This window comes from Cottoperca gobio, chromosome 16 (assembly GCF_900634415.1).
Source record: "Cottoperca gobio chromosome 16, fCotGob3.1, whole genome shotgun sequence".
In the NCBI taxonomy this organism is placed as follows: domain Eukaryota; kingdom Metazoa; phylum Chordata; class Actinopteri; order Perciformes; family Bovichtidae; genus Cottoperca; species Cottoperca gobio.
Window position 1 is genome coordinate 14,177,023 of NC_041370.1, and position 58,882 is coordinate 14,235,904.

The 58,882-nt window shown below is 40.1% G+C and overlaps 3 protein-coding genes across 7 annotated transcripts; all 3 read right to left on the minus strand.

Moving 5' to 3' along the window:
• Positions 1-5,611: 5,611 nt before the first annotated feature.
• Positions 5,612-11,959, minus strand: oprd1b (opioid receptor, delta 1b). Its single transcript, XM_029452328.1, is given in 4 exon segments — positions 5,612-9,446; positions 9,448-9,656; positions 9,875-10,230; positions 11,654-11,959. Coding segments are annotated over 4 exon segments (1,068 nt in total). The 5' UTR covers positions 11,887-11,959; the 3' UTR covers positions 5,612-9,176.
• Positions 11,960-27,587: 15,628 nt separating this feature from the next.
• tcea3 (transcription elongation factor A (SII), 3) lies at positions 27,588-36,026 on the minus strand. 5 transcript variants are annotated; one of them, XM_029451521.1, is made up of 21 exons: positions 35,511-36,026; positions 34,696-34,758; positions 34,430-34,535; positions 34,215-34,305; positions 32,621-33,118; positions 32,429-32,539; positions 32,062-32,163; positions 31,905-31,973; positions 31,689-31,793; positions 31,476-31,544; positions 30,879-30,938; positions 30,687-30,758; positions 30,511-30,579; positions 30,343-30,405; positions 30,187-30,261; positions 29,437-29,597; positions 29,191-29,247; positions 28,906-29,060; positions 28,635-28,781; positions 27,763-27,834; positions 27,588-27,668 (listed from the first exon to the last, which is right to left on the minus strand). In XM_029451521.1, the coding sequence occupies exons 1-21, from the start codon at positions 35,577-35,579 to the stop codon at positions 27,660-27,662; spliced, it is 2,223 nt and encodes a 740-aa protein (XP_029307381.1). In that variant the 5' UTR covers positions 35,580-36,026; the 3' UTR covers positions 27,588-27,659. The 5 variants fall into 5 exon arrangements, 4 of the variants coding, with proteins under 4 accessions (XP_029307381.1, XP_029307380.1, XP_029307382.1 ...); XM_029451520.1 differs by having other exon boundaries at positions 29,437-29,600; XM_029451522.1 differs by lacking the exons at positions 32,429-32,539; positions 32,621-33,118 and having other exon boundaries at positions 29,437-29,600.
• Positions 36,027-52,143: 16,117 nt separating this feature from the next.
• Positions 52,144-56,978, minus strand: tent5ba (terminal nucleotidyltransferase 5ba). The gene is made up of 2 exons (XM_029452314.1): positions 56,603-56,978; positions 52,144-53,311 (listed from the first exon to the last, which is right to left on the minus strand). The coding sequence occupies exons 1-2, from the start codon at positions 56,756-56,758 to the stop codon at positions 52,283-52,285; spliced, it is 1,185 nt and encodes a 394-aa protein (XP_029308174.1). The 5' UTR covers positions 56,759-56,978; the 3' UTR covers positions 52,144-52,282.
• Between the last annotated feature and the right edge of the window lie 1,904 nt (positions 56,979-58,882).

Genomic DNA, 58,882 nt, shown 5'->3' on the forward strand with positions numbered 1-58,882 from the left:
TTTGATGCAGTAACCACAAAATTAACAATATTCCAATAAGGTTTGGCATTTCAGTCAATATGGAAAACCTTTTAATAAATAACATGAACACAGATTTGTTGATTTTCATTTCAGGGACTATAAGGAAACATTCTGACTTTTTAATCTCATTGTTGAGGAAAAAGCCACATTTTGTTGTTTGGCTTTTCCAACATAAAGAAATAACTTGTGAAAATGTAAAAGTCAAGTCTGTTCTTGATTTGGGAAGTAAACATTAGATTTAGTCTCCTGCTTATCTCACATAAGTTTGGTAGTTGGTCAAATCGAACTTTAATATATCATCATATAGTATAAATAAGATGGGAATGTATTTTCTCTATGAAGTCAATTAAATTGACAAATCAAATTGATGCAAAAATCCCATATTGCCATAAAGCAGTAGATCTAGTTATCGCCCACCCTTAATAGTCTGGCTCATAGTTTAAACTATCACTGCATGGAAGGAAGAAATGATGTTGTAATGTCTTGGAAATGCATTTAATATAGTTACATTAGTCGTGGGCATTACCATTACTTCTGCAGACACCCGACCCATATTGCCAAATCTGCCCAGAGTTGCTTTCTGCCTATTATGTATTCAAACGACGCATTCCACACACACACACGGACACGTGACTGTAAATCCGAAACACTTAAGGATGCAAATGATGTCACAAGTGCATACATCAAAGCTACACGCTTTTGTGTTGTATCTGGGGTGAAACGATCTTTGTTCGTCTCATCTTGCTTTCATCTGGCCAAAAGGACGCATGATGAAATATAAGGACTGAAAAGCCCTCGCGGCAAAAAGCTTTGAAACTCTGAAGCATCTTTTTACAAGCAGTTAATTGATCAGAGGGAACCTCTTCGCTCTTTTGATTAGCATCGTTGTTCGTCAGGAATACATTTCAAGGTTCACTGCGCGTCAGTAATGGTTGTACAGTGGCTGTACGAGTCTTTCAAAAGCAAGAGTGATGATTGTTTTTAACCGTTTCAGAAGTGGTTCTGGGTATAAAAGTGGGAAGTTATTGTCCTCACTCAGACCTAAAAAAAAATACTATTTTGTAACTTGTTTTGGCAACGACTCAACCACAAAGATAATTATTGCCTTCGTTCAGTAACTAGCAAAGAATGTTTGACACGATATTAATTATTATGCACACTTTTTCTGGAGAATGATGACACTGATTAAGTGCCCCCGTTCTTTGTGTCGCCTACTGTGCCTGAAATCTAAGCAAATGAACATTTGTTTTGAACCTGTTCAGGAAACCTCCAGATAACATTACATCTCTGTCCTTTGGTTCTACACCTTCAGGAGCAGTGAAGTGCAGACGTATGTAAATGAAACTGATTTAAGCTGTGATGTTAAGACAGGCTGTTAACAGCTTTCCACACGCTGGAGCATTGAAAGTCTGATAATGCCCTAAAAAGCCCAGACACCTTCTCGTACGTCTCCAGCACAAAGAGGAAACAGTCATCCAATGACATCCTGTGATTAATTCCCCTCGTTCATAGAAAGTATAACAGGATTTTTCATAATAAATGTGGGCTCTAATCTTCCTCTCGTTAAACTAATCACAGAGGACACCGATGAGACTCAGGCACCTGCGTCGCCGCACATTCAGCCTTATAATAAGGCGAGCAACATTAATGGGAGCAATCGGCTGCTCCCCTCAGAGCTGTACGTGAGGCTTTCATTAGCTTTTCATCTGGTAACACTGTCTTTACACTGCACATCTGTAACAGGCTTGTGACAGGCTGCATCATGCATTCATAAACATCACCATCGTGTTATTAATATTGCAATTTAGAACACGTGTATCACTTCGCCTTGATTGGGATGTGGCAGTCATTGAGCCGCCCTGCTGCTTTTCTTAATTAACTTATCACTTCAAGTTGTATCGAGTGCAGTTTCTCAAGTACGTCTTAATCAAGAAATCCAAAGTTTTGTGATTATGTTAATGCTTTGAAGAGGCTCCACTGAGGGTTGTATTAATCAAGTGGTCCACCATAGTGGGGAACGTGTTGAATATGGCGCAGCAGGAACCTGTTGTCCAAAGGACTGCATTAATATTTCAGTCTCAGTATCTCACACACAAGTACACCTGGGAAGTTAAGATGTAGGAAAGAAAGATGTATTGATAGAAAGCATGAAACACAAAACACTTTACATCCCATGAAAAATGTGATCTTGATCTAGAACTATGAAGAAGGCAGATTACGAGCCATTGGTTAGTATTGTATGAATGGAACAATAACATTAAAGTGGCTTAAAATCACCAGATAGTTTATGGCACATTTTCCTGGATCATTTAATTAATACTATTGGAGGCTTAAGTTCCTTTATGAAATGTGATGATAAGATCAAGAAGCTACCTATAAAGTGCTTTTATATTGACGAATGTGGAACAACCGACACATAAACTATAAAGGATTGGCCAGTTTGGGATCTGTTAGATTTAAAATGAAAGAAAAACTACATTATTTATTTGTATTATTTACAATATGTTTCTTATTTGTTATTGTTTTATTTTATATATTTAATGTTTTACTATTCAGACACATTATGCTGTGTTTGTAAATTAGTAGTTCAATAATTCAAAACAAAACAAAAAGAAAAACATATTTTTTTAACGCCGCCCTCAAATGACAGATTGTTTGTGTGAGAAAGTATTCAACTTGTTTTCCACCATATGGATTATAAATCACTTCGAAGACGTCGCCCGTTGTTTAATAGCTTGCATTTTTCAGTTGGAAATGATCTATACGGAGGCTCATCTGTTACATCTCGTAAACGCTGCTCTGTCCAGAGAATATTAGAAACATTTGTAAAACATTATCTTCAATACGGTCCCCCTTCCTGTGTCTGAGTCGGGATACATTTGATATAAAAAATAAGAAAACACTGCACCAGAATAAAAACAACAAATTCCCCTGGCTGTTACTGAAGCATTAAGGGATGTATGAAATACTCAACTGTTGCCATGGCAGAGGAGTTGTTGTTTTGAAGTCTTATAGGAGAATTGTTTACACTTTGAAAACATGTGAGTGCGTGCGCAGGAAACAGAGTATTATTAGTAAACGAGTCCCTCTCTTGCTGCTGAGCTGCTGGTACTCCATCAGCCTACGGCCCACATTTCAATTCACTGTAGATTGCTTTGATACATTGAATTCCTCATCCAGTGGGCTGAGGGCTGCTGTGCAGGGGATTGTAAAACGGGCCGATCTCTTGATTTGATGCATGGTTACATTTCAGTCAAGTGGACCAGGTGATAGCAGGAATCAAACCCCATTCATTATCACCACGGTGCGTGACTAATTCTTTCAATGGACTTATTTTGTAATTGACATCTTCTCCGTGTCACATTGATTTTTGCTAATTACTGACAGATGTCAACATGACGTATGATCATATATATCACCTTTATGGTCGACGGCTGAGCTAAAAACTGAATAGTGTTTTTGCTGAGGGAAGCAGCTCATACAAAGGCCCAGACTCTAAGGGAGTGTACGGAAATTATTAGTGGAGGAAAGGCGGTCAAAAAAGAGGGACGGTATTGTAATTTATAAAAAAGACAGCAGAGGAGGGCCTGTTATTGTTTTACTCAGCCAAAAGACAATCGAAAAGACCGTTTTCAGCAGTGTCATGGTTCATAAAGGTGCGTCAGACCTTAAACCCTTGTGGCGGACAAGGAAAATTGTATTGTAAGTATAATAAGTATTGTAAAATGTATGATTTACAGATTAAACCTGATGCACTAATTGACCTGTTTGGTTGTTTGAGAAACTGCACACACTGCCACACACTGTGTGACAGCAAAGAGGATCATTCTCGTGGATTGGAAGGCGAGTCAGTGCTCGTTTCTCCAGATGGTTTAGGGAACTAGTCTCAGGGATACTTTCTGAGAGGCTTGAAGCAGCACATATGGTTTTCATGAAAGACTACCTGGGGCCCAATTATAACACTTTTGCTGAAATCCGTACTGCCTGATTCTTTTAAGTTTTGCTAATTCTTAGCCATGTGATCTTCTCTAACGATATAGGCTGGAACATTGTTCTATTTATTTGGGTCTAGTCTGGCTTTTTGTGGTAGAGGCTCTTTTTTTATTTATGTTCTGTTTTTGAATATTGGTTGTGTATGTTTAGTTTTCTATGGTACATTGGTGGTGCACATTAGAAATCAATTAATATAAATATTAAGATTTAAACTGGGCAACAATAATTAAGCTATTTGAACCAATTTAAGTGTAAGTCAAAAGGAGGGTTTAAAGAAAAGTATAACCCTGGGGAGGGGCTCACTTCTTGATACATTTAAATATATAGGCCCCCTATCATTTTCATACGGTCCCTATGACTCTCAGATGGCAGATGGCACCCAGTTTGAATCCCAGTCTCTGCTCCTCAGCGGGGAATACCAGAGTAGTGGCCGCCTTGTGAAACATCCAGTAAAACTGCTTCAGAGCTTTTTGCACTTCGCAAACACCTCGGGCAACCAGGAAGTCTGATTATCAGTGTTACAGCAAGCGTCTGCCACACAAAGCAGCAGAGCCTAATTGCCAAAACCATTTCCATAATCTCTGCATAATCATCATCTCAATAGCTAATTCCTTTCGGGTGCATTTTAGTTTTGGATTATATGGTTTTGACTCAGCACTGACAGGTTGTGCACTGTTAGCCAATATGCTGTGTTGTGTGAAAAGCCTCACTTATAATGTGTAGGTGTCTGCGGTTGACACTTAAACGTCTGTTATGTCAAAAGGTTTTCATGGTGTAATGGAGCTCAAGTCTTTTATCCAAGCTGCTAAACAAGATAAATGTGTTCCATCAGGGCAAGCAACAAATCAGATCTCCCTCTCTCGTTTACAGTAGATCTCTCACAAAGTCTCCCGCACAAACAAATAACCATCCAGATGAAACAGAAAATGTTTGATGCTCTGAGCTCTTGACGCGGCATCGCAACACTGAGAGCTATTACGAAAGCTTCAGCGAGATTCCCTCTTTGTTCTCGTTTGCATCCGTACATTAGTCTGAGTGCAACAACTAGCAAGGTCGGTAGATGAGAGCAACAAATGATCTGCGAGTCGCTCTGAGTGTAACTGTACACGTTTGATTGCATCATGTGCATTCAAGCTCTCAGAGAAAAGAACGGCAGGTTTTTTAAAATCCAGAACAAAACGGTTTCTGTCGGGGGCAAAGATCACAGTCACACTGCAGAAGTGCTGTAGATCTGACTGCTGTGCTAAAATGAAGCAATTCTCATTCTCAGTCAGAAGCCAGCTCATGGTGTTTGACTAAAATGATTCATTTTGTTGCTATTTCATTTATCTTTTACACAGTGAACATATAATCAGAGCCATGTATATTTCACAGGGAACATACTGAATGCTTTGCAGCACAGAGGAACTCTTCAATGCCACCGTCTGTTCGGGGTCCTGGTGGGAGCTCTGTGATGTCTCGTATAGAACGTCTCTCTCTTTCCAATCATTTGAGTGATGTCTTTCAACATCCACAGGAGAAATGAGCGTGACGGACGCCTTCTAATCAAGCTTTCTGTTCTCTGACACACCATCAGTCTTTCAGCAGAGAATGATTTCAGCCCTTTAATGTGTATACGAAATTAAATGAAAGACCAGTTGAACATGGAGCATAATGCAAAAACAGCACAAGAATTGATCATTTTCAAAACATCCTCTGTGGGCCTCACTGGCATGTGTCTAAGTGTTAACCGCCTCAGTAATAATGTTTCAGTAGGTATCGCTCAATCATGACTTTCACTGCAGTCGAGAGCAGATTATTCACAATGAGAATCTGAATTATATATATATAAAAAAATAAATAATACAGTGGTGTTTTTTATTCCTTTTTTCTCCAAGATGATTATACAAAAACGGTGATGAAAGTGGTGGTGTGAACGTGTGGCAATCAGGGCTTTGGGCCTGCGTCACTTTAGCAACAGTTAAAAGGATACAGCTGGTGATATTCTTTGTATTTGTCTTATTGTCAACAGATCATGTGAAAAGACAAAGAAAAACGATTATTAATACTATTAATTGATCTTGGTAAAGCCTGATATATGTTATTCCTCTGTGCCATAGAGCTCCATTTCTGTCCAAAAACATTTAAAGCACGTGAATGAGCCACACTCATTGCTGGCAGGTTTCTTCATTATTTTGACATACGCTGTCCTGCTGCTGTAGATACTCACCAGAGCGCCAAATCTGAAGATATTCCCCATTAAATGCTCTTCTTACTCCTGTTGGAGTCTCCTCAAAAACTACAGTGCCCAGAAAATATCAAGCTTAAAAACAAGTATGGAAGTCAGAAAGCATTGAGAGACGTAATGCATTGTTCTTTTGTCATTTCAAAGGACGTGTTGACAATAACAAATATATAATAAAACTGGCCATATTGTTTAATTGGTAGATAAATAAAATGTGCTAACTCTCCAAGGTGACTAGAAACCCCAATATCATCCCTGACTTTCTTTCTTATTGTGCTTTCATTATTAACACACACAATTAAAATGTGAGTTATTTGTCCCCGTGCCCCGTCAACATCGCCCCGATCTGTAATGCGTTCCTGATTGTACCAACAGATCACATGTCTAACTCTGCCTCTGCCTCACTGGCAGTTACAAAGAATATACATGTTAACAACATCTGTAATAACAACCACAGATAACAAAATATCATAATATAACATAATATAAAACCCAAAGCTTTTTACAACAGTAGTTACAAGATACAACTTGTGCTATTCCATATAACAGTTGTATAAACGTTTTCAAAAGGTTATTACACCTATACAATAAAGTACTTTATATACTGTATCTGCTTCAACACAAAATGTCAAAACATTTAAAGATCAAACACTTTTCCCAACAAAACAATTAACTTTTCACAGAAGAACGTAATGCTGAATAAGGCATTACGGTACATATTCATCAGCTGACACAAACATATTGTCGACCACGCTGCAGAAAACATTTACAATGCTCTTCCTACAGTCGTGGCGATAGGCGACAGCGACAATAATATTTTGTAGATTTCGAATGCTTCACCTAACATTTATAGCACTTAGTGTAAATACATTTACGTTTGATTTTACTAATTGGTTACAAGTGAAGCTTAATGGTACAACAGCTTCACAGCACATTGAATCAAAAATAAATCACGTTATCACTAATATGCTGTTACAGAACAATATTATTTTCCCACTTGATATATAGATGATAGAAACAAAGCTGCATTGCTGCAGTGGCAAGATGAGAGACATCTTGACTGGTCTCTCAAAATGTGCAAAAGAAAAGTCTTCTAATATCCTCCTGCGAGTGTCCAACGATCAGTGGAAACTTGTCCATTAGCTGTAATATGTGTAGGAAGCGTCTCTTTCCTTGCTAATGCGTTTGATCCGTTTCAGACTTGCCTCCGTGGAGGATATTCAGTCTCAACTATGAGTTGAAACAGCAGTGCCACGTTCCCCTTGAGCTCTTCAGTTTACCAGAGCAGCCAGAGGAGTGGAAACAATGAGTCAGCTCAACAGTGAATATACTCTGGAAGCATCAGTCACCTCTGCTTAATCATTAAGGCTTTCATATTATAAATAAAAGCATCTAAAAGGTTAGGATGGTTAAAAGCGGAAGAAAGACACTGAAACATGGTACTGTAGTCACACACAATTTCACCTCCTTTAAAATGATACTTGATTATACGCGTGGCCTTCGTCTGTAATTATTTCTCCTCTTACATCACAAGAAGGAGCATGAAATTGGATGCATCCTTTAATTTAAATATTAGAAAGACAAATAAAATATAGTCTCAGCTAAACATTCACATTATTGAATTCAGATTACCTCCACTATGAGGTTGAGTTACAATACAATTAGCAGTCTAGATATACAGTATAGTGATTGGCTCTGTACTCCTTTGAGCGTGAAATTAAACATAGGATGAAATGACTATGTGTCACGTAAAAGGAGTGACTCATGGTGAGAATTATTACTCCATCTCTGCTGTTCCCTTCACGTTACGGAGCGTTATAGAGTCTTTCAGCTTCTCCTTTTGGTTTTCAGTCCCGAAACTTTAGGATTTTGGTTTACTCTCAATGCTCTACTAGTGTCTATTTCAGCAACAAACAAAAACTGACTGATCACAACACCATACAGCAGACCGACACAGTCTTAAAATGAATGATAATGTTACTCTGTAACTAATGGAAGTGTAAATAGTCAAATTGGTCATGTGTCAAAGTTTACAGCTGTTTCCTCTTCACACAAGTGACCAAAAAAGTATTTATCTCTTATATCTTTGATTTGAAGATGTCACATAAACAAATTGTAGTCCTTTATAAATGGTTCCCTAAATTGATGGATGAAAAGTGATTTTACAAACTAACATACATCTAACTAAAGTCATGATAATATTCAGCTGAAGATAAATGAATCAGCAGACAGCAATATATTCCCTGTAGACCCTCTGCCAGCGCTGCACTGCAGCCTTCCTCACTTCTTGCTGCTACAGGGGATTTTCAGAGTCAATCTGGTCTTCATCAAGTGAACTACATGATCTGTTGGATTGAGGTCACGTGACTGACTCAGCCAATCATACACCGGCCACTGTTTGGTAATAAAGAAACTCCTCTTGGTGGCCGCGTCTGTGTGTTTATGATCTATGTCCTGCCTGACAATCTGATCATTGCGGAACTGTGTGTACACAGAGTCCTACATTGTTCTCCTAATATGGATGTGAAGACCTACAAACACCATTAAAGCTTAGAGTGCAGAAAGAAAACATTTACAAAAACATCACTCTAATACTTTCTAACTGCACTGTATGTGTGTTTGTTCATTATGCATTTGCTTTTAATCCTAGATGGAAACATTTTAATACGTTTTCTTATGCACAGGCACAAACAGGCTTGTTTGTGATCATCGTGAATGATTTCATGATTTTAAGAAGTGTGTCTCACGAGTTTCACCATATGAAAAACACAATTTAAATAAATAGTAGCTCAAAAGCCCACATCTGTGCACTCAGACTCCTGTGGTGGTGACCTCAGTCTGGAGGTCGTCCTGAACTGTTCTTCCCCCGCACTGATCCATGCCTAGTCAGGCTGGCGGTCTCTGTGTCGTCGCAGGAGCACAAACAGACACAGGCTCCCTAGGTGCTATTACGAGCTCTGGAGAAGCTGTTCTGCTCCAGGCGGGAGCGATAAGGCAGGCAGAAATCCCTGAAGCACCTTTTGAAGTTCTCATCAAGGAAAGCGTACAGCACGGGGTTCAGACTGCTGTTGGTGTAGCCCAGCGCGATGCACAGATGCCAGCTGGCCATCACCAGGAGGTTCTTTTGGTCAATATCCACCATGGTCTTGACAATGATGAAGATGTGGATGGGAGTCCAGCAGATGATGAAGGCCGCCACGACCACCAGGAACCATGCGGGTGATCCGTCGCAGGTTCCTGTCCTTCTCTTTGGAGCCGGAGAGCAGACGGACGCTCTTGAGCCGCAGGATCATCAGACCATAGCAGATGGTGATGACCAGGACCGGGACCACGAAGGCAAAGATGAACACGCAGATATTCATCACCGTGCCCCAGTACCACTCAGGTTTGGAGAATCTGAGTTCGCAGACAGTGTTTTCTGAAGAGTTGAAACAATTAGAAGTTTAATAGAGGGCCATGTGGAGAGGCTAATTCAAGTTAATAACCCAGCTCAAATGTTCTCTTTAACGGTTTGATTGCTTGCCGAAAACAAAACTTGCCAATTTAGGTGCTAAAAAGCATGTGCTGATAAGTGAAGTTGTTGTACAGCGATAATAATTTTCTGCATTTTTTTCTTCAACAATAAAAATCTCCCACCTTTATCTATCACCTTTGTAACAGCTATGATCATCACAGGCACTCCGACGGCAGAGGAGAGGATCCAAATGCAGACGTTGATGAGCTTGGCTTTGGCAGGCGTGCGGAAGTCCAGGGCCCTCACGGGATGACAAACGGCGATGTAGCGGTCCACGCTCATCATGGTGAGCGTGAAGATGCTGGTGAACATGTTGTAGTAGTCGATGGCGATGACCACTTTACACAACACCTCCCCGAAGGGCCATGTGCTCATCAGGTACTTGGCGCTCTGGAAGGGGAGGGTGCTGGTGGCGAGAGCGTCGGCGAGAGCCAGGTTAAAGATGTAGATGTTGGTGGCGGTCTTCATCTTGGTGTACCTGGTTGGTTGGAATGAAAGCACGGGACCATTTTTAATGATTCTGACTCAGTTGAGGGGAACTGTTGTTTTTCAAGGTCTGTCTACTGCCGTGTGGCAAAGAAGACGCCGACTGTGGGTGACTCACGCTTTCCATTCCATGTACCACGTATCAAGGTTTGAAACCAATTTATTTTTTGGTCTAATCCATTTCCTCTCTAAAACCAATGATCTCCTATTTCCACAGAAATAATATTGAAACTAATAAAAGGGCTTTTTAGATGCATAATGTTTTTTTATGGCACATCCCTAAACGCATAAGAGCCAGAGTGACGGTCAGCCTCCATTACACTGCAACTAATGAGGAGTTTCCTGCTGAAAGATCCTCTAAAACTCCTGCTGGATTTCAGATTCACAGACAACTTTTCTTTTAAAACATAGATTCATCCCAATTAGTCCAGTTGGTCACATTTAATGAAACTGCAACAAGCTCTACAAGCAGGAGGGAAGACAAAGAATTTTTTTTTTGTTAATCCCCCATGTATCATCACATTACACTCTGATTTCACTGTGAATTGCTTTGCCAGGGAGAGGGTGGGCACAATGTTGTTTTTATATTTTATTTTTGTTTGATTATTGAAAATTGAAAAACCAAAGTACAGAAACTCATATTTCATCTTCCACACAGGAAGTAGTTAAGGGACACGATTGATTGACACTGAAGATCCAAACGTCGCCTCACTGATTTCTCATTTAAATTGCATTAGTTTAACAAGAAAACAATATGACATGAATCCTCAGAAACTTCAGAGCATGAGTTAGTGACACAGTCGTCGCTGTTGATGGGTGAGGGTTCAACATGGTGCTTATTTTCCAAGCAGATTAATTATCTGAATTTACAATATAATTACTGACAGAAGTAATTGGCGCAATGAAGTAATGAAGTAATCCCCAACCCCCGCCCTCTTGTATGTAGGAGGCTGTGTGTGTGTGTGTGTGTGTGTGTGTGTGTGTGTGTGTGTGTGTGTGTGTGTGTGTGTGTGTGTGTGTGTGTGTGTGTGTGTGTTTTTTTATGTGAGTGTGTGGGTGTGTTAGAGAGTGGCTCTCAGACACAATGGAACTGTGGGCAATTACAAAGGACCAGTTTACATAAAGTAATATAATATATAACATAATAAAAGATTATTATAGTCCTTAAATCAAATATCCCCAGAAGTACTTCAACACAATTTAAAATAAATAAAACATTTTAGAATTCCTATACTGTCTAAAGCTATTATGTATGTGTGAGTTCGTGCGTGTGCACGTGTGTGTTGCACTAATCAGCATGTACCCAGCAGCAAATTATAGTTAAATATTAAATATGGTCAAATAACCAATTTCTAGTCTACCATTTGAATGTTTTTGCTTTTATTAAATAGTTTATGTCATCATATATGTCTTACCTGATCACCCCGTACATTACAAGCACGTTTCCCAGCAGTCCCACAACACAGATGAGCGAGTAGAGAGCCGTGATACAGACGGCGATGATGAGACTTGTAGTGTCCCTGGCTGCAGCCTTGTTGGTTTCGTTGCTGTATGAGGGAACGCGCAGAGGATCCTCGGTGAAGGTAACATTGAAAGGAGTTATGGAGACGTTAAAATCACCAAAAGAATAGTAGGGAGGCAGAGCCATTTCTAGGTTTTCATGTGAGATTGCAGCGCACGGAGAAGTCAGAGATTTCCAAAGCAGGTACACAGAAGCGCACGAGAACTGGACGGCAAATTAGTAATGAGGCGCCCTGGAGGATGTTTGTGCGCTCTCTCTCTCTCTCTCTCTCTCTCTCTCTCTCTCTCTCTCTCTCTCTCTCTCTCTGCGCATCTCTGCGCGCTCCCTTCGGCAAAGCCCACTGGTGCACAAAAGAAAATTAGTTTTCTTACCCTACCGTAATGGATAACATTTGTCAAATAGCTTTAATTAGCCCTAGCATACGATAGTGCTTCATTAAAAAAAAAAATTGAATTCTCCTTATTGGCTTTTATCCAAAATAACATCCTCTTGTTCCACCTGCAACCCAGCAACTCATCAAACACTGTCAGTTAAACCCTGTCTGAACATATCTCATTGTTGCAGCTCAATTAGAGCCGTCTTTATTGAGCCATCCCTCTTGAGCCATAGGTACTTCTTCTTCCACCACTCTCCATGGCATGTGCCCCGTGTTAGAGCAGCTCCATTATAGGACTGACTGCTCTCACCAGTCAACTCCATTAAATGGCCTTACTAAACAACAGGAGTGATGTAATTCCCTGTCAGCAGCAAGGATTAGCATTTGATACATATAGTATAAGATAGTTTTGATAGCTTAAGTCAGGTGTGTGGATTTTGAAGTGAATCTTTCACATTGTAGCTTTCCTCTTGTTAAAAGTAAACACATTGATGAAGGCTTACAAACATGCCAGTTCATTCATTTGACAACTGTGTATTTGCTGTCAATCAATGTTTATTGATTGACCTGCTCGGCGTAAATCCGTAATTATGCAAATGTTTGACTTTTGATGCCAGGCAGGTGTTTCTTTTCACAATTTTCATCAAAGAGTTCATTTATTCTGTAGCTGCCTTTTGTCTGTAGCCCATTACTGAGAACATCAGAAATCATTACGAACATGTGGCTGCATGTGAGCGTGTGTGTCTACTGAAATTTGGCGCATGCATGTACAAGTGTGCAGTCTGTTTGAGAGTGTTTCTCAGGGGTTATTTAATTATTTATACACAGATAGATCAAAATCCTCCTGTGGGCGTGTCTGTTATGTTCCTAAGTCTTTATGCACTTTGCAAAGTGACCTTTACAGAATCCACCCAGCTCTGATGTCTCCCTGTTTACTTCCAGACCTTCCAAAGATCATGTGCATCTTCCTAAAATGAACAACATTAATTAAAATGATCTGGCTCATTTTGTGCATTCAGCAAGCTGTCTTTTGTTAATGAGGGATGTTTGTTTGCAGCTTCTGTGTAGATTTCTGGCCATCCACGGGTTAGCATAATTCTCAACATGATGCGCAAGACTGAGTTTCAAGACATGTGAGAGGCCAAATGTTCATTTTGTCAGTCTTCAGTTGGTACACCACTTTTGTCCAGACTAAAATGTCTCAACAAATATTGAATGGATTGCTGTGACATTCATTACAGATATTCATGGTTCCCAGAGGATGAATCCTGATGACGTTGGTGTTCCTCTGGCTCTTCCTCTAGTGCCACAAGCCGGTCAAAGTGATATGTGTCAACATGTCCAATACATTGCTTTATAACCAACAACTAATGACATTCTCATAAGTATCTGCTATACTTTTCTTTTCTAATTATCAAACGTTAGCATGAAACACTAAATTAAGGTGGTGAACATGGTAAACCTGCTTAACATTCATTGACAATGCAAGTTACCATATTGAAGAATTATAAACTTAAAGTGAGTGAATAATAATGTGTTGTTATAAAAAAAAAGAGAATACAATGGCTTGAAAATAATTTCAGTCTGAGTTTCTTCAGTTTTTTCCAGATAAAACCAGATTTAAAAAGACAAAAGACAGAACATCAGTTTGAGTGTAAAATGTTTTTATGAAAGAGCAAAAAGAAAGAAAATGTACCTGCTAGTAGGGCCTTCTTTTTACTGCTGTAATATCAAATACAACTCACTTGCCCATATTAAGTAAAAATGAACTCAACACTAAACTTAACAGTTGTGACGATATAAATGTAATAATTTTCTATATGCATTTAACATACTTTTATTACAAATCACACAACTGAAATCCATCCATCCATCGTCTACCGCTTGTCCTTGGTCGGGTCGCGGGGGCAGCAGCTCCAGTAAGGAACCCCAAACGTCCCCTTCTCCGGGCCACATCCTCAGCTCGGACTGGGGGATCCCGAGGCGTTCCAAGGCCAGTGAGGAGATATAATCTCTCCACCGAGTCCTGGGTCTTCCCCGGGGTCTCCTCCCAGCTGGACGTGCCTTTAACACCTCCCTAGGGAGGCGCCCAGGTGGCATCCTTACTAGATGCCCGAACCACCTCAACTGGCTCCTTTCAACGTAAAGGAGCAGCGGCTCTACTCCGAGTCTCTCACGGATGGCTGAGCTTCTCACCCTATCTCTAAGGGAGACGCCACCCGTCTGAGAAAACACATTTCGGCCGCTTGTACCCGTGATCTCGTTCTTTCGGTCATGACCCAGCCTTCATGACCATAGGTGAGGGTATGAACGAAGATCGACCGGTAGATTGAGAGCTTTGCCTTCTGGCTCAGCTCTCTTTTGTCACAATGGTGCGGTAAAGTGACTGCAGTACCGCCCCCGCTACTCCGATTCTCCGGCCAATCTCTCGCTCCATCATCCCCTCAATCGCGAACAAGACCCCGAGGTACTTGAACTCCTTGAACAACTGAAATCCACTCCAATTAAACTGTATTTTGTCAACTTTAAAACCCTGACGCTCAAATCACCTGGTAAATCTGCCATCCCTTCAGGACCTGCACGCCTCCAGGACCCAGAAGCGTGCAGGTAAGATTGCAGCAGACCCCTCCCATCCAGGAGGCTGCGGTCCATCAGGACCAAAACCTCCCGCCATAAGAACAGTTTCTTCCCCTCTGCAGTTGGCCTCATCAACCAGGCCAGAGACCCCCACTGACACTGTTTCTCCCTCCCCCCTCTACACGTTACATTAACCTGTGTGATCCCCGGCTGAGACACTCCCACTTCTCCACCAGCAGCCGGCCCCCTCACCACGCCCCCCTACCACAGCATCATTCTCTCTGCGGAGAAGGTGATTGGTTGCAAACTGCTGTCCCTACAGATGTATGATCTTTGTGATCATACATCTGTACTCTACAAACTCTTCCTCATACTCCGTATGTGGGAACTTTTGCACATTCCTCTGACTATTTTGTGCATTTCTGCGACTACCACTATTGCACAACTTCTAATTAAGATATACTGTACATATTTCTTATTTCATTCTGTACATTCTTTTTTTCTATATTTACATTTCTTGTACACAATTTTTATTTTATAAAAGTTTTCTTTTTAATAATATTTCTGTATTTGCTCTTATTTTTTATTTCTCCTACTGTGTTTGTGTTTATGTTTGCACCATTACACACCAAATCAATTTCCTTGTATGTGAAAACCTGCTTGGCAATAAACCAAATTCTGATTCTGATTCTGAAGAAGTATTGTTGCATTCAGTAAAACCTCTGATTGTTTGGATCGACAACCCTGTGAGCTACACAAAGTCTAAGAGGTATTTGCAAAAACAAGCAGATCGATGCAGCAGCCTAGATATTTAAGTGTGAACGCCTTTTAGTGAGATGATGGGAGAGAGGCAGTGGGGGTGGAGAGCTTGCATGGGTTAGCAAACAGAGACGTCCCTTCCCACAATTCAGCCCACGACTCCTCCAGAGGGCTAGGCACGGCATTCTCCTGTCGACAGTTATCTTGCTACGCCGATCTGACACTGAAGGTCTGATCATAACGCTCAATCTCAACAGCAGATCTGGGAGTGAATTCACTAAAATGAATCTCAGTTACAGATGTGTGGGTGAACAGTGTGTGACACCTGCTACTGCTGCGGGAGCAATGATGACATACAGGGTTAGATTAGAGGGCTATCTATGCACCTAATGAACAGAGCTAAAAATACTATAAGTGCAGGGTAGGTGCTCAGCAGAGTGTATGATGAGCCACATCTTTCTCTGTACACAATTTTGAAATGTGGTCAAAATGTGTTGCTAAAAACAGAGTAATGAGTCTGGACGTACAGTACAGTTAGACGACATGAACAAAATGCTGCTGCTGTGGTGTTTATGTTCTCCCCTGGGGGACTATCACTCATGATTTGTGTGTTCAGGCAGTATGATTACTCGCCTCAGTCATCAGCCCAATGGAAACCTTGGAAAGTATTACAATGCCTCCCCAAACACATCACATTCATGGACAGAGTGAGATTGTGGGATTGTGGGAGTGCTGATGATGCATGTTTGATTTATAAATGATCAAACAAGAGAAGACAGCTCCTATCAGCTGCTGAGGATCGATGAAATCCTAATGAATCATTTTAAACACACTTTAACACATCATCTTGTATGAATTGAGCTGTGACACTTGTTGCACTGGTGGCCATTTCATATTTTCCGTGCTGCTGCTGTTATAAGCGGGTGCGTTTTTATCAGGTTTCAATATCTCGTGCACCACAGCACCTCCATCCGCATCAACGGAGCTGCAGTGGAGCGTGTGTCCAGCTTCTGCTGAACTCTCCTCCATCACTCCATTAGCATCGTAGTTATCATGCTTACGGACGTAAGTACGATATGAATAGTGCAAAAATCTGCACAGACTGAACCTATTACTGTAAAATTACTGTTCAATTTTGTTACTGTACATATAACCAAATGTATATTGCTGGTCATACTATTACTGTTTGCACATACAACCTGCATTTGCACTATGTTACATAGTTATAGTAGTTTATAGCACCACTCAGTGCACTTTATTTAGAAAATAGCACATTTTTGCACTTCTGGTTAGATACTAACTGCATTTCATTGGCTTGTACTTGTACTCTGCACAATGACAATAAAGTTGAAAGAAATAAGTGAAAGATTGGAGCAGAAGAAAACAGCAGGCTCCTTGTCCTGCACAGCACGGAGACATTGTGCAGCCAGCAACAGGATTATTAATCTTAGACTCTGTGATGAAAAGTCAGAATTGTGTTAGATTTAATGGGTTGTGGCAAATGAAACATGTGTGCAGGCAGTGTCAACAGAGCTAAAAGCACCGTTCCCTTCATAAAACGTGATGAGGCAGCGTTTATGTTTATTTGTAATTAATTGTAGTAGAGAAGTCACAAATGTCCTGCTGTGGTATGATGCACTCGTGGTGCAGAACAGAAAGAGCCGTGCTGGGGTCTGCAAATCTTTCTAGAAATTCTCTTCTTCTCTAAAAGTAGTGAAACAATCGAAACATAATGTTTTTAAAGCACCTTCAAGCTCGAGAAATATATAACATGTTTACATTATGGGTATTAATAATAGATACACTGCTGGTTACAGCTAGAATTTGTGTACATTTTAGGGACTGTACGAAAATTATGATCAAGGTTATTTGTAGGTAGTCCCGTCCTGTGCCCGTGTCACTCATCTGGAGGTTATATTTTCATTATTTTGTTAAGTTTGTCATGAATTTCTTTGTTTCGCAATGCGTTCTCTTAGAATTGATGCACAGAGGCATTGATTTTTTTGAAGCACTGCTTTTATATATGGCACCTTTGAATTTCCCTCTAGTTATTGATCCTGTAACAAAGTGCTGCCAGTCCCTAAATATAACCGTAAAAAACGTTTAACAATGCTGTCTACACTACGAGCAGATATTGTGTTTATTTTGATGAAAAAGGAACTAAATACGTTTTACCGATACGTTCAGTATCAACATTTTTGGATACATTAATTAACAACATGTCCTCGTTAAAATTGAAAAATAAAAAATCTAAACTAAGTTACCTTGAAAAAAGATTTCCTGTTGCAAATTAGTTGTGTGTACATGAATTCTCTCGGAGACAGGATTGTGTTTTTTATCAAATAAAATGTATGATTCAGCACCGCTCCCCAATCATTTTCATACAGTCCCTTATTTGAGGACAAATTCACACGTATTTTTGTTACATTCTTCTTGTTCCTCTGCACAACGAGAGTGTGCAATTATAAATAGGCAACAATAAAAATGAGATACTGATGGTTTTAGGAATCAGTAAACCACTGAGTAGTCTGTAAAACTGGGCAATCACTTAGAGGAAAACATTGTTATTTGTGTAGTGCTGCAGCATCCTCAGAGAGGTTTGAGCTTCTTACTACACTCTGTGATCTTTTTCTTTATAACTGCACACAGACCACTACAGATCATGGGATACATAAAAAAAACAAAAATTTTATAAATAAGGAATTTATTTAAAGTTGGTTGAATGGTTTAAAGCAAATTGATTAGTCACACTTTAAACAATACTCGTGGCGTCAATGCCTCTGATTGCAAAGTTACTGATCATTAGCAGTGTAATAAATTATTCCTGATGTAAACTGTGAAGCGTTCTTCCTGATTGCAGTGCTAATCATTTTAAACATTATACCTCCTTAGGCTGCTGTGATTGACAGATATTAAAACTCTGTGACTGGAGCTGCTAAATGGAAATCTCACAGTCCCCTTCTCAACATCTTGTTTTCATCTGTTTTAGTGTTTTTCTTTCACAGCGATATTCGGCAATAACGAGCAGAGGTGCAGCAGCTTCAGCTGACAATTAGTGATGCAACAGTGATTTGTTTTCTGATTCCTGTCGGGCGGGGGCAGCCAGCACAGTTTAGATATGACAAGAGACAGACATGCACTGATTGAAAATGTATGTAACTGTACCACACATTGTGTCAGTCATTGAATAAACACAGCGTTCTGTAGACAATGCCAGAGTGCCTTTAGATGTGATGCTGAGGTCTAATGTGTCTGATTCATATTTTCTTTTCAACTGGCAATTGTGTCATGTACTGATGGCTGAATGAAGGCATCAAAGAAAAGGCACATACTGTTTACAAGCCTCAGTATGAAGCTCTGACGTCTCCTTTTTTCTTTTTTTTTACAGGTTCTTCTTTATTTCAAGTCTGAGGACGCTTCTTCTTTGAAAGATCAGAATTTGTCATCGCCTTCATCCACTGGGTTTTATGTGGGATGGCAGAGCGTCCTTGACCCACACAAAAGCCAATTCATGTCTTTTCAAACCATCTGCCAAGAGTGCGAGGTCAACAAAATAACAAAATATTTATATAATTCTCTTATAAGAGCTTTCATCAAAATATTTTTTTCACTGAATCAAAGGTTTTTGCTGCATGGTTGTTCTTGACATGCTAGCCTCGTACACACATGCAGACACACACACACACACACACACACGCACACACACATCTCACAGTTTCACCTCGCTGATGCAGCAACTGTCCTTCTTATTGCTACTGTCACTGCACAATCTTCTTCATGGTTAAACTATACTTATTCACAGTGATAGTGTAATGGGGATGGGTGTCAGAGAGGTGTGAAAAGAGATGGAAGCGAGTACAATGTAGCAGAGAGAAGCAGCTGTTTCTCAAACCCTAGCACGCATACACGCACACACACACACACACACACACACACACACACACACACACACACAGAGAGACACACTCGTTAAAAAAGAACACCTAGACAGCTTAGAAAAAAATGCTACTCCCATGAGGAATCAGGGGGGGGGGGGGGTTATGTAACACTGCAACAGGCACAGATCACTGTTGGAGTGGCAGATGATCAGCAGTTCTCTGTAAAACCTGCTAAAAGCGTGGAAATGGATTTGACTCAAAAACCTGCAGCCAGTGCACCAACTTTTAAAACCTTTTTTCTGTTTTCTAAGTGAACAGGAATCTCTTAGGATCCAGGCTGAGGTCAAGGTCTACAGGTCGACCGAGTGCTGCTGAATTAAGAGCGTGAAATACGTAGATGAAGGCAGCAACGGAAACAAAATCGGCTGAGTTACAGGATGACAGAAACCTGAGAGAACAAAGAGAACAGAAAGATATGAAGAGATGAGAGTTAAGATTGAGATAGAGATTGAGAGAAGTGCATTTACAACAGCTGTAAAAGAGAGAATAGAAGTCAGAGTTAGAGGACCTCAAGGATCGGTGTGACAGAAAAATCTAAGTTAGTAAAATGTGGTTGTCAAGGAAACAGCCCGCCTAATCTCCATATGCGTTCTCCCCGAAAGAGCAGAGGAGACCTCTCCTGTAGTTCTGCCTTTTAACATGTTTACATTACAGCAAGGATGAATATGAGGGAAACTGCTGAGAGCCTCCTCAACCAAATGGTGAAACAAAATAAAAAGTTGTCTGTAGCCCGTGAGGACACTTTGCTTTTAAAACAAGGTAATAAAGTAAGAAGAGTGAGCGAGGCTGCTTTGTGAGAAGCTAATCTGTGAATGGATAGATGCTGATTTGTGTTACAGTTACAACCACTGGGCTGCTCTCCAGCCTTCATGTTAGTCAAGTTAAAAGCTATTTAATCCTTTTAGTGGTGAAAGATGAAGTACAGGACTATAATATAGATTTGATGTAAAATATAAATGTTTAATGGCAATTGTATTGTTTATCTGTGTCTGGTTCAATCAGCCCTTTATATGACTTTCTGTTCTCTGCGCAATATTTAACATTTGCTTGTTATATATGTATATATAATATATATATATATATATATATATATATATATACATATATAATATATATAGAGAGCGCAGAGACTACCACGTGTTGTTTGGTCTGGGTTTTGTCCGTGTTTTCATATTAGAACTTTAACCCTTTCACAGTGTTTTCAGTTAATGAAAACGTCTTTTTCAGCGTTCAGTTGCACTTCGTGTCACTTCTGGTTCCTGAAAACCAAGATGGCGACGGGCAAAATGCCAAACTCGAAGCTTTAAAACAGTAGTCCACAAACCAATGATTGACGTCACGGTGACTACCTCCACTTCTTACATACGGTACAAGGTAATGACACTTACAGCAGCTCCTCTTTGCATGTATGAATGTGTTAACACTATTCCCAGGAGTTAAACAGAGCAGGACAGATTTGAAACAGAGTCCCCGCTCACACCGACAGAAATCCAGCTAATGTGCTGAAGTGGAGTCAGTGAACACATAACCAGTCAGGAGGTGAGGTGGAGAAAGCAGGAGTAGAAAAAAGATAAGGGAGAAGGAGACAGGGCGGGTGGAGTTTGAAGCCTACGTATCTATTTTCTGATATTTCATTGAGAGCGTACGCCATTCCGGCCTTCACTGCAGAAAGCTTCAGTTCATCTCTGTTAATGATTGTCACGGGATCATACGAGCCTCCTCTGGCCACTGACATTTGCCGCTGTCTAAATGCCATGGCGCCATTCAACCATGACAACGTCTCCCCATTAAGACTCACCATTTTGTGAAGAATAGTTCTGGTTTAACAGTCATCTGTCTCTTGATTGGAGAGCCCGCTGGATTACGACTGAAGAGAACTCGGTCTCGACGAAGCAGCAAGGGGTATTAGATTTTTAATGAATGTCTGATGCGGGAAGCGATTCCCAGGATGAGAGGGGATTATATGATTGAGCTTCTGCAAATCCCAGATTGACAGAACCTCTCCGGGCGCTAAACACAAGATAACAAAATGAAACTTTGGTGATGAGCGTGAAGAAACTGGGTTGTTGATCAAACAGTGACATAATAGAGAAAAGATAAACACATATTTTATTCCTACCATGTCAACAGCACAATGTGTGCATTTGCAAAAATAAATTGATAATGCAAGCATTGTAGAACTTTACTAGTCAGTGGTAAATTGTTATCAGAAAATGCATGCACATTATATCCGTATTATTAACTCCAGAGAAATCCACTGTGAAATAAATGGTTCATGAGGGACTCTAATGCAACATTTAAAAGCTGACGAAAGAGCAGCTAATTACAATCTAAGCTTCCTGGTTTCTTCCAAACACTAACGTTAGAGGCAAAGCGTTCAATGGGAGAAGGGCCGGCTGCAAACCAAAGCTCTCGTTAGATCCTCTTTGAGAGACGTGTTGTTAGCCAGAAATCACACTGCACTGAGATCAGTCAGCCAAGAAAAACCAGGTGAGGATGAAAACTGTAAACAAGGTTGTATCACTACTGCTTGGAATAATGTTGTTATTTGATAATATCTTATATCATAGAAACAAAACCAAACAAACAAAAACCAAGGAGGACGTTGCTAGAACCAGGAGCTGGATCATGGATGTGTGAAGAAACAAATGTATTTATTAGAGTTGATTCAACTTAACTTACATGGGTTGTGTTAACTTATTTTACAGTAGTAACATAACACTAGTGAATGAAGCTGAAAGAAAGCTGTTTTATCACATGGGAATACTTTTCAAGATTAAAGTTCATGCAAAGAGTTCTTATTTGACTGATGTGCTGAAAGTACATTTGTGGATTGAGCTTCTGAAGAAATCTGGTATCATTATCATGCCAGCCGCATTTCGTCAACTGAGGGTTAACAAGGTCTATCTGACAAATCTGAGGTCTGTCTCAAACGGCTTTAAAGTTAACAGGGTCTATCTGCATCACTCATTTATGCAGATTTTGTATATATTTGCTGAGTCAGTGAGATCTACAAAGGTCTATCTCCACATGTTCAAGCATAATGTTAGTATCACAAAAGTCTATCTGCTGACAACCAATAGCAGGGCGGGAAATGAATCACGTGATCATTTTAAGCACAGGAAGAACTTCTTCAAAATGTTTTGCTGCCAACTGTTTTATATGTATGTCATCTAGCAGATAGTAGTTCAAGTTAAGATCATTAGTAGTTTAATAAAACGTCTTAAAAATTCAGATTTATTAGCAAATATAATTTTCACTTTTAAGTTTCCTGCCACGTGGAACTTGTGTAAACATTTTTAGAGCTTAAAATGAAGCTAAGTTGCATAAAATACAGTTGAGGGTTACATTTTAGGGACTCTGGTTTTCCAACAATTTAGGGACCACAAAGGTCTATCTGCAAAATGAGTTCAGTTTCTACCCATAAGACACTGAATTGGCCCAAATAGTCTTAATTTCACTACTTAGTGTGTAGCATGCGATATGTCAAAATTGGTTGGAATTGGTTTTATAGTGTCCACGTTATCAAATGCATTTTTCTCAAGACTCAGTTGACGATATACCTACAGGCATTCTTTCTTGGTATTGTTGGGGACCTCTTATTTGTGCAGCTGAAGGCCGCACCATCAGCATGACACATTCAAACACTGCTGCAGTTCATTTCTCCAGGAGAACAAAAGAAGAGAAATACAAAGGAAAAGATCACTGTAAGCACTAGAAAGTTGTGTGAAGATGTGCTGTTGACAACAGCTCACCACTACGTACTTTGACAAACTTTAAAATAATCCGATTTGAATGATATTGCACGCTTCCTCCTGCTCCAGTGAAGCATTGGATGCTGCTGTCTCCTGCTTTCTACCCTCTCAAGACTCTATAAGGCTCATTGAATAATTTCCAGCAGATGATGAGAGGGGAGCAACATTTCCATGAGAAAGGCTTCAGCCTCATTACCCATGATAATGGCGTCGATAAGGATTATGAAATGGACATGACATTTTGGGAATCATTCAGGAGCATTTGCACATTGCATATGAAGAACGTTTTCATTTGTTGGTCTTATTAAATATGCACCTGACAGTAAGTGTATGTTTTATTTAAAAGTTTAAAATTAGATTTGTAGGTACTTAACAGAGCCGCTAGCTTGGCCAAGTCAAGAAGCACCCTTGCATAATCCAAATGGAGTCCTGCAGATTGTCCTCACATGCTCTCGAGCAGGGCCCCCTGCCCCTATCGGGTCCAGGTCATTTCACCCAGTATTACGCAACCATGCATATTTTATCAAGTACTATTTGAACGCCGCTCCCCTGGCTCCCTTTTCTGAAAAACATGACTTTCTCCAAACATCTGACATGGTGCATGTCCTCAAAATGTCAGAGACCTTCATGCTGGTCAGACATCTTCCGGCCACCAACTGTTTATTTCTAGTTACGATGTCTAAAAATGAGTGTGAGGATATTTCACATGTGCAGTCTATTGTATCAAACAAACAGGTGTCATACCACATTCAAAAGTCAGTTATCAACAGATTTAGAAGCAGCCACAGCTCCTGGCTAATAACCACTATAAAGTGTTCCCTCTACTTGATTGTCTGCCCTCTATACAGCATGATCAAAAGGACATTGCTTGTCTTGGGGACTTTGTATTTCTTAAATGAACACATTCTAAAGCAAAGAGACAGGTGTACATGGGAATAGTACTCCACAGTCTGACAGCTCTCGACATCAAACTCATTTCATCCCACCACTCTTGAGCAAAAGCGGTGAAACGAACATTTGCGTCTTTGAGTGCGAAAGGCAGAAAGAAGCCTGTGAAGGAGTTATACAGCATCAATTCCTTCTCTTCCTGTGCAACTTCATTGCAGTATCAAAAGTGTCAACCGTGATGCTTTCATCAGACACAGCAGCAGTACAGGTGAGCACTTAACATTTTACGCACACTCACAAGGTTATTGAAGAAGTCTCACCCATGTTTCTACTTCTGCTTCTATATATGCCATTTATTTTTTTTACATTTAAGAGTATTGGCTTGCTATTAGAATAGGCAATTATTTCCTGAAAGATTACCTGAAGCAGTGATAGAGTTCTTGAAAGTTGCATTTGAAAGTGTCACAAGCTTTTCTGAGTATGAGACATGAGAGGAGAGTCTGCAGATGTTATAAATTGAAAGGTTTCATGGCAAGATAATGTTTCCTGGCAGCAGTTTGGCTTGACACTGCTGCTTTTAGGATACATTACGGCGGCAGGAAAAGATTTAAATAAGATTAAAGGGCACGGCGATATTTAGTCATTGCGACAAACTGGAAGAAAGTTATAATCTCTTTTCAAAAGTAAGCAGCTTGTCTCAATGATCCGTATTTTCAAGGTTACAAACTGTATCCAAACATTATTCAAAGATGACAAAAGGAGACTTCAACATGAAACATGTGACTGGACCAATGTAGAGACAATAACAGAGTAATAACTCCCCTCTGGGTTAATTTGAGCTCACAATGAAAGTCCATGTGACATGCTGAGCTGTCAGGACAGATATGTTATGATGGTGTTCAGTAATGTTTGCGTCACAACTTTAAGCCTTTTGTTTTTCTTAGCTAGGAGCGTGACCCCATGGCAACGTTGGACAAGATTCCTCCAAGAGCATTGCTATGTTGTTGCTTTTTTTTTTTTATCTTCCTTTGTTTAATGCCGTTTCTCCACCCCCCCCCCACAGAAAACCCACCCACCCATACAAACCATAATGCTTTTGTTCTTTCTTTTTCTTTCTTGCATCATTTGTTGTTTCCATTTATAGAGAGGCTTCATGCAGCCACAACAGGAGGCTGAGAGGTTACACACATCCTGACGCTGCAGAGAAACATCTCAGACAAAGATCTCAACAAGTCAACAATGCGAATAGCAACAGTATGAGATGTGTAAGCCTCATGATTACAACAAGTATTAATATATTCAAAGAATCAGTGTCAATTTGAAGCTTTACAAAACAAAGTAGCAGCATTTACTTTCCATTAACACACAACTGAGTGCAGTGTTATTAATGTTGGAAAATAACAGCAATGTCTGTTTTCATCTGACAGAGATGTTTTTATGTCCAAATGTTCTATATGTAGTGATATAAATTCAACCTGACAGAAAGTCACTTTAACTCCTGAGGTCGGGCTGTTCAGAAGCTGATGGAGTTACGTGATTGGACGATGCCGTCATGTGTCTGTCAGTGGTGGATTGGCACATGTACATCATTACTGAGTTTACATCACAGTGTGTTTTTGTTTTACTTGACATGATTGTCACACATGTACTGTATAGACTTATAGGCACTTATAGACAACTGGTTGTCAATTAAAGGTCGAGGTCATGTAATTGTCAACTCTCATTGCAGTGACCCCATCAGATCGATTGCCCCCAAGATACAAAGTCCAACATTGGCATAAAAGTAGACACATGCCATGTGTTGTGTATTATCACAGCTGGAAAAGCTAATAAAGCTATATTATAATAAGGTTAGAAAGAATAATAAAAAATGAAAACATGTGCAAAAGTGTCCAAATGTAACAACCTTTATTTTAAAAGAATTATTTGCTTGAAAAGATGTTGCCATTATTTCAGAGGTTTATTCATTTTTGGGTATAGTATAGAGTTACAGCAGCTTTTATTTTCTAACATCTTTTCTCACCAACTGTAGATGCCACAGATGTCACAGAGCAGAGCAGCTGCCACTAAGTGAAAAATATGTGGAGTTCTGTTGCAGAATCCATTAACACATTATTTATTTATTTCCTTGCTTGTGTAAGAATCTTCAAGTTGCAGTCCCAGTAATCCAGTGAATCTAGTGAATTTAGCTTTTTCTTTATGTAAGGCTGTTAAATTGTATTCCAGGATGAATGATGTATATAACACCAATGCACCAGTGTAGAATAACACATCAGTGTTGATGCTTTCTGAGCTCTGCACGCACATCAACAGAGAACTTATAATGTTGGAAATGATGCAGAAGAAGTAAATGAATGTGGTTTCAATTCACAGGAAACCAGATGGTAGATACTCAGCCAGAGGGTGGCCGGGAAGCTTTTCCTTTCTATCAATTCAGAACCATATTTCTTACATTACCAAAACATTTTACCACCACATTTAATATGTATTTACTGCGGTCCAATCTCTTCAGAAACACAGAATTAATGGAGTATCCTTAGCACATTGCTCAAGGCACAAACATTTCTCATAAGTCCAATTTTGTAATGTTCAAGAAAAAGGTTTGTTTTGTTGAATGGCTTTAATATTGTCACGTTAGTCTTCAGCAGCACTTCCCTGTGGCTTCAGCAGCCAGCTGGACTAACAAGCAAGTCTAATTTATTTGTGGTCTGTAACCTGAAGACACCAACTGTGAGACGTGATGCTGCCTGAGTTTTGAGTGCTGATGAATTGTTGCCATCTGCTGTATGATTTCAGAACTGCAACAGAAAAACGTCCAAATACAGCTGCACCATTTTTATTAAAAACATCTTTCTTTGCATACATTTTTATGCAATGAATTATGGATTTCTATCATAATTATTAACATGTATGTATGTTTAAACTCGGCTCTCTAAATGCTGTCTATTAGTACATCAAAGATGAAATGTAAATTGTCATTCCCTCTTATTGAAATCATTTTAAAAAACAAAACAAGTTATTGATAAAAATGTAAAGATCTGTAGTGAACCTCAGTTATTTCTGGCCAAATAAAATAAAATAGTAAAAATAAACCATACTCAAGCAAACAGTATATTCAGTATAATCTATTGATGATGATGATGATGATGATGATGATGATGATGATGATGATGATGATGATGATGATGATGCGTGAAGTGATGCTGAGTAAGACTCAAATAGTTTTTTTAAATGTGAGTTTAAAACGCCATCATACTTGTGATTTATGCACTTTAACAGCTGTAATATCACATAGCATATTAACTGGATCGTCTTCCCATCATGACAGCACCACGATCATTGTTGATGTTTTGGCAGTGATCAAGCTGACATTCATGCTCAGTCTTCAATTCTATATAAAGCAAACCCTGATTATTAGCACATGCTTAAAAACCTCAACATTTCAAGTACAAATTGTAAGAACACTATTATCTGTTAAAATCACTAGCTGCAATCATTTATAAACTCCCCCCCCCCCCCCCCCCCCCCCCCCCACCCCCTCCTCCTTTATAGAAAATAACGAAGTTCAATATGCTCAGAAAAAAACATGGTTTCCTCTGGAAGCCATCAGCAGAACTGAAATATAGAAAAAAACAGATATATTTTTGTAAATCATACTGTAAGTACAAAAGATGTGAGTTATTGAAACAAGATCTGGGGGAAAACGTACCTTCCAGCGGTAACCACACTCATTACACAGAACAAATGTGGTCATTGGCTCATCAGCACTGCGTGTCTGCACCTAAAACACACACACACACACACACACACGGGAGGTTTTGTATGCTGTAAACAATACATACATAACAGTGCAAAGAAAAGCTTTGACACAATGTGGAGAAGAACTGAATAAAACCCAAACACGATCACTTTGATTAACACTAGCGGTCATTTGGATCACTACGTTCCAAACTCTATAATCTCTCAAGATAAATACTCAATTGAGAGATTAATGCATTTATTGTGTTGGGATAGCTTTAAAAAAAATAACAGTTGAATTATACATTATCAATATTCATATCATCGCACATGGTAAACCGGCCATTGCGGTCGTTTTGACATTGCATTGAAATGTATATGTGCAATAACTTACAAAAAGAAATACGATCCTGTTGGTACCTGACTTTTCCTAAAAGTGTCTGTATTTTAATTTTAAATGTTTTTAATATAAATGACACAAAAGGCAAAGAAACGTTTTTATCTATTTCGATCATACAGGATCTATAAACACAGACGTTTGCATTATTTTATTGTTAATCTTCTAGCCGGTCGATGATGCATCTTGCCAACTTTGCAACTTTCATTGATGTTTCTTTGACAGGCACAATGATCATTGCTTAGCAACCAAGATGCATCATCGACCACGCAGAAGATTAACAATAGAATAGTTATAATATAATATATAAACTATGCTATGACATTTTTCCAAGACATTCTTTCTGCCTTTTTCATGGCATACAATACTGTGCCATTTCTTGTGACATACTATACAATAACCTCATTGTGTCCCATGTGTAATGCACACTATAAGTGTGTGTTTACCTGGTTGTAGGTGCAGTTCCTCTTGTTGCACTTGTCGCACTGCAGCAGGTCGGTGGAGGTGCCACCAGTTTTGGCCATTTGGTGCTCCCTGATGGCCTCCTGTGTGAGAACGTTCCTAAGCTGTTTCAGCTCGTCGCTGGCCATCTCCTACATAAAGACGAAGATGTGACAAAATGGAGCGGAGGAAAATAAAAGTGCAACATAAAAACACATCTGAGCATCATTAACGGAGTTAATCAATAGTTCAGTATGCAGTGTCAGCGTTCTGTACCTCAGCAGACATGCTGGCAATGCGGCTCAGGTCAATGTTTCCTGCGAGGACGTTCCTGCGAAGCCCAGGGTTCTTCGGGTCCTTCAGGTTGCTGATGCGGCTGCGGACTCTGTTTTTATATTTCATATCAGTGGCCTTTGAATCCTGGTAGATATGTGTAACCTTCAGTCAAGGTAGATCTGATCAGTCATGTGAAATGGGATATTTTCCCTTTGGATCACTTAATTAACTACACATTACTCAAACCAATCAGAATTGCATCTATTTAGCTAAATTAAAGGATATGATCTTCAATCTCTGCAGCCATGCTGTCACAGTTAGTTGCATAATCCTTGTAGTTGTCTGTGAAGACCAGAAACAAAAGTCAATCTGCACACTACAGCGACATTGTTGTGTGTTCATTAAGTAGTATATTGCTGCTGAGTTACACTGTGCAATATGTGTTTGTATGCATCACTTTGTCAGTATTTGTAGAGCACATTAGCTGCAGTAGTGTGTTCTCTCAGGGATAAAGTGTAATATTAGCCTCACTGTCTGTGCGCAGGGCAGCTGCCAACATCCCAATGCACTTGTCTCTGATGGAGTCCCCAGTGGCGAAGCGAGGGGACAGTGGACCTCCAGGAGAACTGAAGCCAGGAGACACGGGGCTGGTCGGGGTGGTGGGAGTTTTAGGGGTATCGATTTTTCCCTTCCTGCTGAAAAGGACACATCAAAGCATAACAGAGCAGAGTGTGTGAAGCGGCACATCTGGTGTATTTGGCCTGATTTGATCTCAGGACGGAGAGGCGTTACCTTTTCCAAAAGTTCTCTGTTTTTTTTTCTGAAGCAACATTGAATTTTTTTAGACCTCATAAACAACACTTTTCAACATTAAATCTTACTTATAATTACAATATTTTGCCCATTTGGGGACACACCGACATATTTTTACCTTATAACGATGGCATGGCTAACATATAAGCATAACAAAAGCATTGACAAGAGAACATGAGAACCATGAGACCAAACCAAACTGTAAAGCTTCGGGCTGTAAAACCAATAACATTAACTGAAAGCTGCTAAAACGCTCCATGGAAACTGAAGCTGAAGGAAAACTGAAGAGCGGTGTGATAATTCTCTTTGTCAAACTGAAACACACAGTTCATTAGCATCTGTCTTATTACTTATTTAAAATTAGTTTAATTCAGATGTATTAAATATAAAATAGTATCATCAGCATACATTGTAAACCTAAACATATAGTGTCCTCAATATAGTAAAAAGGGAATCATATTGAATTACCTTTCAATGCTGTCAGTAGAGGGCTTCCTCTGTGGAGGTCCAGGCTGAGAAGTCTTGGAGCCGTGAGACTCTCTTCTATAATACAACGTTAATAGCATCATATTCATGCTTTCAATGGAAGCAAACCTCTGAAACTTTAATGACAAAAGTATTTACCTTTCAACTGTTAGCTTCTTTGCTGGTGGGGAGCTGCTTTTCTTTGAATCAATGGATTCCCGCCTACAGTCAATAATGAGACACTTTCAATAAATCTGGTTTTATTGTGAATGTTTATTTCTATTTTATTTCCGAATATGAGTGAGATTGAAAGTGGTGTGCACCTACCTGTCAGGTTTGGAGTCAGTTGACAGATGCTTGGCAAGCTGGCCAGGCTTCGAGTCACAGGAGTCTTTCCTGCAACAAATAGAAAGAGTTGTGACACTGACACCAATAAAATACACTCGTGGGATTATGTTGGACATAAAGCAGCTAAGTACAATAACATTTATTTTCCTACACACCTTTGTTTTTCTTTTTTGACATCCAAACTGGGCTTTTTGGGAGGCGGCGGTTTTGAGTCAGATGAATCTTTCCTGACAAAAAGAAAACATTTGTTTTATTCTCAAACAAATCCACACGCAGATAGTAAAAGTATAAAAAGGCAAGCTCCTCATACACTGAAAGGTGAACCACATGACCACCACATGACCAACCTTTCTCTCTTGGCTTCATCGGAGTGTTTAATGGGCACTTTGCTATCCGATGAGTCTTTCCTGCAAGAAGAAAACAGTCTTTGTACCAAAAACAATATCTTCTTCTATCTAGACTCTTGATAATTTCCTTAGAAATCAGGATATTTAAGCAATGGGAGAATAATATTGAAATTGTAGAAAATTATAAACCTTAATCTGACAAAGTTTATCCTTTGACATTTCTGTGTTCAAAAAACTTTTAATTCAAGATTTATCAAATCAAATCAAATCAAATTTATTTGTATAGCCCAATATCACAAATTATACATTTGTCTCAGTGTGCTTTACAGACTGTACAGGTTACGACGATTTATCTGAATCTGAATCGCAAATATTATTATGCGATATTTCCTTTGTAGGCACGTAAAAAGCCAAAGCTTCATCAATTAATACAACTTTCCTAACAGCACTACACACTGCATTAACGTCTTGTACTATATTGTGTCAACCATTCATCTAAAACGAACGAAAAACAGGGATTACAGTCTAAAGGTCACCGATCCTTCAGATACAACAGCAAAGTAATTTGAGAGACAGAATAATTCCCAGATCCCAGACCTCTCTTTCTTCACGGGATCGGACGTCTTCTTCTGTGGAGGAGGTTTAGAGTCTGACGACTCCTTCCTGCTGTGGCAAACAACACAAGGATTCAATGCAGAGGAAAACTCCAAATTAAATCACAGGTTATTTCTCCAAAATGATCCTCGCAGACACTTCAAGGCGGTGACTACAGTACATGCGGCCTATAATGAGAACTAATCTGATCCAGACCTCTCCTTTTTCACATCCAGTGAGGGACGCTTTGGGGGAGCAGGCAGGGGGTGAAGGTGAAATGGAAGTGGAGGAAGAGGAGCGTTGGGGTCAGGAGGCTCTTTTCTGAATGAAGAAACACCTTTGAGTTGAGCTGAGTCGCTTCATGACCATAGTGGATATTTTCATCAAATATTAATGTGAGTAATCTGCATGCTCAATGCAGTGAGCCCTGACCTGGGTGGAGGAGGATGAAGGTGAAGAGGAAGAGGAGCAAATGGCGCATTTGGGTCCAGAGGAAATTTCCTGATGTGAAAGAAATCAACATTTGTATGAGAAATCTCACACTTCCCTTCACTAAGCTCACTCAAACATGCACCGAAGCACGCCTGACCTCTCTTTCTTTATTTCCAGGGAAGGTCGCTTAGCCGGCGGGGAGGCGGGTCGAGGAGTGTGAGGGCGAGGTTGTCGGGAGGAAGAGTCTTTAACGTCCTTCCTGAACAAATGTCACAACAGCACAGATCAGAGCGGTGCAACCCAAGAATTCCAGATGCTGTTCAAGCTTAACAAAAAAAGACACACCTGACTGACTCATCACAGCATGCACCATGCACAGCGGGTATCCTGTTAGGCCATGAGTCTGCTAATAAAACTGTGAGAACAAATGTCAGTGCACATGAGTGACTCAGAAAGGGGTTATGTCGTGCAGTTATATTTCAGTCCATCATGCTCTTCAGCTCAGGCGTTGCAGGAGTCCTGACCGGTCTTTTTTCAGGTCCACAGAGGGGCGTTTGGGGAGGGGAGGCCGAGCAGGTCGAGGGGGAGAGGGGAACCGGGTGGGATACAGAACCGTGCCGTCCATCACTCCTCTCCTGAAATAAATCATTACATCTGAAGCACTGCTGCATTTCTTTGATGCAAAAGAATCTGTTTTTGAGCCTCCTCCATCTCACCTTTCAAACAGTGGTTTGTGAAAAGCGGGTTTCTTTCTCAGGGGTTCACCCTGCGCTCTCTGCAGCTCGTGTCTGCTTTCTTCTCTGTGTCTGTCCTTCTTCATGTCATCTGCGTAGCTGTGCTTCTCTGAGTGTTTTTCCTTTTTGACTTCTTCCACGTGTCTCATCTTCTTTGGTTCGGCTCTTTCTTTCCTTGTTTCCGGCTTGTGCTTCTCACTCGGCAGGTCTTGCGCATGCTTCTGTTTATTGTTATCTACTTGCAGCGGGGCATCCTCTGCGTGTTTTCGTTTTTGGGGTTCTTCTAAATGCTTCTCTTTTCTGATTTCTTGGTGATGTTTCTCATTTTTGGGCTCCTCCAGGTGCTTTTCATCCCTGGTGTCTTCTGCGAGTCTCTTTTTGTTTTTGTGTTCGTCGTTGTGTTTTTCTCTTCGGTTTTTATCGGGGGGGGTTTTGTCTGGATCCGAGTCGTGTTTCGGTTTGACATCCAGTCTCCTGTGACTAACAGAAACAAAGGAAGTATCGTATTTACCTCTGTTCAAGAGCCAGCAAACAGTTTCATTTGCATCAGGTTTGTTGTTGTAATGAAACTCAGGGCCCCGGACAGGATTAAAAACAAATCCAACAGGCTATTTGATGAGCGGGCTGGGTCTTGGTCTCGTTAAGTTTATCTTTACTTTTCCCTTCATCCTATGAGTTGACTGATGTTGACGGGTGATCTATTTTTCTTCAGGTGTAAAAGTGAGCGCTGAGCTGATGAAACTCAGTAACAGTAAACAGCTCTACATGTAGACTCTTTCTTTAAATACAAATGCAGGATATAATGCAGAAATAACAGGATCAGCGAACAGCGGGTAATTGGGGCTGTAATACTGTATGGTGCATTAGAAGAGAAAACAGTGTTTCAGATGAAGAACGATGCAAAATCACGCCTTTCACAGCCTCTTTAGAAATGTCCTATATTTGCACTTGCAAATATCGTGACTACCTTGTAAAACAACAAAATGACAGCCTCAGTAACAGAAGCATTCATCGTTACGCAGTACATTTCTGATGTGTGTGTGTTGAGGCATGAATACATTTGATGGTGTGTTACTAGAACATCTGGCATGAAATGAGGCTTCTTCTATCATTTTCTTTTGATTCTTTTGAATTCTAATCATAAAGCACAGTCCTTAGTGCTGAATTCTGTTTTTGTTTGGACATTTGGATGACGTAAATCCATTTACAGCTGTCAGCAGGTAGAAAACTCTACAGGGAAAATAGAGTGATTTAGAAGCATCAATGGCAAACAAATGTCTTTACAAAGAGTACATACTGATTGCCTGGACAGGCTGCTTCAGTGTAACTCCTGACACTTTCATTCAGCTTTTAATTTCTTGAGATCTTATTGGTGCATTCAGTGCTTCGTGGCGGTAATGACAAACTTCTCACCGTTTCACTGAACGTCTGCACTTCCATTATAATTCCATGTTATGTTTTAGATCAAATTAAAGCAGTTCACACTCACCACTGTTTATTTCATATTGTCTCTGCTTCTGTGTTACATATCATGACAGCTGTGGAGTTTCTGTGCAGCAGCTGTGATAGTACTGACCTGCTCTGTGTCTCAGAGGGGGAGCTGCTTGGAGACACTGCCGTTTGGCTGGAGTCCAATCCGTTCTTCATTTCAGACGATTTCTCAGAGTCTGTGTGTGGTTTTTTTTTGGGAGGGGGGGGGGATATCAGCAAATCATTTAGTAGTTCATTGATGTATTTGCTGCACAAACAACTATTTAACTGCTCAGTAAATCATGCATCAAAGTCAAGTACCCAGAAGTCTTTTCCAGTCTTTAATGAGGACCTTAGCCAAGGCAATGACTTCCTCGTCTGTGCAGTGCTTCCTGATGCCGTTCACAGACATGCCGATCCTCGTTTCCTTAAACAAACACCCAGACATTGTGAGCTTTAGCAATAAGGCAGTTATGCAATTTGTTATGATGGTGTAACACTAAGAATGACTTAATTAGCTAAAGAAAATAAATGGTAAAATGGTATTCCAATGTAAACTGTACACTGGACAATATACTGGAGCATACCTGGAGAAGTTTGAGTGTGATATTAAAACTTTTCAGTTCCCTCAGCAGGTCCAGGGCGCCCTCCTGCACACACAAAACAGTCAGCAGCCAACATGATTTAGACCTTTAACCGAGAAATCTTGAATGTGTTTATTTAGAAATATGTAATGACAATGTCAAATGTAGTTTTGATTGCCTGCAAATGTGAACATGTCAAAAAAGAAAGCGCAAACTGATAAGTAAGCAGTAAGAGTTTCACTTCTGTATTTAAACATTTTTAATCAGCACTTTAGACAAATACATATTGATTCCATAAATTTCACATTGCTTTATTCTTTAAACCGTTGTCATTGACTACTACATTGTCGTTTGCAGCACTCTAATGCACTGCGTGAAAGAGCGCCATGAAACAACGTCCTGTTTGCACAGCCACTCACAACACACACACACACACACACACACACACACACACGACCTTGCCTGACTGGTAGCGTTGTTTACTTTTTATTGCATGAGTCACTGTTCAGTACGAAAAACAGCAAAAAGTTTGCAAAAACTTGTCGACGACTTGACAAGACGTTTCCCACAGAGCACTGCACACTCGCTAAATGTGTTGCAAACTCGCGCCAAACACCTGTTGATCATTTCTTACAGTACAGTCAGGCTCATATTACAAGTGCACATTTTCCAAGAACTACTCCGATATAGACGAAATCAAACTTGTCGTCAACCTTAATCTGGAGGGAAACATTTTCAGAAGAGACATTCACGGCCTTCTGCGCAGCACGAGGTGGCAAGACAACGCTCCACCTGTGGGTGTCAAAATATGGTCTCACCGTGTTATTTCGAGACACCATTTTGTCCAGTTTTTTTGCAATCCGAATGAGATCTTCCTCTGACGTCATCGCTGCATTTAATTTAATATATATATATAATGTCGATAGGCTACTTATTAAAAACCGTGAAATTAGGTTTGAAAACAGTTTGGATCCGCTGCAGGTCGGACTTTACGCACGGCGCACGCTCCATTCAGCCCAGAGGCGTGTCCTGCTGCAGGATCCCAGCTGACATGCTGCACGACACATGACAACAACTAAATATAGACGTTGAAGTGGACACATGGCACAACACAAATATCTTTTTCTCAAGGTGATTCTTTTAAAGTTATGTCAAATAGTCAGTGTCTTTTAATACTTCCTCAGTAGTTACCTCATTGGCTTCATGCTACGTCTAATGTATTACTTTGTGTTCTGGCTGCATTATATCACCTGCTTATTTGCACACCAGTGCTACAGTTGCTGCCGTGCCAAAGTGCAGCCTGACACTGAATCACAGTTTCCTACATGTGTATTACCTTGCCCACAACGTCAGTGCTAGGTAACAAAGATTTGTCAAATATGTTTGAGCCTTTAGAGTTTATAGCGTGTGTGCACATGCGAAGTGAATATAAGGCAAATAATCAATCACTTTCGTTAAATAAATAAAAAGAAAAGAAAAACAATGTATCAGTTAAAACTGTACGTGTTTGCCAGCAGAGGGTGCTGTGATGTAAATCCATAACCTCACAACTTCACAGCCCGACTGATCTTTTCATGAGAATGAACTTGTAAGATTTCCTGCTCATTGAGATGGTATAAAGATTGAGTTTTTTCTTTTTTCTTCTGCTTTTCAAGAAACCTGTTTGCAGAAACATGTATTGTTTAAGTATGACTGTTGAGACTGTATGAGCTGTTTTCCAAAAAAATGCATAGACACCCAATGTTTTTAAAGTGATACTAAATCATCTTAATATTGAACTGGAATGATGTTATTTAAAATGACTTGAGCCTGTAATTGCTCACGGTCTTCCTTTGAGTCTTGTGGTGTACACAGTGAGTGAGCTGAGGTCAGTTAAACAAACATTCAGTGAATAAAATTACTTGATAGTGCTCAAGCAAGTCCTTTGTACAAGTTCCTTTAAAAATGTGTTTATAAATCAACTCTTGACGACTTCTTGGAAGCAATCACTTACATAATGTTTTCATAGCAAATCTCTTCCAGGGGAAACACACTCCCAGTACTGAGAGGCATGAAGGCTTACTCCCACAGTCGACTGGGAACCTAGCCCTGCTTCCGTTCAGATCTTAGAGACGTCCCTGCTGCTGGATGTCTCCACAGTTGTGGGTAGCGAGGACATGGGAGATGCAAGTCGCAGCAGTCTGTTTTTGAAGTTAGATCAAATATCAGTGGGATGAAGGTTTTGAGGGTTTAATTGGTTTGGATTTGTCTGTCTCGAAGCGTACTCATACAGCAACAGTTTATATGGACAGTTTATGTAGACAGCAATGCTCTCTAACATAATTGTATATCATTACAGAACAGTATTGGCTGGAAAACTTAAAAGTCTGCCCTAAAGGTAAAGTGTGAGAGTGTGGATTTATTTTATACAACAGTGTGTTCAAATTTAAAAGCCTAAAATGGAGCATGATCCATGAGAGAAAACTGTGACGCTCATGTGGCCCATGGATTTGAAGATAACTGTGTTAATGACTGCAGGTGAAAGTACAGTCTGAAAGCTTGTCTCGAGCAAAGAGTATTATCTCTTCACAATGCTCTTATGCAACAGGCTGTGTATAACCCTGTCCCCTGAGTGTCTGGCAGGTAGAGACAGTACGGGCCAACTAGAGAAGTGGGACAGCTACCCGTGAGGTAAGAGAGGAAGCAGGCTAAGAGGAAGAACCAGTGATCAAGATCAACCCACGACATCCTTTGAACTCTGAGTACTAAACCAATCGGCTTGGTGCAGAAGTAGAGGATGAAGAAAAAGAGCTGCTCCCCCTTCTACAGCCACTGACCTCTTTCCCAGACGCTCAAGGCAAATAAACTGTCTAATCTCTTCATTCTTAAGAAAAGTACTCTTTGTACCTTGAACCACACACCTTGTTCTCAAACATCAAGTTAAGCTAATGCAGAAAACATTATAACACTTTAATTGCAAAAAACAGCTGCTGCATGCTTCACTATGTTCACCGTTTTTTCGCTAACTGTGTCTGTTAGCTGCTGTTTGGTGCAGAGCAGGTGTGGAACAGTGGATGGGTATAGTGGAGTGACTGAAACACTCTGTAGAGCTGAGGGGAACAACAGTTGCTGATAAGCAGCTATATGTTGGTCACTACGAGCGACAACTTTCACATTGACACAGACATTGGATCCATAGTTGATATTAAAATATTGATTGATGCAGCTTTAATCGTTGTGCCTCACTTTAAAGAAGTTGCTCTGATTTCCTTAGAGGACAAAAATGCCTGTGTCAAAAATATTGCCATAATATTATATATGAAATATTATTTTCCACTTTCACAGTTCAGTTATTTTGAACATCATTCCTGATCAAAACAACCAAATAACCATTTTCAGAATTTTAACCCTTTAATTACCTGTTTGTTTACATAATGCCACTGTTGTTTTTTAAGGGGTGAAAAAAACTATTCTCTAAACTAAATGCTAGGGGTGATTTTTATTTACATTCTTTCACAGTCTGGGATATGTGCGATAAGGAATATAAGAGTTAATGACATTTTTTTACTGTTAAGAATGTATTGAATCACTGTGGTATTGCTACTTTTACTCAATTAAAAGCAACTGAATACTCCTTCCAGCATGCCAAAGGAGATGTACATATGGAAAATCACATATATTTAAATAAAGATGGTTATTCCTCGAGACAGCTGATGGGGAATCTCTCCTCTCTCTGGATTCCTGGAGGCTCTCAGGCTCTACGTAGCAACATAACTGCATGTGTGTACGTTCCCATAAAGTGCATTAAAGTACCCTGCGCCTCAGCTGCTGGGTTTGACAGGCTATCATTAGCCTCTGGTGTCCGACCACATCAAGTCATATCTTGTCTTTGCTTGTGAATGCAGTAGAAAGTTAAAGGCCTACTGTGTTGGTTGAGATTTCCAAACAGACAGAAGAAAGTGGTCCGCTTACTGTGTACTGCACCGTGCATCCCACATGCCTTAACAGACAAAGAGTTAACACAGATCAAACAGGGAACATCCACCAGTCTACTTTTCTCTCCGTGCACCTCGCCCAGTGCTGGTGTCTCTGCCAGTCACAGACCAGAGACGCCAGGCCTGCGCAATTATGGCAATTTTTGGATGACATCAGACCAGAAAATTAATGATTTCATTTAGCTGTCAATTTTTTTCTGGATCTTAGTGCAGGATGCAGAACCTGTAATAGAGCATGTCAAAACAGAGTGGGAGAATTGTTTAGACGTGCGCATCTGCAGATGGCTGGAAGGTAATTCCAGCCTAGTGGGGTTGGTTCGTCTGCTAATAATGACCACTGTTTGGTGTTGGCGCTCAATAAAAGTAGTGTGGATCTCCCGGAGAGGTTGGACCACCCAAATACTTTAAGAACATCCTTGTGTCTTCAGCTGTCTCTAAGTCTTTATTTACTGCCACACACACACCAAATCTGCCATATCCAAAACTGTTTTGGTGGTGCCACTATTTTAGACTACCGTTGACCAAAATAACTGGTGGTGCCACCGTTAGACACAATCCAACCAAAATAACTAAATGACTGACCCAACTAAATCTGAATTATGCCCTGAGCAAGAGATGTTTAACCCCATTCCAGACTTCAAAAAGTACCTTAACTGTAAATCACCTGAACTGCAGATTAGGAAGAAAATGATTCACCCTATAGCTGCACAGTGAATAGCACAAAGATGCAATAAAAGGCAGAAGAAAAGCTGGAAAGGGATCTGTAAAATATGTACTATAATTTATACACAACCGTCAATTACACATTGGCACACTGGACAGACACTGAGTCATTTGTATGGTGTGTCTGCAAAAAGATCCTGTGGTTCTTCCCAAGGCTGCGATTTGATCTCTGAGCTCTCTTCGTTTGTGCTTGAGCTACGGCTTTATGCTGACAAACAAGTGCATAACTCCCTTTGGCTTGAGACTAAAATTGCTTCAAAATAAAAAACTAAATGAGAATGGAAGATCAAGCAGGGGGGGGGGGGTGCCGCAATTTTCTGCTTTGAGCCAGACAACTGATCAAAAACTGTACATGGGATTCAATATTTGCACTATCTGCAATATAATCTCACAAAGCCCTTAGATCAATCTGTGCTAATTGATAAAACACAGTTCCTACGCAAACAGCCCAGATAGTGTTAGTGTGTAAATCCCCTCTTACTCTCATTTCCTTTTCAACTGCCCTCTAATCCAATTAAAAGTTCAAAACCTGCGACATCTACCGCTGCTCTCTATATTAGCAGCTTTTGTGCTGCTTTCTCTTGGAATTGGATTCTGCATATCAGATGTTTATACACAGAGACTGCAGTGATTTAAGAGAAGCTGGAATTGAACTCAATGCTTAATGACCCAGTTAGTGGACATGTAAAGCCACAGATGTCACACATTTATGATCTTAGCTTTAGGTTAAATTAAGACTTTGTTTGGGTTCTGTTGGAAATGTGTGTCTCTGAATACCAAAAAGCTCTGAAGTATCACAAATATGGTTCTCGCAATTTAAAGGCAACAACACAGGGAGAAATGGAAAGTTCATACAACCAAATGGAAAGTTTGACCTCAGGTTAACAAGAGTGAAAATATTTATAGTACCTCTTCCTGGAATGCACAGAGGCACTTTTACAGGTTTCGAGTATCTATAAAGCAACGTAGGGATAATAAGTATGGATGAATTCACTGCTGGCAGGACCAGAACACTTTCTCTGACATCTCATGTTAGACTGACAATCTGAGAGTCAGTTGACAGACCTGTGAGAAGACAACAGACAGCTTTGTCAAGTCTGAGTAAATAACCCTAGTTATGTCATCAGGGTCAGCTCTCGGGGGCCTTTACCAGGCAAGAAGTATCCTTTAAAAAGATTAGTACATCTCAGCTGCATCAGCTGCATCAATCTGTCACTTGCAACTCTCCCAACTTTATGGAAGTGGAAGTGAAATAATCAAAGGATTATTTTTTTAATCCCAGTGCTCAAAGGACTGAACATGTATTTTTGACAGATTAATGATTTTAACAGGTAATAATAATAATAATAATAATAATAATAATAATAATAATAATAATAATAATAATAATAATAATAATAATAATAATAATAATAATAATAATAATAATAATAATAATAATAATAATAACAATAATACATTTTATTCGGAGGCGCCTTTCAAGACACCCAAGGACACCGTACAAAATACAAGAGATAAAAACAGCAGGACATTGGAAGGGAGAGCAAACAAACAATACCAGAGATATGGTTGAGACACAGGAAGAAAGCAATACAGAGAAAATGGGGGGAGGGGAGGAGGATACAGGATGATTGATACTACAGATAGTAGGCCAGTTTGAACAGGTGAGTTTTGAGTTGGGACTTGAATGTTGTAACAGTTTCGGACTGTCGGATGTGTGGAGGGATGGAGTTCCATGTAATGTTTAAGCCCCTTCCTACATCCAGTCCATGGTCAAACCATACACCCCAGCGTGTTCACTTCCCTCTGCATCGACTTGCTACTCCCTCACTGCGAGTGGGACCCAGATTCCCCTCAAGACTGAAAACTCACCGGTTTCGACTGCACCTCGGCGAATCTGTTCTTTGTATGTAGCACTTACATTGGTTTGGCTTATTTGAAGCTATTGTTCTGCACTTAAAGGATTTCACCTATTTGAAAATTTAGTTGCAAGATTCTTGTTGTTCAGAGTTGTATCTTCATGATTGTTTGCACTTATTGTAAATCCACTTTGGACAAAAGCATCAGCAAAATGAACTCTAATGTCATGTAATGCATTTTGAAAACTCATACGTTGTTGCACAACATTTAAGAGGAAAATAGCACACAATTATTTATTTTTATCAGTTAAACCCTCTCAGAGTAACTAGAATATTTACGTTTTTGTATTTCTTCTATAGCAGAACATAAAGAAAGTTTACAAAATGTTTACGTGTTTTGACAATCAATTCTTCCAGAGATGAGAAAAGTGCACTTAACAGAATGCTTTATAAGAAGCTCTGTAGAAACTGCCCTCAGAAGTAGCTTTGGGCTATAACTGCGCTATGTGCAATATGCTGAAGACTAGACAGCTTATGTGTTGCTCCGGGCATTGCATTTTTTTCTCTGACTGACATATTGATTTATGTTCCAGTTGTCGTAACCTGTAACTGATGATCACATTTTTTACTGAATGCGCATACATGGTTTTCTTGAGCTGTGACCAATTGCTTTCACTGTGTTTCTAGACAAATAATAATAGTTTTGAGATTGTTTTTTTTGTGCCTGATGAAGTTTTATTCAATTAAAATGTTGCACATTAATGATGGATAAAAAGGTTGTGAGAGCAAATACATTTTTACTTTTATAGCTCTGGGCTTTGGTCAGAAAAAGAAGAATGAGGAGCTATCCAAACATCTTTCTGCAGTGTTTGTTTCAAGTTTGTGGAGGATTTATTACTACCCCATGAGACTGCAACAGCAGAGGAAACGGGGAATTTCTTGTCCAAGAGCTGTATCGAAAAAAGGAGGATGATCTATTTATTTGTTTCTGATTCAGTTCACTGCCAGCACACAGATACTCTCTGTCTATGTGGGGTCCAGGGAGTTCAAAAGTCTCCAAGCAGAGGAGGTGTCTCAGCTGAGGGCAGGATGTCTTAATTCATCTGGTCCGACTTCCTGCGTGTAGATCACATAACAACAGGGTATGCTTTACATTTTCCAATTCTGCTGTGTTTTTGTACCTTTTAGCCTGCATTATGCAGCCTCAAAGAGAAGATATTCAACATGAATGATTAAAAAGAAACCAGACATTCATGATGTCTGACCTCAGCAGGAGATGGGCAAGCAGAAAGAAAAGAAAAAGGTTTTGAATCTGAGTAGAAGTTACATTTTCCAATCAAATCATTAATGTTTCTGTGGCCACAGAGCTGTAGACATCAGGTTATTGTGTTACATCACTTGGGTGAATGCTACAGGTTACAGTTATAGTTGGCTGCTACAGTACACTTAAGCAGGGCCGTTTCTCTCCTATGTAACTCCATCAGTCTTTGGTGTAAATGTAGAAGTTAAAGCTGATTCCTATTCTAACTTTTGTTGTTTTATTAGTCATATTGAGAAGATGTATTTCAACCAGTCAAGCCAAGTACAGTTTCCAGACATCCAGAACCTTTTTATTTTCACTATCGACTTAATGTGGAAAAAGCTCCAATAATGGGAGATTTTATTTTTTGTTAAGTTTTAAGGCTGAGTCAAATTGATTTTGCCAGCGAATTGCAGCCATAAGAGTATCCGCAGCTAATCAGTAAATAGAGTCCAATGGCTCCTGTGACATGTTGACCTCTTTTAAAAATAATTTCTTCCAGCCTAAAACAGTGCTCCCAGCCGTAGAACAATTTAATTATTATAGCAAGCCACACTTTGCAGTTGGTCGCCGTTAATCTGTAATTTTCTCTTTAAAATCAGGTCAACTATTAGTGAAAATACTGCAGGAGAAAAGTGTAAACAGGCTGACTAGGCTGGGACACACTGAAGCCTCAAGGTCTCTGTGTCTTTATTGTAACATGTTCAAATTTGATAATTTTATCCTCGGGTAAAGTAGAGGCTTGCATTTAATGTTACGGTTAACACATGTTGACCAAGCTGGTTGTTCCAAATCCGCACGTTCTGGTGCTACGCTTTTAGCCGGTTAGGATAAAACCATTGACGGGAAAATATAGAGCCCAAAGCATACAACAGACTGACCAAAGTCAACACACCATGGTGGAGATTTTAAATATATAATCATTTTATTAAGAAGGAAATACTGCCTCAGCTGGGTTTTTGAAATAACAGTTAATGATAAGTTAACCGGGCATATCACATGAAGGAAAATATCTCTTTTTATTATTATTCGTGGGATCATCGAGCCCACGCCACGTCTATTAACAACAAACTTAAAACCTTTTGGTAGACAGACAAAAGGATTTCATGAGAAAAGGAAACTGCTCAGTTTTTTATCTCACTATAAAAGCTGACTGACAGTCTACGAGTATTACAATGATTAACAGCTGTAACACACCACGGTAATTACGTGCTCGTAAACCTGATTAACAAGCATTGTTTAATGCTTGGAAATGCATTCAGCTAATATATAGGAAAATCCATTGCGTTTGTGCCAGGGACCGGAACTGTTTTTAGCTTAGGAATAACTATTGTATGCCGTCAGAGATCTAGTATTTCCCAAGGTTAAACATTTGTTTGGTCCAATTATCTTATTTTTTCTTTTTAAATTGGATTCAAGTGAATCATGTGGTTATTGAAATGCACCTGGAATCAATTCTTCTCTTGACATCCACTGCCAATTGCAAAATGTATGGCCTGCAGTGACCATGGATGCATTTTTGTAGTCAAATTAAATAAATAAATATGCTGCTAACTTCCCACACAGCAGATAGCTAGATAACAGCGCTCTGGCATGCTGTTCACATTTTAGATCTGAAATAGAGGGGGGGAATACAAGTGAAACGTTTTGTTGAGGCTAGAAGGATCTTTTGAAGATTCCCTGATAGTTGAAGTTGGGGAGGGACATGATTTGAAAATAAAAGCATAGGATTCAGAAGTGAAATGTATGCTGGCAAAGCAAATCATGATTTACGTGTTTTGATGAGTTCTCATTTTTCGTCTGATCTCAGTTGCAGACAGAAAAGAAATGCAGTTTGACAGAAGTCGTTGGTTTTGAGTGGGGAAATGGCCATCCTTTCTCCAATGACCTTGGAGCATTTAACGGTTTAGCTCAGATTAATATCAACACAAAGCCATGTAGTTATTATATCCAGATTGAGCTGATGTGCTTAGTGAGTTCGTAGCCAATAACCCCAGTCAATCGCAGCGGAAGGCAGATTGTTGGGGGTTGAGCAGCCAGCCTGTGGAAAGCTTGAAATGTGTAACAGTAACTTTTAATGGGCCCTGAGTAAACAAACCTTTTATCAGATTGGACCCAAGTCCTTGCATATGAGTCACCGCCATCACTGATCTCTTGAAAACCCAACATGGAGATCTTCAACAATTCTCTCTCCACCAACCGAGCCCTTCTCTCAACATTGCACTTCCTGTTCTGCTCCAGGAATGCAGAAAGGGGGACATCGGTGAAAAGGGCCTTGGTGATGGGATCCACGTGACGTCCAACTGGTGAGAAGGGAGGATTTCACATGGCAACCCTAACTTGAGCCCACCTCTGAAAAGCAGATCACTTATCAGGATATATCCTGGAAGGGAAATAGTACGTTACTCAGGAACGTTTGAAACAATGGGTCTTACATTTAAGTAAACAAAAGAAATCTTCTCATTTTTAGAATTCACCGACCATCGATTTTCACCTCTAGCTAGCAAGCGTGAGACCAAAGCTAAGGTGATTATATTTATTTATGCTTTAATGTTTGTATTTTCAAACTGTACGGCTTTACTTTTACAGGAGAAAAGAATTTGAGGTTGACATGCCCCTTTCCATTTGCACTCGGAGAACGCAGACCTCCGCCAAGACCAATCTTCCAAAAGTGATTGCATGTATCCGCCCTGTGATTCGCATCCACTCCAAAACAATTAGACTCCCTTCCACCAAGTTTCATGAAAATCGGGCCGGTAGTTTTTCCGATAATCCTGCTGAAAAACAACAAACTAACAAACCAACTCCTCCTAGGTGGAGGTTATAACGCATTGTTCTGTGGGCAGTAAGCTAATTAGCCAAACACGCTAACGATTGCAGCTTATGCTAAGGCAGATAAACACAGTGTTGTATCCATTTCATACACTTCTTCTCTTGTGGTTTTGAAATGAATATAATATACACCACCCTCAAAACTTCAAAATGATTAGTGGGCTATCTATGTCTATTTGTGGTTTGCTGTGCTATGATTCAACAATCGCTGTTCGGAGCAACGTGAAGAAAACTGTCAATACCAACTTCGCAACTCATCTCAAGTAAGATCATGTGAATTGATCAAAAGCTCCAGAACAACCACTAACAGACGTTTTGATGTGATTTCAATCTCGATTACTTTTGTTCTGACACGAGACAACAATATGAATCATGTGGCATGGCAGATGCAGAGTTTAGACATGTGTGGGTGTATGATGTTAAAATAACAGGCAATAGTTTGATCTTCCCCACAGAGTGGAGGGTGTTGAGCTGTTGTGTTCTCATAAAACCTCTTTTATAGTCGATGTTATATTTTGCTTTTAAAACTTTCTAAGCCCAGCTGACAACCTTGAATTTATGAATATGTTTTTGTGTATTTTCTTAAAACCATGAAAAGAACATCTGGTACTTCCATAATGAGAAAAACAATGAAATGAAAAATACAAAAATAATTTCTTGCAAACATGAAATTGAGTTGACAGTCGCACCTCAGACTGTTTGGATGTGGACAGAGTGGAGGATCGGGCTGGGCACTGCCCCCCTCAGTGGGTAAACTCTGCACACTGCAGCCATTCAGTTGGCGAGGCTCACTGGATAAAGTTAGGACTGTTTGTCAGCGGGCTGTAATGCCAGGAATGCTCAGTGCTGGCTCCCCCTGTGAGTGTCTCTCACACTTTATTTTGCCTTTCCACCAGCAGTTTGGATCTGCGGTACCACCCCCAGCGCTCGCTGAACTCTGAAGTAAAATAACAGATTCTATTTCTCTCCTGCAGGCTATTTTGGTACCCCAACACACACACACACACACACACACACACACACACACACACACACACACACACACACACACACACACACACACACACACACACACACCTTCTCAAATTACCCCACCCTCTGCCTCCCACCACCACAGTAGAGACTGTCCTGTCTATGCTCTGCACTGGCATTTTCTAGCATGTTCCATCCGGCCATCATGACATCACTTTCTAAATGAGCAGACACATGGACATGAACACACACACACACACACACACACACACACACACACACACACACACACACACACACACACACACACACACACACACACATACACACACACTCCCACACGTTGGTCTGGTGATTCACAGCTTGAGTCAAACCAGTGTCCAGCTGCATCTGAGTCCTGTTCAACTTGCAGATCCAAGTCTGCTGTTTGGAGTTTTAATAGAGATAAATGATGTTTCATATTATCTTGAAAGAGAAAATAATAAGATCTTTGTTATTTTATGAATTTATTACATTTTACTACATATCATTTACTACATATCATAAAGTTCAAACGTGATTAATTGCTTTAATACATGGTTTATTAAAGCTTCACCAGTAATCAGTAATGCATTTGTGTGGATTGCCACGCGAACACAAATTTTAAGGAATAGTTCATTTTCAATCACATTTTGGGAAATAACCTTATTTTAGTTTAGTTTTTGTTATAGTTGGATGAGATGGTTGGCTTAGCCTAGCTTAGTTTAGCTTATTTCAGCACAAAGACTGGACACAGGGGAAGAAGCTCGTCTGGCTTCCTGTAAAATGTTTTAAAATATAATTTATTTTATATAGGCTATCACTTACTTGATACTTCTGATGCATTAAAGTATAAGGATCATTTTAATGGTGTAATTGGTGGTAGAGGACATTCTAACTAGTTATTTCTCTGTTTCAGAGTTTAATTAATAACAATTATGAATCTTCTATGGTGTAGTTAGTTGGACCTAAACGCAGGACTGACACACAGGTAGGTTAAAGATAAGGTTTATTGCAGGATGACAGGGTGGTGGAGAGGAAAAGATGGCTGGCTGAGGCAGAGGGGCGATGGTGGCTGGCAGACCGAGCTGGACAGGTGGACGATGGTGAGTGATGTGGGCAGGCTGAGTTTGCAAGAGGCTCAGCAGGCAGATGAACCTGAGACACAAGGGGAAAGTCTCCAGCCACAAATTAACACACAGAATACATCTGCGAATTCTCTAAACGAGCAAGGCCCGGCAAGTGAGACTACCACGCTAGCTGCGATAATGATCTGGCACAGGGAGGGGAGATATGCTGAAAAACTGATGAGTTGATCGCAGGCAAGTGTGTTGGAAGAGCAGGGAGCAGGGAGCCGTGAGAGAGGTGACGAGCAGATTGATGGCAGCTGTGTACGGTGAGCAGGAACACAGGAACCAGGCTAGTGAGAGAACACACACAAACGCATGCACACAGAAAGGCAAACTGGGGACATGAGGAGAGGGGAACACGGGAAAACACAAGGAAGAGACAGGAAATGACAGCATCAGAAAATGTTCAAGCCCATGCGCAACAATAGTCCATCCACAGGTGTTTTCACTTATGTTGCTTAATAAAGTCTTCTCTGTAGACTGTGTGGGCATGAACAAAAAGTGTTTGATTGAATTTCCCCCTCAAACGTCTGTTGGTTTTATTGTATCATGTAAAACTCAGCATCGCTCAACAGACAGCTGATTAGAGTGATTGAATCAGCCAGAGTGATTGAAAACACCTGTGTGGACGAGCAAGGCATTTGATATGCAAAGTAACTGTCAAATAAATGTAGTGGAGTGTAAAGTGCAATGTTTCCTTTTGAAATGTGGTAAAGTAGAAGGATAAAGTCACATAATAATTAGCTATATTTGTACAGTGCTTGAGTAAATGTACTTTGTTACATTCCACCACTGGTTGATGAACATGTTTATAGTTTATGTTTTTAACCATCGACGAGCCCTTCCCCGTGAACTCTTACTCAGTGGAAGAAAGCTTTAGGCCAAAAAGCATTTCTTACTTTGTTGCTGTCCAGATTGTTATGTTTTCATTACTATCCAGGGAAACAAGTTTTATTGTTTTCAGACATGTTTCCATTTGTTAGATAAGTTAAGAATTAAAAGCTTTTCTGTGAGATAATGACTTCATCCATCCGTTTATGCTTACAGCCATTTCAAACACAATTTAATTAAGTCACAAATGGCTAAATGTTTACATCTTGGAAATACAAGGTTTCCACCTGAAAACAGCAACTTGTGACTATTACTATCACATACTATACTATCATAACAGCAGGCTTTGTGGATTATAAGTGTGTAAGTGTGGGATTCCTCTTTATAATACACCTGGAGATAGGTATGCCACTGTTGTTTGGACTCGATCCGCTCATGAAGAACTTGTGATGAACTTGTGGACATTTCTCAGTGCTGTACCCCGGCAACGCAGCAACAAACAGACAATGACACACACACACACACACACACACACACACACACACACACACACACACACACACACACACACACACACACACACACATACACACACACACACACACACACACACACACACATACACACACACACACACACACACACACACACACACACACACACACACACACACACACATCTCCTCCAGCTGAAGATGCAATGTCAGCTTGCTCCAATCACTTAGTTCAACTAAGACATGTGTTTCCCCTTTGTACACTCAGGATGATGTCACATCCACAGACTCATGTGCTCCCCAAGTGCAGCTTAATTTAAAACATCTCCAGTTCCTGACTCAAGTCAGTGTGATCTGAAATGAGTCTTAAAGGTTTGTTTTGCATCAGGGGAGACGACATAGAGAGAAAGTATGCACCAAACTGAGGCACAAAGTGAGAAGCTCCCTGTGGATAATGGGTAAGTGGGACATTATAATCGCTCCCTTGGGTGAATAAACCCTTTTTCAAGAGAGGTAATAGCACAGATAGCGGGCCAGGGTGAATTTGATTTGTGTTGTGGCAAGAAATTGCAAAATCTCTGTCATTACTGCGTCTCTGTCCTGTCATCACACTGCTTTCACACAGACGTGTGCACAGAACCTCAGCCCACACACATACTCCCTAAATTAAAGCCCAAATTAAATGTCTGAGAAAAGTTACACTATGATCCCTTGGATGAAATTCCTGCCTGTCTTCTAGACATGGTAGTTGATAAGAAATCGTTTTAATTAACTGTATCAGTCCAACTGCTACTCATCGGGTCTTTTTTTTATATGATATAGAAGGTCGGGGCTGCATTCTTAAGGTGTTGCACTCTTAAGAATAATATTGACCGTAAAAATATTATGCTTCAGCTCAACTTAAATACAAACGTTATAAGAAAGCTACGAGATCACACTTCTTGGCTGGTTGAAAATAGGACACAGCACAAAACGGCACATAACACTTGGACATTTTGCCAAAGCAAACTTTATGTTCACTGGTGAATTGTGCCCTTCAGCTCATATCATTCAGTGTGTTATCCTTTGTTCAAACAAGCATGCTGTTATCCTTTATAGTGGAAGGAAGGATCTTCAGAGATAAACACAGAGGAAGACAATGAATAATAGATAATAATCATTGGAAGTATTCAGTTACAAATAGAAGAAGACAGCATCTTCTCCACTTAGGCAGTTGCTCTGCTGTAAACACTCCCCTGAGCCATAAGAGCACTTTTTTTTTAATTTAGTATAAATAAAAATCTTCAAGCACTGACTTGTAACAGTGAACAGGCTGTGCAAACGGACGCCGAGGTGCTCCAACAGCCTCAGGTTCAGTGCATGTCAGGTGGTTTTGGTCATTTGATTAAAGGGGTGCTCCACTGGCCTATTACACTTTGGGAATTTGGGAACTCACAAGAGTCGTATTAAAAACATGATAAAAACCTTTAGTTTGTTATACAGACTTTTTGTTAAGACTTTATAGTCTCCAAGGCCAAGCCAAGATAAAAATAAATATATACTCAGACTTTAGGAAGCTCCCCCGGAGACAGAGAGGACATCAAACAGCTGTTTTAATAAGCTGAGTAGCACTCCCCTTGGCAAACAAAAAAATCTTTGTATGCACAATTGGGGGACTGCACCTTTAATTGCAAAATGTATCAAATTGATACATTTGCGCAGCACATCAACTAAGGAGGGTCCTGTGTTATTTTGTGTCAAAATGTAGGAATCTTATTGTTTATATTGTGCTCACATGTTGCATACTTCCAATCAAAGATGCGTTTAATCCCATTAGTACAAACTAACACAAAATATAAGTATTATTCCAGCATAGGAACACTGGCTGCACCAGAATTAAAGGTAACTTGGAGGCTTCAGAGTGCAAACACATTGCATAGAGGGCAGTAGGAGTCAGGTTAATCTGGCCATGCGTGCAAGATAATATAACACAAAGTAAAAGAATGTCATATTGGGAACATTCACAGTCCTACATTACTTTATATTGGCTCCAGTACTGACTGCTCGCAGTAACCCTGTATTTAACAGATTTATACAAAAGATAAGGCAGTGTATATATAGGCTTCAATAACACTACGTTTCTAATACTGTCTTTCAACACCAGACTTAAAACTCAGTTCATTGAATAAATGGGGGTGACTCACATGTGGCAAAATAAACTATTTCTTGTTCTCACTTTGCATGATGGATGCAAATATTGACCCAAATGTGACTAGCGAGGCTTGTGAGGATCAGAGGTCTGCTAATAATCTATACGAGCTGTGTCGTTTCTGCCATCTCTGTCTTTTAACAAACTTTACCATTCTAGCTAAAGATTTGGACATGGAATCGGTCAAGCAGGGCTGGGTTTCCAGTGGTAACATGGGTGGGAGAACAGGGCGGCCTTTGTTAAAAAGCTTTAGTATCACAGAGGAGAGAGAAGCCATTGTGCTTTAGAAAAGCCTCCTTATGGTTCATGTCCTCAGATTGTAATGGATCCTCAGCCCCAGTTTTACAAATGAGTCACTCCAGCCGACAGTATATGCATTTCAATGGGTCCGCTTACTGGAAATGAGCGGCCTTGTTGTCATAAGTTTATCAGGATATACTACCTCCAATGCATCCCATGCATCCAGAGTAAGATGGGACAAAAATGTGAGTGAAAAGCTACTGCCATTTTCAATAAAAGCATGTTGCTTATCATGGTCATGTGTGAATACACAAATGTAATTGTGTGAATGGTGAGGCAGTTCAGATAATGCCCAGTTTAAACTAACCGCCCTTCGAACCAAAGATTAAATCCATATAGGTAGAAATATCAATGTAAAAATAAAATAACCACACTACAAAAGAAAACTGCAGTTTTTTTTCTTATTTTTATTTCACAAAAATGAATGAGTCTGTTCCTGAAAAGAGAGACAGAGTAATCTAGAAAACACTGAATGCACAGTTCTCACTTTACAGATGGTTTTTGTTGTTTTACATTTCATGGTTCATTTTAGGCACTTGGAATCATAACAACATTCCCTTTCTGAACAACAAGTACATCTTTGGTCCAGTATGTAAAAAAAAAAAAAAAAAAAATTAAGCCTATGAAAGAGTATGAAAATAACACCAGCTCAATTGTTTGTTTCCTCAAAAATGTATTTTTGAAATATAAAGCTTAAAGACTTTAATACTTAAACAAGATATCATCGCTACATCTCAGAAATGACCAGCAATCTTACAGATGTTTTGCAAGAGAATACAAGTGAGAAAATGAATGTGTCGGCTCAATCAGATGTACAGCAGTACAGCAGTACAGGATTGTTTTAGTAAAGTCACATTTGGCAAAAATGGGTTTGGTTTTTTTATTTTTTTTATTTTTTTTTTCATTCCACTTCCTTTGAAACATAAAGAGCGATGGCGACACGTCCATCTCTGCTCCTCTCACAGCCAGATCAGCTACAGGGCAGCCACGTCTGATATGAATTACTGCACGGTGAGACCTGCGGCGGCTGCACATGTGCAATATAGTAATTACTGAAGTTGATGTCCTGCACGTACGGAGCTGGCTGGTAATAACACGTGACATTCGTTACAGTGGGGATGGCATTTTGCTCAGCCAGCACAGTCAGCGCCAGCATGGAGATGAGGTTGAGCGTTTGGCGCCGCTCGTGGCCCATCAGACACACGGTGCTCTCGTTCACTACCTGGTGCAGAGTCGTCAGGCACTCGTACCGTTTGTGCTCCATCCCAGCAAAGTGATTCTGCAGGTAGGCCTCCAGTTTCCTCTGCTGTTCTCCAATGTCAGAGAAGTCAATGAAGAAACGTGAGCACATGTAGCGCTGCATGTGCTTCATGTCCGCCTCTGAAGAGGCCGTGAACCCTTGCACCAGCAGGTGGCAGTACTTCAGTAATCCACCCCCCCTGATTTCTTCCGGGTTGCGTGTCGCTATGGTCCTCTGACACAGGTGATCCATGGCCTCCTTGAAGTCCCCATACACACTCTCCCCAATCACAGTGGGGTGAAAGCTCTCAGACATGAGAGTCTCTGAGCAGCGGTCAAATAAGAGTAGAGAGTCGAGGCAAATCTGGAAGGAGTCCACGCTGAATTCAAACTGTCGCCGTAAAGAATCTACAAATTTTAGCTCCACATTCTTGCCAGTGTTGTTAGACAGCGAGATGAGGCTCCAGCGGTCAGTGTCATTACAGACCTTCACCAGTTTCTGTACATAGGCCTCTTTGAGGGTCAGTGCCGTGATGCGCTCCTTTGAGACCCCGGCCGGCAAGAAGTCAAACAGGCAGTCCAGCACGACGTCCTTCACCAGACGGAAGGCCTGATCGTCTTTCAGTGACACGGCAAAGATCAGGTCCAGGTCCTTATAGCCCAGTCCAGTGTCCTGATGGAGCACGTAGCTGGCAGCCGAGCCATTCAGCCTCACGTCCTTAACGCACACACCCCTCTCCTCCAGCCTTGCCCGCACCACCTGGACAGGGACGAGACAGAACATGTTATAAATGAAGTTATAAAAAGGTTCCCTTTTGAAGAAGGTCCCATATTGTAATAGTGATGTTTACATTTCAATCACATCTAGGTGCTATATAAATACTGTGAAAGTATCAAAACGCTCAATCCACAGAGAAAGGCACACTCTTATTGAGAAACTGTGCCTTAAGGTAGAAAGTGCCGCTACAGTGCAGAAAAGGCGCAGATACGAAAGACCCGGAAACACTGACCAATCAGAGCAGACTGGGCTTTTTTCCTGGAGAGTGGCTTAAATAGAAAGGCGCTGAAACTAAGCGTTTCAGACACATGGTGAATACAGGTTTATGCAAACGCACAGTATGAGAAAAATAAAGGTTTTCTTTAACATTAAAGCATGTAAACATGTTCTAGTAGAACCCAATATGTGTGAACCTGAAACATGATATGTCTACTTGTAGTTGCAGAAATTATGAAAGAAATACAAACATCTAAGAAGACTCTTGAAATGTGTCCAAATAAGCTCCACATGGGGGTAGTGGAAATCAATAGCATGTGAAGACAAGATCAATACTGCTGCTCAAAAAAGTCCATTTCATCACCATCAGCCTCAGTTTGAATGAAACCTGAAGAGCCCAAACAAAGAGCAGCAGAGCTGGTGAGTCCGTGCTCCAGGTCCACCCCCCTCCGGGTCAGATTGTTTTATCTTCTGTCAAACACGATGATAAGATGTACGTAAAATCCTGAACCGCAACCAAAAGAGAGTGAACACAAGTGTGCAGGACCAGTGGTGTCCAATCTTGCTTTAGGCTAAACGTTACAACCTCAGGTCATGAAGGGTCAGCGGCTTTTCCCTTTCTGTCCCAGTGACCTATAAGATATTTACGCCATCTCGCCTTAGTGCGACCATCTTGGAAGAGGATAATCTACAGCTGGACATGGTGAGCCAACATCAATGCTAACAAGCACAAAGGGGAAATATGTCCGAAATAAGACATCAAACAGTCATTCATCCTCGTAGCTTTGTGCACGTTACATCTGGCAAGCTATTTGACAAGTGTGTCATATGCATGTCAATGTGTGCACAGCTGACACATTTGTAGCAACAAAAAAAAATACCAGACAGTCTGTATGTTTAAGCTACACTTGGAGCTCCACTGTGCAAATAGGAATTGCATACAATTCAAACAGTAGAACCTGCAGCACTAAATGAGACGTTACCCACCAGCACACACACAATTCAAAATCTCCCTACTGGCGCTGACCTGTCAGATTAGTGTCCGCTAACTCGCTCTCCCATGGTGATCAGATAACAAGCCGGCTCTATTTATACATACTGGGTCAGGCTACGGACAAACAAACATTTGAAGGCAGGTCAACCCTCCACAGAAGAGTGTGCAAAGGGACAAATTCATAATTGCATAACTTGGCGTGGTAATCATGCAGCCATAAAGTGTTGCCAACTGGGTTCAAATTCCAATCAGAAGCAATAATATTGTGGCGTTTGTGTGCTTCTGTGGTCGGCCCAATATGTCAGCACAGTCAGAGACAAATTCAGGGTCAGGCCTACACTTGACACCTTTCCTCCCTCTGCCCTCTGACTACAGGTAGTAATACATTCATACTGACTCTGCCTCCTCTTGTCAAGCCTCTCACTTCTTGAGGAAAAAAATTATTAATAAAAAAAGGTAAGAGGAAAACAAGGAGTTGTGTAGTGTAGTAGGGACGATTATTTTCATCGATTTATCTGCCGATTATTTTCTAGATCGTCCATCTCAGTTTCTCAAAGTCCAAGGTGACGTCTTTAAATGTCTTGTCAGTCCAACTCTGAAAGATATTCACTTTATTATTTTTCTAAAACAGAGAAAAGCAGGAAATGTCGATATAACATTATCAAAATAGTTGCAGACTTTTTTTTTTTCTGTCGACATAATCAATTAGTCGATCAATGATTGCAGCGCTATAGTGTAGGTTGTCTCACTCATATCTGTGAAAAAGTTAAGAACAAAGAGTTACAGCCCTGTAACTCCTTGGACTCTAGAGCTTCACGATGCTGCATACGGCCCGTTTCTCTCTCTAAACCTGCAGCATGACAAAAGGTCCACACTCTGTCATGCCTCCTATGATGCATAACAGAAGAAGAAGCACAATTACATCAAACCCTATTGTAGATTTAGGCTAAATAGCTTCGTTCTAGGTTGTCATGACAAGAGATTCACTGTTGGTCAATGTTCAGCCAACCGAGATATAAATCCATGTGGCAGATGGCAGATTTGAGCCGAATAAAATTATATGGGGTTTCCACAAATCCAGGGGGAACAGAGTCTCCACATTTGGGGCTCAAACCTGCATTTAAGCCTCCTGCACACTCAATGGAGCATTCATCTTTCCACAACCACAAGCATGAAGCTCTGGGCTCCGCATGCTTAATCTTAAATACGTCGATGGGTTAATGAAATGGAGAAAAAAAAAAAAATTCTAAAAGGATTCTACAAAACATTACCTGACTTGACTTAGTTCTATGCGTTTATTCTAAAAAGTCTATCAGGGCATTTAACTTGCACTTTATTACATAGCCAACTATCTAGAGACATCGCAGGAGAAGTGAAATATGATCCGGCCCAATGTATAGGAGGCTGGAAATGTGGAGGGACCTTTGTACGTGTCGGTTTCATACATTTAAGTGAAACCAGGAGAGTTGTAATTCCTCACGGTGTTTGTTGCTTGATCAATCCTTCTTTTTTCATCAAAATACTTCAATTATAAAGAATTCTCAAGTTTACCTCCAGATATTAGTCATTGAAGAAATACATAGCAGTCCTGGGAAGAAATTAGTCAAAATGTAAGTTTCACAAAAAAAGAGGAAACAAAATGATGTAATGTGTCAAGGAAATACAATTAAGTAGCAAGGAAGGATTCAAAGAACCTCCATATGTTAGATCCTGGGTTTGTCAGTGGCTCTTAAATTGTGGTTTGGAGCCCACCAGAGGCCCCATTGGCTTCCAAGGGAGTTCCAGACAAATAAAATACAGGTCATTTTAATATTGAATTCCCCTGGTGTCATCACAGTGAGATAGGCCGAGTATGTAAGACTATTTGATCCAGAGGTTTCACTACCTACCCACCTGAAGGATAGTCAGCTGTAATATTTAATATGTATACATTTAAATATGTAATTCTTGAAAAAAAGATGACCACTTGCTCAAACTTAAATCTGCAACTAATAAATAGTAGTTAAATAAACATGTTGGAAAACACAAGTGAGTATGTAATCATGCGTGTGGTGGATTCGTACCTGTACAATCTGGCGTGGTTGCACGGACAGAGTGGGGAAGTTTCCTCGGCCGTGGATGGGGACAGCCTCCCCCAGGATCGAGTCCAAGCGCTGCACCTGATCCCAAGACAACACACAGAACCGCCGACTCTGATCCGACGCATCACCGCAAGACATGGCGATGTTAACTTTGCAACAAAAAAAAAAGAAAGAAAGAAAGAAATCAGCAGAATGTGAATCAACGGTTCCTTTCAGGTGAGATATTCCCGTGGATTTCAGCGAGCAGGTCCGGTTAGTAATGTTGAGGTGAAGAGTAGAAAAAGTTAGTCGAGTCAGAGGTGTTGGAGGTGACAGTGGGATCAGCCGCTAAAATCCGGTCAGTCTGCAGAGAAGCGACTCATCGGAGGGTTTAAAGCCTCCTCATTAGCATGTGCGCTGTGATTGGCTGCTGTGTTTGGTCACCGATTATGGACGGCTTGTCTGCAAAGAACACACTTGCTGACGCATTTGACAGCCTCCTCCCCTCTGCTCTGCTCATGGTGCACCCTGCATGCTGACAGGGTTTTCCCTCAAACAACAAATTATGATAATGATCTTTTGATCTAAAGTTGCAGTAATATTAGAAATGAGCATTTATTAATCTACTATTTGGTCATTTATGTCAGATTAGTTTTTTTTTTTTAAATGGCAGATCAGATTACAGCTGTTCTAACACAACCTATACTTTCCCTCCTATGATATATTTCTTTATTTGCCTAGTGAATGTTTGCAGAACATTCAGGATGTTTTTCCAGTAACGCCCTGCTTCACGATCACGCACTCCATGATCCTACATTTATATTGTGCTTTCTTTTAATGTACTACTCTAATGGCCTCTACAAATTGCCCTCTGGGAACAAATAAAGTGTTTGTTTTATTATTGAATACAGACCTATAAACATATGCATGAGAAAGAAAGTTAAAGGTCCAGCTGGAGGGCACTTCAACAGCAGCTGCAAATTACTTTGCCCAACCAAGATTATCCAGAAAATGAAACCTGGTAACTCTCCAAGCCAAGTTTACGAAGCTGATTCCTTCACAACCTTAAAACAAACCATTATCTTCTTGCCACCAGTTGTGTCTCCCAGGTGTGACGGTTCAACTAAAAAGTGAATTTCGTTTTTATAATTTTGAGAGATCTGAACAAGTAAATGTTGTGTAACAGAAGTACGCTTTTTCGTGTTTCCTGTATTTTTCCCTGTCCTGTTTGTTGTGTCAACTTACTTTTATTTACATTTTTACTTAATTTTCTTCATAAAATAAATACAATTTTATCATAAGCATCAGGGCATTAAATACATTACCCTTTCTTTAACAGTTCCTATATAATGGCTACTGCTATTGTAAGGGACACCGTTTGAAAGAACATTTAGGCTATAAAATGTAAACTTTATTATTTTTAGGCTGATTATATAATTGTCACAGTCTTTAGATACTGAAGAATCAAAAGGGCACAGGGAAAAGCAATAGATACAAAATATATTCAAATTTCTTTGTCAGCTTTTTTGTCTATTTGAACTAATGGGCTACTTTAATAATTAATCTTTAATCAAAGATGTTTAAATATGTGATTTAAAGGTAGTTTAACCACATAAACTCACGTGCATTAGCTGCAGGAACGACAGTTACCATTAGGCAGCTAAGCTAGGATAAAATCCTCAATTATTAGGATGCATCAAAAATGATTTTTATACAGGAAAAAGTGTCCCGCCAGCTAGCTTAACTAGCCAAAATGCAATCCCAACAGTTTGGTTTGGTTTAGGCTACAGTAGTTCTTGCACATTTCACATACCGTTTTACAACTTTTTTATAGCATAGTATTTTTATATGGTCAAACACAAGTCACTTTCTGGTCTTAAAATATGAAGTTACTGCGTTTTGGCTTTGTAGGGCAGTCTTCATCCACAGTATTTAAAAAAACTCCTGTAGGCCTATTATGCCCAATAAAAAAGGAGTCTAAAATATACAAGACAATACATGCATGTGCTTTTACCATCTTATTCTAAGAATGTATCTTACAGTATCTGATTCATAAAACAGACTCCATAAAACTCTATGGAAATCCATCCTCTTTTTCACTGAAATCTAGAAGCTGTTGTTAGTATCAGCGTATTTAAACTATGATAGCAGGCTATTAAACCTTTTATATGTTGCTTGCTGATCACACATTTTTATAGTTCCTTATCATTTTTTGCCTTACCTTTGAGTTGTTTGTTTATTCAGCCAATGGAACATTAAAGTCTACAACCACACAGAACAATC

Coding starts and splice junctions, on each gene's coding strand:
- tcea3 (XM_029451520.1), bottom strand. CDS start 35,579: ATGACGTCAGAGGAAGATCTCATTCGGATTGCAAAAAAACTGGACAAA. Junction 34,536..34,695: donor TCACACTCAAACTTCTCCAG/GTATGCTCCAGT, acceptor TGTTTGTTTAAG/GAAACGAGGATCGGCATGTC. Junction 31,974..32,061: donor CTGGAAATAAAGAAAGAGAG/GTCAGGCGTGCT, acceptor CTTTCACATCAG/GAAATTTCCTCTGGACCCAA.
- tent5ba (XM_029452314.1), bottom strand. CDS start 56,758: ATGTCTTGCGGTGATGCGTCGGATCAGAGTCGGCGGTTCTGTGTGTTG. Junction 53,312..56,602: donor AACCACGCCAGATTGTACAG/GTACGAATCCAC, acceptor GTCCCTGTCCAG/GTGGTGCGGGCAAGGCTGGA.